The 72089-nt window shown below is 37.7% G+C and overlaps 6 protein-coding genes across 10 annotated transcripts in view; 4 read left to right on the forward strand and 2 right to left on the reverse strand.

The window, feature by feature from the left end:
• The first annotated feature begins 3360 nt into the window (after positions 1-3360).
• On the forward strand, positions 3361-5327 carry LOC105266369 (segmentation polarity homeobox protein engrailed). Its single transcript, XM_011304484.1, has 2 exons — positions 3361-4267; positions 4415-5327. The coding sequence occupies exons 1-2, from the start codon at positions 3628-3630 to the stop codon at positions 4762-4764; spliced, it is 990 nt and encodes a 329-aa protein (XP_011302786.1). The 5' UTR covers positions 3361-3627; the 3' UTR covers positions 4765-5327.
• A 13686-nt stretch (positions 5328-19013) lies between these two features.
• On the reverse strand, positions 19014-38967 carry LOC105266376 (homeobox protein invected). Of its 2 annotated transcripts, none has more exons than XM_011304493.1 (3): positions 37006-38967; positions 21254-21259; positions 19014-20003 (listed from the first exon to the last, which is right to left on the reverse strand). In XM_011304493.1, the coding sequence occupies exons 1-3, from the start codon at positions 38465-38467 to the stop codon at positions 19648-19650; spliced, it is 1824 nt and encodes a 607-aa protein (XP_011302795.1). In that variant the 5' UTR covers positions 38468-38967; the 3' UTR covers positions 19014-19647. The 2 variants fall into 2 exon arrangements, with proteins under 2 accessions (XP_011302795.1, XP_011302796.1); XM_011304494.1 differs by having other exon boundaries at positions 19885-20026.
• Positions 38968-40312: 1345 nt separating this feature from the next.
• On the reverse strand, positions 40313-43002 carry LOC105266375 (uncharacterized). The gene is made up of 5 exons (XM_011304492.1): positions 42971-43002; positions 42137-42456; positions 41837-42042; positions 41378-41616; positions 40313-41301 (listed from the first exon to the last, which is right to left on the reverse strand). The coding sequence occupies exons 2-5, from the start codon at positions 42453-42455 to the stop codon at positions 41172-41174; spliced, it is 894 nt and encodes a 297-aa protein (XP_011302794.1). The 5' UTR covers position 42456; positions 42971-43002; the 3' UTR covers positions 40313-41171.
• Positions 43003-44890: 1888 nt separating this feature from the next.
• On the forward strand, positions 44891-48786 carry LOC105266374 (uncharacterized). The gene is made up of 4 exons (XM_011304491.1): positions 44891-44996; positions 45988-46209; positions 46566-46793; positions 47030-48786. The coding sequence occupies exons 2-4, from the start codon at positions 45991-45993 to the stop codon at positions 47150-47152; spliced, it is 570 nt and encodes a 189-aa protein (XP_011302793.1). The 5' UTR covers positions 44891-44996; positions 45988-45990; the 3' UTR covers positions 47153-48786.
• A 726-nt stretch (positions 48787-49512) lies between these two features.
• LOC105266372 (breast cancer anti-estrogen resistance protein 3) lies at positions 49513-54438 on the forward strand. Of its 4 annotated transcripts, none has more exons than XM_011304486.1 (6): positions 49513-49770; positions 51472-51607; positions 51847-52086; positions 52154-52768; positions 52834-53668; positions 53769-54438. In XM_011304486.1, exons 1-6 carry the CDS (start codon positions 49727-49729, stop codon positions 54098-54100), a joined length of 2202 nt encoding a protein of 733 aa, XP_011302788.1. In that variant the 5' UTR covers positions 49513-49726; the 3' UTR covers positions 54101-54438. The 4 variants fall into 4 exon arrangements, with proteins under 4 accessions (XP_011302788.1, XP_011302792.1, XP_011302789.1 ...); XM_011304490.1 differs by having other exon boundaries at positions 49515-49770; positions 52154-52585; XM_011304487.1 differs by lacking the exon at positions 49513-49770 and adding an exon at positions 50629-50990.
• Positions 54439-69903: 15465 nt separating this feature from the next.
• The window catches only part of rsh (radish), a 12478-nt gene continuing 10292 nt past the window's right edge, over positions 69904-72089 (forward strand). Inside the window, exons 1-7 of the mRNA XM_011304485.1 lie at positions 69904-70036; positions 70174-70599; positions 70704-71251; positions 71335-71476; positions 71553-71733; positions 71811-72015; positions 72085-72089. The exon at positions 72085-72089 is cut by the window's right edge and continues 107 nt beyond it. Of these exons, the coding sequence (XP_011302787.1) occupies positions 69904-70036; positions 70174-70599; positions 70704-71251; positions 71335-71476; positions 71553-71733; positions 71811-72015; positions 72085-72089 (1640 nt within the window). The remainder of the gene's footprint in view (positions 70037-70173; positions 70600-70703; positions 71252-71334; positions 71477-71552; positions 71734-71810; positions 72016-72084) is intronic.

The raw sequence follows: 72089 nt of genomic DNA on the forward strand, positions 1-72089 counted from the left end.
TGATGTTCACCTAAAAAGCAACGTCAACAATAATATAATATTCTCCTCCGTATTAGTGCATCGGTGAATTCACTAATGCCCAGGCATAGAATGAGGAAGAGGCTCGTTTATCACTTTGCCGCCGATAAATCAGAGCTATCCGCCTAGGGAATGCTTTTGCGGTTCCCCATAGTGTTGGAACGGTTTATAAACGCAGAGGGGATATATTCTCGGGGGTGCGGTTATCTTCGCGTGTACCGGCTGTACATTATCTCAGGGGCTTTTCTAGAACCCAGTGTGTATATTAGAGTTAAAACCGAGGGAGATCCATGTGGTTATAAATAGTCGTGTAAACTACGATTGTATAGTCATCCACAGACCATTTTCAACCATCTTTACCCTACCCTTCGTTTCCCCCCATTCCTATCACCCTGTTCTAGGGAAAACCATGAGACAGTGGGTGTGGTTCTACGCTGTTTATAAACTACATTACGCCAATCATCGATTGCTGGGGGAGTTGCCCCCATTCACACCTATGTACAGGAATATTTATTGTGATAGCGTTATCGGGGATTAATCCACGCTATCTGCTCGTAAATGATTGTGTATAGTTGTTCAGTGTGTACTGGATCAGTGGGGAGATAAATTAAGTATCTCCTCATTTAATTAACTCCTGGGGGATGGGGTGTTGGGGTTATTTTTTTGCCACCGGTCATCATTAATTATCGGAGCGAAATTTTTACTGGTGTGATTTCACATTTTTCGAGGGGCTGCATGCAATTTTTCAGTGAAAATTTAATTTATTTCAGATTCTTTATTTGCGGAATGCAATTACTGCTTGAGGTGCTAGATCTGGGTTTCGTGAATTCTTTTGAATGAATTAGACTTTTGATGAAGGGGTAGGGAAGTTTGAGTCAAATTTATGGAATTGAAAATTGGAAATTTCCGGGGCTGTGATTGAATAAATATTTTGTCGCAATATTTATTCTAAAAAGTGAAATCTTCGGAGAATTCTCCGATTTATTATGCCACAAGGTGAAGAATTTTTGGAGCTTCAACTATTCTAATGGGCGATCGTGAGTTATTTCTACATTTCGTTCCGTAAATATTTCAATCCTCGGGTTGAATTAGTGGAACGACTTGTTCTCACAGCAGTGGGTCACCAGATTTTTACAAAAAAAATTAATTACGAGATAAACATGGCGATTTCCACAATATCAGTTCCTCATTACCGAAATTCTTCAATAACTACAAAATTACCCATTCATAAAAAAATGAATTGTTTCCCACAGAATTCCCCTCCCCCTATCACGTCTTCTAATTAATATCAACAAATAGTGAAACTGAAAAAATGCACGTTGAATTGTTGATAGAGGAAAATAGGGAAATGTCCGTTTGGCCAAGAAAATTTCTTGTCGCCTTCGCGAATAAATATCGCACTCCAGAAGATGTTTGATAAAAAAAATAAGAAAATGTCTAGTTCTCGCACCACGTGACACGCGAAGATAGAATGTGCAGTGAAAAAACACGTAGGTGGGCGTGGCTTGTGTATTACTTAAGCCACGCCCCGGTGGCTGAATATACGAAGAGAGTGTGGGGATAAACGTTCGCCGATTGGCCAATAACAGGTTTACGTAGGTGTGGCATGCATTAATTATTCTAAATAAGTCGTCGGGCCAGCGGCGACTGATTATAGAGTTAGCAATGCCATAAATAGAATGCCGTTTACCGATGCTTCGTCCAGGGGAATATAATCACGGAACTATTTTTTGTTGTTTGAGATCGGAGTGCCTGTCAACTCGGTGAAAAAATTAATCTATCTCTTTTGGTTGAGACGATTGGTCCATTTCTTTGTTGTCTCTTGAATTCCATCTCCAAGCCACGGAGTATCTCCGGATGTCTCCGATAATCGACCGTGAAATTTTAATTATGTTCGACTGTTGACAACAACTTGTCATTTATGTTTATTTACGTGGAATCGCTGTTTTTGCCGGAGGAAACATTCGATTAAGAGATTTTTACATGAATTACCGCACTTATTACGCAAATAATTTTTCAATCCACGTAACGTTTGAATTACTTTATTTTTTATTATTTTCTGTCACTGCAGTGACTCGAAAATAAATTAACAAAAAATATCGGTTTTCTATTCAATATATTATTAATATATTAACGAGAGTTAATTCGATCCAAAAAATCGGCGTTATCAAGAGCCGATCATTTGTCTAACATGATAAATAAATTCAAACTGATAACGCGATGTAAATATTCCTCATGGTATTGGTTATCTTCTGAAAATCCGTGATAACACTGACTTGTGTTTCTCACCTATAATTTAGAAATGATAATTTATTGACATGTCTTCCACGCGCAGCTGCCCCAATAGTGAATAGTCCCAAATAAAAATAGATGTACCCGACACCATTGAAAATCCTTGAAACGATGATGTCGGAATAAATTATCTCATCGACATTATCCCCTCGGCCATGAGAATCAGCATTGACGTGCCATCTGCTCCTCTCCAAGATAACACATTAATTTTTCACCTATGTACAGAATCCCCAGCCATGTACACAACATATAATTGGTATCATTTGAAAAAAAAAACCTATTTCAGTGACAGATCGAATGATGAAGACCCACCGATAGGTTTGTAGACTCAAAGAAATGAATTAACCCCTCGAGCCATAACGAATTTGCGGTACGATGGAACAAAGAAACCAGACGCACGTTAAAGCGTATTCGGATATCGTTGGAATTATATACCACAGTACATATATACATACATATTAACAGGCGTTGCAGAGTAGGCGGTATTAACCCACGTGGGCGTGGTAACAGGCCGAGGGTGGGGGATGTGAAATATTTTTTTTTTCTGGTGGGAGGTAGTAGGTAAATTTTAAAATGTCCAAGAGAAAAAGAGAGAATAAAAAAAATGGCCCGGTGGGGGATCTACTTTTTTCCCATCAGCCCAGATTAATGTATACATCGATTCGATAATTCCCATACGCCGGAGGAAATTCGACGCACGTTCGTGTCAATATTTCGCCGTTTAACGTGAAATAGATATATTGAAAGTGATAATGGTGGGGATGGGAATCGATGGTTTTGAATGGGATGGTGGGGATGGCGATCCCCACCTGGTGATTTGGAACAGGGGGAGGGAAAAATGTTGATGGTGGGGTTGGTGGTTGAGATGCTGGGGGCGGGGTCTCGATTCAAACGCTAATAGAGATACAATCGGGGGTGCCTTGTGCTTTGGGATCGTTGGCTTCAACGGGTGTAGGAGGAGTAAAGAACATACGACTTGTAGATAGGTGGGGGCAGTGGTAAGTAGGGACCTCAGGCCCCTAGTTTAGACATCACTGTGCGACGGATGGACAGCCAGTCAGACCCGTTACGGCACTCGCACCAGTACTCGGAAATCTTGAGGAAAACATCATACCCAGGAGAATTCCACCCCCACTCTAAAAAAAAAAGTTGCATGTGTGCGGGAAACTGAATTTTCATTTTTATTTTTTGGCACCAATTGTAGTCATTCGATCGATCGATTAAACCGTAGTTTTGTGAATCGATTAGTCGACAGTGATTGTGAGAGAATTGTTGGTTTCTAGAATTGTTGAAGTTCTACATCATCTGCTTAAGTGAATGAGATGCATGATGAGTGTTGCACTGGCAACTATGGAGTCTCTTTACAGTCTGCGTGGACTGGGAAGTCATTCACATATTTTCCAACACCTTCACAATCATCATCAACAGCGATCACCACCACCGAGTGCTTCCTATCAACCTCGTGAGAATCTTGAGAGTCCACTCAACTTCAGTATCATCAACATTCTGAGACCTGATTTTGGGTGTGCCGCTATCAGTAAATCATCATCAAGAAAGTCAAGCCTGTCACTTGCTGAATTGTCGGGATCGGGTTCACCGTCGTTACTGAGGGATTTGAGTTTATCAGAGAGACTCGTCTCATCCCAATCAGCGTCGGTACACCGGGACAGCGAGTCCTCCTTCTCAGGATCAACATCACCACTTCAAAGGCACTCAACCCTAAGTAGAAGCGGAAGTCTCGAGAGTCTCGCTAGTAACCGCAGTTCTGTAACGAGTTGCTTAACCGGAACAAACTCGTTGTCATCAGCGGCATCGACCATCGGTGCTGAATCTGTCAGCGGCGATTCCATCGTAGCAAGTAATTCACAAACAAATACCACTTCCGGTTCTGGCAGTGGCCAGAGTTTGTGGCCCGCCTGGGTTTATTGTACCCGATATTCCGACCGTCCATCATCAGGTAAGCCCTCTCATTCTTCAAAAAAATTTTTTTTTTCTCACAATTGCACATCCGCAAACATATTTTTTGCGGTGATGCTCCAATAAGAGGACACTGTCCCATAGTAATGTAAACCACATCGCTAAATCATAACTATTAATGCTGCAGGACCGAGAACGAGACGAGTGAAACGTACACCTAGTGAGAAAATAACACCTTCCGAGGAGAAGAGACCGAGAACGGCATTTAGTGGTGAACAATTGGCAAGACTGAAGAGTGAATTCACAGAGAATCGTTACCTGAACGAGAGAAGACGCCAGCAATTGTCCCGTGAGCTTGGACTCAATGAGGCCCAGATTAAAATTTGGTTTCAGAATAGACGTGCAAAAATAAAAAAATCAACTGGACAGAGAAATCCACTGGCACTTCAGCTCATGGCACAAGGACTGTACAATCACACGACAGTTCCAGTTGATGAGGATGGGGAGGAAACCACCACTCCAGCCTGCCAACACTGAATATTTATTCATTAAAATTATTTAAATAATCTCCGAATTATTCAAATAATTCTCAAATTATATAAAATAACTAAAATCTGTATAGACTGAGAATCAGGTGTAGGTAATACCCAATTTTCTCATTTACTCTTGTTAAAAGCATCTCAATCCTGTTAGTTATAACTGATTAGTGGTCATAATTGCCAAGTAACAATTTATTTATTCCATACGTTTGGATACCGCTGTGAATAGGCCAATAGCCGTACTGCATACATTACAGGTATAATCTCGTAATGAAATACTATTAGATGATATCCATTAATCTGTAAATAAATATTGTGCTTAAGAGGTGTAAGAATAATCATACGGTTTATCCACAATAATTTCTCCGACCCCGGGAATGATCTCACTGCATTTTGTCTCCCTGTTCAACATTTGTAAATATATTAGCATAATGATGATATAATTTATATCTATGACTGGTAGAAATAAGGACGAATTATTTATCACGCAATTCGTTCTCCAGTGTGTTATCTTATATTTGTAAGTTTTATACTTATTAATGGCTACTGTTATGCGTATTAAACAATGCAATAGTATAAACATCATTGTCTCGTTATTATTCCCATTTTCAATGATTTTAAGGATTGCGGATGCACTATTTTATATTTATTTCAGTCAACATTCACAAGTGCATGTCTGGTGTACTGCGTACGAGAGAATCTAATTATAAACTCCTTCGTACTATTCTACTGTATATATCAAGTACAACTCGTAATGCTTCATTTTCCACTGCCACACTGGGACATTCTCTTCAGTCCGCCATAATTGATTTCAAATTAATGGGGTATGCACTGTGTATTCAATTAATGCTGGGAATTAATGCGGGTTATCAGTACACGGTTTTCTGCAAGACTCTACATTTTTTTTGTTTCAGTTTTAAAATTATTTTTTTATCATACTTTTTTAGATTATGTTGCATTATTATTTTCATTTTTGATCAATCAAATTTCAAATTATTGATATTATTATTGACGAGATTACGAAATACTTGAGCGTGATATTATTATTATTATTTTATTATTATTTTATTCGTCTCTGATGTTACAAAAGTTTTTCTCTATTTTACATCGTCACCCGCCATTTTTTGCCCCTCATAATCCATTCAGTTTTTATAATAAATAAATTTTCCTAATTTAACATTTTAATATTAATATTAATATTTAACGGTTTGACATTGATTTGGAGTGTCATAAAATATTTAGATATAATTGTCCATGAGTAATTGGCAAATTTTGGATTAATTGATTAATCAGAGTGTAAAGAGTAGATTAATCGAAGTGATAAGAGAATATTATCGTGGGAGGATAGTTTTTTGGGTAATAACTGGATAAAATATTAGAGACTTAGTGCGGCTGTTCTTCTGCAGTAATTCGCAAATGGTAGGAATGCTAAAAGAGGGGAATTATACGTATTACCACTGCATACACGCAAGGGGAAGTTATCCAAGTGTATATAACACTGGCCGCCACAGGCATTGTACGATGGCCATTAGGGGTTTCTAGTTTGTAGCCACCAGTGGCTCACTAAATTTACTTTTTTCTTACGCTATTTCACTTGAGAATTTATGGTGTATACTATCTCCGATAGTATATTCTTTGTTAATTGTAATGTATGAAGAATCTCCGGAGACGTACAGCCTGAAAATACAGGCGGGTAACACTATTTGGATGAGAAACGGTTGAAACTTCAAAGGGTATATGGCTTTTATCACGAATGACTGGTAGAAAGAAATTTAAAAACTCGAGGGTAAATTAATTCCAAGAAGTATTACTGTGGAGAATCCCTTTAGTCGCTCTTCATCTCCAATCGAGCGGGACACGAGAGGTTCTAACGAGTCTACGAGAGCAAAAGACGATTTATCGTTAGTTAGTTTCTACATGCTTTTGAAATCACCCGACGACGACAGCGACGACATACACGAAAACCCTTGGATCACTTTAGGTAACTACGTCATGTGTATATAATACGGTATATGACTCTTGCGCACATGTTTCAACCATAGATCAGATCATGGCGCACAGTTGGCTCGTACATCTTTTCGAGGTACATCAGAATCCGGGGGATATAAATTTACCGAAATAAAAATCCCCAGCTCGCAAGGTTACGTACACTAAATACTCACTTCCGGTTATATATTTATCTCGATCTTTCATCGTCCGCCAAATTATCCTAAGACCACGCACTAGGGCGAAACAGTGTAATTGCCGTTTTACTGTCGACGGATCATATTAGATACTCGTTATTCTAACGAGCGCGAATAGTCTTTCAACCGAGTTATTTATTTATTCGTGGAAATGATAAAACTCGCGAATAGAAAAATTTCATTTCGCATATTAGTTAGTAATTTCAGTTACTTGGAAAAATTTATAAATTTGTGTAATAAATATTGTTTATGGGAGAATTGTTTTTTTTATCGTTAATATTGGGGGGATGAGGCATGAGCAATTTGTCTCTCGATTGTCTGAGGTTTTCATGGAAAATTGAAAATAGAGTCTGTCCCTTTCATTCAAATCTCCAACGTCAGCTCAACGTAATGATGGAAGGCATGAGTTTTAGGTAGCGATATTCAAGGTATGCATAGCGTGTGTGGATAAAGATGGGAGAAAATGAGCAAGAAGTCAGAAGGAGAGACGACGTGGGACAACGAGAGAGTAGTGAGACCACCCAACGCGATCACACGCGCGGTATTTGGTGGAGAAAGGGTAAAAAAATGAGAATGGCAAAAAAAGGCGATTGAGAGAGCAAAGGGGAGAGTGATTAACAGGTATATGTTTTCGATTAAACCAGATGAAAATGTACCATTCGTCTCATTTTTCATAATTACTTCTTCAAATTTTCACGGTCCACTCATTATGGACGAATTCTATATATTTTTAGAACATTGAAGAATTGAAGAAACATTTTAGATATTTTTAGAACATTGACTTGCCATTTCAAAATCCCCTGAGACCATTTTTTATTTTTACATCCAATTACTCGGTGCGAATTTTTTTTCACTTTCAATTTTCAAAATTTCACCGGTTCCCACCCTCTGGGTAAAATTTGTTCAATAATTTGCAATCTCCTTTAGTTTCTGCAATAATCCCCAAATTTTCGGGATTTTTCGGACTCGCGGTATTTTTTGAATTTTTAAAATTCTGCTCTGACAGTGATTGAAGATAATTCGAGATATTTCGAGATCGATTTCTCTTATCCTTTTGATATTAGGAGAACATTACTGTATACATATAATTTTATTACAACAATTGAGGAACTCATATTTAGTCAATTTATTTAGTTTACAAATATAATTCCGATGACAAAAAGTGAGGGTGAATTATTCAATAAATTTCTCTCCCCCGGATAGATTGAATTTCTTTGGTCATCATCGGTGGATTAATTTCGGATCGTCAGCTAATTATCGTTGTGCTCAAAGTCGCATAGGTAACGGACTGGTAATTAAATTCTTTGTGAGAACGATTCTGGAATGTCGGGGGCGAGCGCCAGTCGCAATTAAAAGAGAAACGTTTCGTTTTCTTGCCACCCTTCATTACCCCCGTCTTTCTGTTACTTCAGTTAAGAAGCGCGATAATTAAAAAATATATATATGCAGGTGTAATTGACCCCCGGCCACCCCCTCATATCCCTTACTCGACGGCTGTAGTTTTTCTTCACGCCTACACATTTTATTTTATTTCATTTTAACCAATGTACGTGCGTCGTATCTGGAGGACTCATGTTCCATGCTAATTTCCCTTTTTCACAGCTATCTTTTTACTCTTCTCGGTTGGGGGATGAAAGGCACGTTTTTACGATCCCAGAGGCGTTTATTCACTATCGCTAAAAGCCAGGGGGTGAGAATTTACCCTCTGCTCTTAGTCTTGAATTGAAATAGTTGAAAAACAATTACCATTTGAGAGCCGCAACTTCGCTTTTCACTTCATAATTGAAAAGCACGGAAAATTGTTGGAAAATTTACCACCCCTTCCTTCCATCTAATGAAGAGACTATTTTTATTTCTCTATGCAAGAATTTATTTACCGGAGATTTCAAAAAAATAGTTCAGAATTATTTTTCAATAATTTTCAATCAACTTTCAATAGCTTTCTAAAATATCTCGACAATTTTTGAAAAAAAATACTGAAATCTTTTCTAGGAACAGATTTTTTAGTTTAAAAAAATAAGAAAAAAATTATTTGGATGACAAATTGTTATTTACCCGACACACACGGGGTATCAGTACTGAATATTTCTCTTCGTGAGGTATCTCTCGTGACTGTTAAAAATAAGGGGTAGAGATCTTTACCATACTATCTGAAGCTTGCAGATAAGTGACAAGCACAAAGGGAGAGATTTGTCGCGGTCCTAAATCGTTTTGGCAAAGGTTGCGTGAGCAAACGTGCGGAATTTTGTGTCCAGAGGGGTGTTGACATGTACCCAACTTTTCCTGCGTGCGAACCAAGTATACAGCCGCCTGTTTGTCTTCAGTAGCATACCAACCCCTAGTGTCAATGGGATACGATCCCCGCTACAGGAGGAAAAAAAAAAAAAAAACATTAGTGAAGAGTGAAAAGGAATGGCACGCTCGACGGGTGAATAGCATGTTTATTTAACCCGAAGTAATTTGATCAAAAATTTAATCAACTCGGATTTTTGGACGACGCGTGTGACGAATCGCTGGATACAATAAAAGTCGAAAGAATTCCAGTTTCTTCCTCGTCCTCGGGGAATAATCGAGTAACTCAGTCATGAGAGCAATGAAAAATTGAAATATGATCTAAGCCGAATAAAATGAAGTCCTGACCGATCAGGGCCGGGCCTCAAAGTTACAATCCATCGATTAATCGATTACGATTATTCATTTTTCGTAAATTTCCCATTTGCAGTGAAAATTTCGATGATTTCGTTGATATTAATTATTATTGGGAGAAGAAATTGAAGATCATGCATAATATGACGATTTGATGGGAAACTGCAATGAAAATGTGAGATGAATTTTCATGAATAAAAATTCATGCAGTGTAATTACTCAAGTAATTGAATATTTATGAAAAATAGAATGATTTGTTTATTGAAATATCGTCACCAGGAAAATCCGGACCCCCAGAAAAACCGGAGAGAATAGAAATTTGTTCTTTCCCTGGCGCTTCATTGTAATTCACCCCTCCCAGTGTCGAGGTGCAAGTCACGTACTTGTTCGTCCATTTCAATTCATCGTGTGGTGATTTAATCAAACATGCCTGAAACAGATAACTAAACATTATATGTGTGAATTCTGATATGAGGGGGAAGTAGGGAATTTCAACGTATGCCGTGGTGTTCTTTTTTTTTTTCGGTGCGAAACGAGGGGTTGAAAACACCCACAGAATGGGAGCTCATATAAAGTGTATGTCGGGAGACTGTGGGGTGTGCAGATGAAAGTACGAAGTATCGTGATACTCAATAGATCACAGTGGTTCCAGCCATCTATTTGGGGGATACTTCAACGTAGTATATGCACACCCTCTGATATATACTGTTGAAACAATATGCCACTTGCCGCAACCAAGATTTCACTCTTTTACTACCCTTGATACTGGGGCCAGTGGTTGTATGAAAAACCATTATACCATCTCACCCCTCGGCTTCTGGTGTCAGGGGAGAATTTTCCGGCTTATGAATATCATTTGGTGGTAAGTGATTGGCAATTTGTGGATTGCGTTGGGGGTAATTTTAGTCGGTGAATCGAGTGGTTTGGGAACGGGAAAAGTAGTCGCGCAGTCCATTTGTCAGCCATCGCTTGTTCACGGGAAAATAATCATTAGAGACGATTCAAATGTGTTATCATTTTTTTATATCATTTTACTCTCCCAAAAATCACAGATCAGACTCTTGAGGTGAGATAACAATTTTTTTTTCTGTTTTTCCATTTTCTTTTTTTAATATCCCAGTTCTTTATTTATTTACAAGGCAAATATAAACTAAATCGGCTATTGGTTGACGAAAAATTTAATTTTCGAAACGATGGAAAATCCCTAAAAATTAGAAATCAGATGGTTTTGTTTATTATTATTTTATTTTTTCATTATATATGAAATCGATCGCTAATTGATGACGAAAAATCTATCCTGGATCAATCCTATATAATTCATCGATCATTTGTATAATTTTGCCGTGAAATGCCAGTTTAAAAATTCGAAAATACCGCGCCCACCTCAGAATCACTAAACAGGTTAAATTTACCAATAAATTCTCCCCCGTGCATCCCAGAAGCCATGTCATACGGTAAAAATCGATACAAGGGTTATATTCACGTCGATGAAATATTAACGCATTGATTGCTCGTATTTTTAACTATGCAACAGCAGAACTTGTCACGCTATGCCAACTAATATGCATTATAGACCACGTCAGGCTGTTGGAATTGAAACGTTGTCAAGTTAATTACAGAGAGGACACAGCCACTTCCGCGGAGGTCTTGGGAGAACGCCTCGAGCTCCAAGGAGAGCTTCAGTAATTAAAACGGAAAATGCGGGGTCAATAAATCCTCCGTGAGGAATCATTACCGTCTTCTATCCTCGTCTCGTGCAAAATACGGTTTCACCATCGATTTGAAATTGTAGATCACCGTTTGATCTCTCCCTCCGTCGGTAATGCGAAATTTCTACATTGCCGAATAAATATGATTTATCCATAAACATAATTTATCAAATTTTTTATCAATTACGCACTTCTCAGCAATTGAAACTCAAATTGCCGAGATGAATTCAGGGGACTAGCCTGTATGTGCTATTTGCCAATATTTGCATATTTGCATGAGTCTGGAGTGACAACTGTTGTTTTAATGTTTTAGATCTTTTAGAAAAAATTATGTATGAGTTGAGCGGCGATTTTGTCATTTAATATGAATCGACTTGATGAATTAATATCGAAAAATCAGTAGTCATTGTTGAATGGATAATGACAATAAATTGACGCCATTAAAATCGGCATGACTGAATGAGAATTGCGTGGGATGGTCTTGACACCGTCATGCCGGTGATAATTAAGCGATGAAAGGACTCGGGCCAGAAGCACTGGGTACTTGTAATTATGAGCGAGAGGTAATACATGGAGAGGAATTAATTTAATGAATATCCTTAAAAGATAATAATTGCAGGAACGAAAATGTACAGCTATAATTACTAATTATTTTCAATAATTCCATTAACTGAGATGCATTATTGATTATATGAATTATTGTTATAATAATGATATGCTCATTGTAATTATTGAATTGCCATTAATTTGAGGAATTTGATATTTCACGTACCGTCCGGTGACAGTCGATAATGAAGAAATTCCAGAAAAAAAGCAATTTAATGCTTCAAATGTTGAGAATTTACGGTGTAATATCATCTTCGGGATAATAGACAAATTTTATTTATCCCAATGAATTCCTGGGTCCGCGGAGTAATTTTTTTCGCAGAGTAGATATACATCTCGTGCAATTATTTATAAACGCTTATTTATAACTCGTTTTTTAAATAGTTACAATATATATATAGTTACTACAGGCATTTAATGAAAATCGGTCGTATAAAACTGAAAATACTTGACTGCCTAAAAAATATCAATCATTTCCCTAAACTTTCATTAATTCCAGCAAGTATTTAACCAGAATAATAATTTACTAGACATGAGTTGTGCGAAATTCTTGATGAATGAGAATGGCAATAATTCAGATGGTTGGCAACCATGTTTGCACCTCAGTACTAAATTTCACGGGCATTATGAAATTTTTCTCTCAGTGCGGTTGATTCATCAGGTGTGATTTTTCCGATGAGACATTTATTAGGTGCACGCACGCGTTTACAAGAAGAAGGTGGCGCCGTGATAGATGCGAGTGAACAACACCGACATGGGTGGTCTGACACGTCACGCGAATAACGCAATACGTTATTTGCAGTCATGACGGCAATCTCCGCATCTAGTTATTTTTTCCAACCAAAATCCCCAGAATCCCCTAGACATTAGTGCGCTAGTGGGGTTTTCCAGGAATACCAACTGCGTCGAAAGAAAGTGATTAAAAAATTGATTACTCGAACCAAACGAAAGATCGGTGTCAATATTCAACAAATCGGTAATTATTCTGGATAATTGATAACTCGTGTTTATTTCGCGAGGGAAATTTCACCGCCATCTTGACAATTGATGTGTAGAGTGCAGTGGAAGAAGGGCATTTAAAAAAAATCACTGGATCTGGAGGAGGTAGGTTTTAACAGACGATATTATGTCATTACTTGATTTTAGTGAATCGTCCTTTGAATAATTGGTTATGGATTCTTCCCAAAAAATTTGCAGGACCGCCCCAACCGGGCGGTTATGATTAAAAAAAAATGTTATCGATGCTGAAGAGGTTGAGAGTTATAATCCGATAATGACTGGGTGGACAGTTAAGTGCATGTGTTGGCAACTACTTGAAGGGAGACACCGATTAAGTTTGTGGAGACAGAAAAGGTGGAATCCCGTTGGAGACTTGCGGCGACCAACGGTCTGGCCTCTCTTCGGAATTCTTGGAAGCTCCACCAACATCAATGAAGCCAATGGAGTTGATGGTGAAATTGAATCAATTCCAGATAAACTTGAATCGATAATTGCGTCGTTATGTGCAATATCATTTAATGACTGAGACAGCGGCGATTCGTCATTGGTGCATACCGATATTTTAACCGATTAAATCGATTCCCATGCAAATTATTCGAATACGAAGACCTCTAGGCTTGAAAAAGTAGTGGGGAATTGGGGAGAAAATTCAGGAGCCGCTCGACGAGACTTTTAATTAGTTGGAATAATCAGTCGTTACTGAGCAACAATCGTCGAGGGTAATTATATTGAATAAAGTACTCCAACGAGTTCATTTTTTTTAATAAAAAATTCGTCTTATCATCTGGGAATCCATTCCCCCAATTTTTGATTACTAATTTGTAATTTGTATAGTAATGTTCGTTGATGTGATTAGAAATTTAGAAAACAGAGGCACGAGATTTGAAATGATTCTGTGGATGTAGTGTGTGTAATAGGTTAAGGATAATTATTCTCTTCTTGTTAAATGCCAATTAGTCGTGTGTCTTTAAAGTCCTCCTAACCAAATTTAGAATATCTCGTTTTTACTTCTCGTATTGACTGATTGCTCGTTTATTTTCACCTCGATAAGTGATCACGTCGACTCCTCGTTGGTTTATATTCATAATATATATCAATCCCATTTATGTAACTTGTGTAATGATATTTATTAACGTGAATGAAAATTTGCAAATGAAGATAACGATATTTGCAATGACTCTATGGATAATGGGGTGTGTAATAGCTTCAGCCCTGGGGGCTTTTACGCATATTTAGCGTAATATATGCGAGTTGAATTATTCAACGTGGGGTGTGCGGAAAGAGGAAAGCGCAATTCACGGAAAACTATCGAGTGAACTTGAAATTGCGCGGGTTTTGCAGATTTTTTTGACGATTTTTTAAAATTTTCATGCCAATAAAATTGGATTACACCCGAAATTCCCAGAAATATCATATCACGATAATTGATTATGCGTAGATGAGATGCAATTAATAAATAATGAAGTCCGTAGTTACATGATTATTTATTGGCAAATTACTTGAATTCTGTATAACTTTTATCTCAAATTTTTATTAGAACTTGGAGCTGCGATAGAAGGGGAATCCGTGTAATTCCCCTTTTCTCGGTAAACGGCAATTAGTCTCATGTGTCTTTAAAGTCATCCTCACCAAACTTAGAATCTCTCCTTTTTTACTTTTCCCATTGACTAATTGCGGGTGAAATCCCGTGAAGTGATCCATAGAATCTCAACCCAGTGAAACTCGCACCCAAAAGGCCTAAGAAAAGTTCTTAAAATTCCTCAAAAAATCCTAATAACTATCAAATTAAATTCAACTCAAATAACATCATCCAGAAAGATATACTCAAAAATATTTTGCAAAAAAAAATGGGGAGGATCGATTTCTAATTTCTTAAGACGATCCGCTCGGGATAATCTCATGAGATATTTGAATGAAATAAATAATTCAGATAATAATTTAAAAAATATTTCTGAGGAATTTTTTTGTTTGGTTCGAGGTGCAAGTACTGGGTATTATTGAGCTCCACGGATTGAGTACCACTGTGCCATTTACAATTAAGCAATGTAACCGAGTCAGAGACGCGTGGAGCGTCGTGTGTGGTCCACGGCTTGGAGTTCACCTCTTTCCTCCCGGGGCACTAAGTCTCGTCGTCTCGTCTCTCTTCTTTATCTTGCTTCACGGCTGAAATAAGCCAAGCTGCTTCACTCCCACTAGTGTATCAATCCTCTATCCACACTCATCTCCCACCATCTACACTGCACGGCGCCACCACCGCGTTGTTACATTCCTCTCATCCTCTCCGTCGCCCTCCGCGCTCATTCCACGAGTTCCCAATGATTCATCCGAGTCGATCATTTATTTTTCCCCCGTTGGAAAATAGGAATACTCGCCGATGCAAGTGCGGAATGGTATATTGAAATTTAATTAGTAGATTTTGTCACAAGACCGTAAAGAAAGTGTTTGTCACTCTGTCGAAAAGAACTTTTTCATCACCATGTGCCGAAAAGTAACTTTTCCGGCACGCTACGCTTCGAAGAAATAGTATATTTCGTAACAAGTGCGGAACAGTGATTTTTGGCGCGTGGGGGATCTGTAGCAGGAGTAGGAGGCAGACGGCGGGGCGTGCGTAAAATGTCACTTTACGCACATTATGTCGAAAAAGTACTTTTATAGCACAAGTGCGAAAATTTTTTGTTTCCATCATTATCAAAATTTTACCTAAATATTAATAAAAGACTCGCGTTTCACTTCATATAATTTATCATTCCAAATACGTGAATTTAATTGAATTTAAGGTAAAATCCAAAAGTTCACTAGGACAAAGTAAATTTTCTCGGCAGAAATAATTTTTTTATCAGCATTAATAACCAAAAAGAGATCGACTGAATAAGGAGCAATGAATGCCGATGCAATTTTCCATTTGCCTTGTTGAGTTACTCGGGTGCTTTTTTCGAGAGTGCAATCAATATTCCGTGTGTTTACTCTGTTGTATTCTGTAATGGACAAGGTTAATGAAGAGTTCGTCATGGAGCCGTACGAACGGCAGGTGACGTTGCATTCATGCATGAGAGTACCGAGCAACAGATGAGATTTTACACTGAAAACCATCTTGGGCAATGTTTCGCTCGGCATTGATTCTCAATCCTCAATTTTGGTGTGGAGGAGAAGAGAGAGAGAGATATTTTAGTGAGTCCGCGAACGTTCGCGTACATAAACCAGTCGACAAAAATGTCTTTTCAGATTGGGCCCACACATCGCGTTGCGAGAAATCTAGAGGTCTGGATTAAGTCATTAAGTGTCATAACTGGTTGTTCTCGGGAATCCTAAAAAAACAAACTCATTGTAAACACGAGATTATGCATAAATTATCGTTGACTTGGATGTCGACGAACGTCGGTGCATAGCTAACTATTTTTCGATTAATTCCGCATTAATTTCCCAGATGAATTCCGAAAAATTTTATCGTCAACTACAATGAAATTTCAGGAAATCCTATCATTGGAAAATGCGAAATTCCGATTACTTTGTAAAATGTTCATACGATCTACAAACAATAATTAATTGATTATTTGAAAATTTTGTTGGGGAGAAATTGGAATTCTTGTCATTTAGATTTTTATCAATAATTTCTTTTACTGTTATAGGGACGAAAAATGAAGGTTAAATGAAAAATTAATCCTGATATTGGAAAAAAAATATTTTTCACCGTTTCTTCGGGCTTTTTGCTATTTTTACTATAATGTCGGGGTAAATTACTACAATTTTTCTTCGTATTTTGATTGATCATTGCATATTATCACGGATCTGTGTTTTGCAACCTACCCTCCATCCCCAAAAAGACTTTTTAATGAGAACTATATATGGATCCCAAAACACGTTTATGGACGCAGACAAAACCCCAAACTTGACTTTTAACTCGTCACGAGAATTATAATTGGGTGAAAGTTGCTCAGCATCTTCTTTGACATTGAATATTTTTTTCTTTTTTCGGGAGTTTATTCACACGTGACGTAACATCATAGATTCAGCGACGGCTATTCCCTAACGCTGATCCCCTCGCAACTTCCAAAATTCAAAAGAAAATCATCACGCACTATCAATTTGTTTCTCATTTCCCTTCACAGTCAAAAAATAGACTTAAAATTAAATTACGCAATTAGATTGACCCACATTCCCAGCAGAAATGTCCAACGCAAATTTCTTCTGGACGTGCGCAAAAGGGAAAATTCTTGCGTGCGATATAATGAGGTTCAAGGGTCGACCTTCGGTGAAATCCGGTGGATGCAAACTGGAGAGAAGAAGCACCTAGATTTTGGTCTATTGAAAAATGGGTGAAGAAGCGTCGATGGGATAGAAAAGACCTTCCGTGATAATTTATTGGTCAATCGGAATGACGCATGGCGGTATAAGGTGACGCGTCAGCGTTCGCGGTCGACCATTAATTTTAATACCCGCCAGCATTGGGATCTTTTCCTCCAGGGGGATTTTAGCCTCTCTTTCTCTATATAGCTTCTTGGATCGCCATCACCGGTGAGTTGATGGCATTCTGGCATCCATCGGCGGCTTCAACTGGTGCAATAGAGGCACAGTATAACTACTACTGTGCACATTGCACTGAGACAACCGGCTAAATGCTTCTCGTTCTGTTAACGATCGTCCTCGAAAGATCGACATACCCACATACAGGTTAGCGTCAAATCGCTTCTTCTTTTTTTTTTATCTTCTTTCAATTTCTGAAGAATTTATTCTGACTTGGTTGGCTATCGAGGTAAGAGTTACGAGAAATTCACAGCAAGAAAAATTCACTGTAACTTTAAACTCATTTCATCCCACTTCGCGGAGAGAAAAATTTTGGCTAATTTGTTGTTGTGGGAAGTCCCCGTTTTAGTGGGAGATCAGTTTTCACTGGAAAAAGACGGAAAAATTGTGGAAATCATTTCCAAGAGGAAATCAAACAAATAAGAACTTATTAAACATTCTGATATTAATAACCAGAAAAATAATGAATACAGAAGTTGAAGATATCTTCTGGAAGTTGAAGAAATATTTAAAAAATTTGATAACTTCAAGGTATTTGTTTAAATATTTTTCCCAATCCAATTAGCACCATTTCGATAACATCTGAAGCTCTCGGTGGAGATGAGCGGACACCTACACCAGATATGATATCTCGTGAATCACTCAAAAGTCGGAAAAGCCATCACATAAAATCACAATCTGTTGAGACCGTAAATTGTGTTATCTGAACAGCCTCTAAAATTGATACTGAATGAATTGTTTGGAGTGAGTTGATAATAGAGCTAGGGTTAAACGAGGTGTGCGCTATGTTCTAGCTGAGTGCGTAGAGCTCATAACTCGTTGGTGTAAAACATGCAGGGAGAAACAGGCGTGGTTGAACCTTGATATCAACCATGGCCACCTTTCAACTGTAAATCAATTGATATCGCTTGGTGCGCGTGTGCCTCTTTACCCTCTTTCATCCTCGGTACCATAAAAACAATAAAAGAGAGAAAAAAAATAATCAAGTACACCGGGGTGATGCCATGGAGCACATGCGCCAAACCAAATCGACCCGCCCCAAAAGTACTCCCTACGCCCACTTTTCCAGGGAAATTTATGCTCATTGTCTTACAGCTCATGAAATTTTGCCTCATTAAATCCCCGTTTATCATCATCGATTCTCCATCGTACACGTCAGCCTCATTATTTTTTTATTCTAATTAGTCAATTAATCCGATTGTCAACTGAGATGTGCGCGATTTTTTTTTTTTTCGAGACCAGTTTTTGGACGGTATCTCGGAATTGGAGGAGGATAATGATATTTTTGTAATGACCTTTTTTGTAGCTCTCATTTTTTTCTAGAGAAAATGTTTACGTAAAAAATTCAGTTTGTTCCGTCGATTCCGAGATATCCGCTGGAAGCTGAACTCGAAGAAAATGCGCTTTTCTTTGTTTACCATTTCGGTATTCAATTGTGATTTACAATAATTATTCATTGTTATTTGAATATAAAACAATACGAGGTCTGAGGATTGACATATTTAAGGGTCAATAGTTCTGTTGGTAATTTATTAATAAATAAATAGTAGAGTGTAGAAAAAACTTGTTTCAATTTGCGTTTATTCATTTTTTCACATACTTAAACGTAAATAAATAACTAAGATACTTTATTTTAAACAGTCTATAGGAAATGTTACCGCTAGGGGTGACTTTTTTCAGGTATATTCACATGTCACAGTATTTTTAATCTTTCCCTTTCATACACACATGTACAATATAAGTAACTCACTTCTTTATTTATAATTTAATTATCTTCAGATTCCCATTTGCCAGCATATGATATATTATTGCACATAGCAATTGTTCATATCATTTCGAAAATTTAATGTCATTTTACAAGGTTTCTTCATTTTTTTTTACAATAAATTAATGAGCGAATAACCAGCAATTGGCAATTCATTTTACATTATAATCTCAGTTGAATCAATGAAGAAATTTGTGAAATGGAAATAAATAAATAAAATGGCACTGAGCTTTGTTGCATGCATTTGTAAAAAAAAGAGAAAACAATTTCATCGGCAGAGTGAAAAAGTGCGTGGATTTTTAATGCACTTGTCTGCAATTTCGATCTATCTGTAATAAATACAGAGAAAAAAAAAATAAAAGCGAAATTCTCTCGAGACAATTTGCAACGCTGATACAATCATTTGAAAATACTTCTCAGAATTATTTGATAAAACTAAAAAATCATTTTCATCACTTAGTTTGTAGCTCGGCTGCTTGCTCTTCCTCCTCTTTAGTGAGTGGCACAGTTGAATGATTGTAAAGTCCCTGTGCCATTAATTGAAGTGCCAGTGGATTTTTTTGGCCACTTGCTTTTTTTATTTTCGCCCTTTTATTTTGAAACCAAATTTTAATCTGCGCCTCGTTCAGACCCAGATCCCTCGACAATTGCTGTCGCCTGCGTTCCGTGAGATATCGATTCTCAGCAAATTCACGTTTTAGTCTTGCTAATTGGTCACCACTGAATGCAGTTCTAGGCCTTTTCTCCTCGGGTGTTGAACCAGCGGCTTTCGTGTCAATCGACCTCTTCACCCGCCTCGTTCTCGGACCTGAAGGCACACGTGAACACAACCTATTGTTAGCTGATATCTGCATCGTTAACCTCCGATCATTTTTAGTACAACACCCCAAGAAAAATACACTCTCTTTTAATGTCACTTGAATTACTGCTCAACCGATTTTTTCACCGACCCCATTTCACCTGCACTGACAAAAAATTATTCAGTCAAAGTTCCCTAAAAAATTCTATAAAAAATTATCGCAAGTTTATTAAAAGTCCTTGAAAAATAATTCTGGACTTTCTTTTCAAAAGTTTCAAAAAAAAGAAAATTCCCCGTTAAAGTTTTCTTCACCCGGGTATTTAAACATAATACCATTGACTTGGTATTAAAAATTGTTTTTCTCGACTGTAATGACTGCTAAGTACTGATGAAAAAATATATCTTCGATATTCTCACCGGAGAGCAGATTATTTTCAAAAGTATTTTATGCAGTATATTATTTGTTCTCCCCCCTCTGAATTTATGAATTCAAACTGAATAATAAATGACTTGCAGACACTGGATAATTGGAAATAAATCAAATAATAACGATCAACGTCCGACGGTATCTTCCTATTCACATCTTACCTCTGCCAATACTATCCCTAGTAAATACATTGTACATACGAACACTCGGGAAGAAATTTCTCATAGATCCACGAACATATTGTGCAGAAGAATCCCCAACGAGAATGCCAATTGTTTCCGCGGTAATTAGTATTAATTATATACGTACAAATAACGACATTATAAAATTCGAAACGACCGCTCAAATTGTTTATTCAACAACAATAAAAAATATTTCTCAATAATTTCCGTTTGTTTTCATCCAACGAAATGACTCGAAATAAAAAATCAGCAGTATGACATTCTGTCTGAAAAAATTCATAATTTTTCTCAATGCTTTCTCTTTGTTTTCATTTAATGGAATTACTTGAGATAACAAATGGCAGTCTAATTGCTTGGTTGAAGTGTTTCCTCTCTCAAGGGGGCTTAAACCCTCTCTCATGAAGTGTTAAGGGGATGAAAACCAATAATGCCAAGACCTTCTGGCAAGAAACTTGACGTATCTTGCATACCAATGTACGGTTAGACGTGAACCGCTAATTTCCATTGGTGACTCTGAGTTAGACATTACTACCGAAATTTCTACCCATTACCATCGCCCCTCCACTGGTTATATCTTGGTATTTGTATCGAGTCTATCTTTCATGTTGGATTTAGATTAGCTGCCCAGTCTGTGTATCAGGATTACTTACTTCGTCCTGAGAACAAAAAAAATAAATACACACCGATTACACAAAATTATACAGCACTTTTATTGGATTATTCATGCATCAATAAAATTCGAGGGAATGCTATTGGTGGAAATTTAACATTTTAACCACTCGGTGTGTTAAATTCCCGTGTGAGTAATGACCGTCGATTGGTCACTCGTTGATCGTTACTGCAAGTCGAATACGTGTCTGCGTTTACGTTTCTACGGGTCGTTAACTTGTTTCCATTAAGGCGCGGCTAAGTAGTTCCCCTTTTCTTCTCCATTATCCTTTAACCCACGTATCAGATGTTATGTACGTCTGCATTTTTCACCGCTTAATTGTCATAGTTTTTGAGGATAATGAAAAAATATATACCGCGACATTTGTCACTGGAAATGCACAGCCTGTCGAAATTCTCCGGTTGAGCGCAGGATCTTTATTTCCTGGGTTTATTATTAATGCAGCTTTCACCGGTATTTATGTACATGCATGTATCTAGTGAGATATATTTCCGCTTCTGCACTGCAATTAAATGACGATTAAGCAATATGGACAATTGAAAATTGTTGTCGACTGTAATCGTCAGTTCTTTGGTGCATCGGGAATTTTTATGGAGAGCGGTGCGAATTATGGGAGATCATTATTGGGGATGGTTGATGTTTATTAATTGTTTGTGAAGTTAGGAATTAGTTGGAGGAATGTATTATCAGAGGGGATTAGATTGTATTTACTTGGCATGACATTCAATTTGTTTCTGTTGAAATTAGGTGTCGTGCGGAATTTGTAATTGATGAGCTGTCAAACTTCGGTATTAATTTATTACTCGAAAGCGGATGATTCAAGAACAAATATTTCTCTTTTATTATTAAAGAATTCCACTTAAGATTTCAAACAAAAATACTTGACATTTTAACACCGACAGACTGATAAGAAATTTCTAAAATTGAATTCATTTAGTTAATGTAGTTATTTATTTTTTTCAAGCCAAATGAAAAATTTAGTGACCGCTCTTAATTGAAATTGAATTAAACTCTAAATAATTAAAAAATTGTCATTCGCTCAATTCAACAAAACAGAAAAAATAATTGATATTGAATTTTTCGTTCCCGGCGACAGAAAAGGACTAATAAAATAAATGTTATCTCGGAATTTTCCGGAAGCATCTGTTGCGAGTTTTGCCAACTCCCGTTGATTCAATGAGAAAATAGAAGAGAGCACTTGCAACATGTGAAGAAATGACACGACAACGTCAGGATATCCCATGCAAGAGTATTTCACGGGATTTATAAACATGTTGATACACGTGTATCATAAATATTTTCATCAGTCTGTATATATACGATGCTAATCCTAGGGGATAAATTAAGGCGCGTAAGACGTAGTGGAGAGAAATGGAACGGAGAGGAGTTTGGACGCTGTGAAAGCCTCTTCTTAAACAGAACTGAGTGAGGTAAACGATTAACCGTCGGGTTGGACTTGGGTGGTTGAAATTAATGTTACTCGCTTAATTGGAGCCACCGCAACGTTTGTGTGGCCAAAAAGTGGTGCTCAATCCGAACCTCTGAACAGTCTAACCTTTTGAGCGTAATTATCCAAAGAAATTAATGATAACATATCTCATAAAAAATTAACCATTGCCGATCAACTACCCGATCGTCTGGAAGGCTAATGAATTAGCCTTCCAGAATCACACGTGATTTTTATTTGCAATTTTCACTCCTCTGATTCGATAATTCAAGAATAAATATCAATTGCAAAAATGCTACACTTTGAAGTTTTATCAACTGAATTATCGATTGGGCTGAATATTTTTTTATGAAAGTGTAAAACAATTTGAGGATTTAATTAATTCTAGCGTGAGGATCCATTGAATTTGCTACGGTTCAATGACAGGAGATATAGTAATGGCAAGGGGTGCCTATATTAGCATCGAGTTTATATGAGAAGGCAGACAACTCCCCTAGTACAATACTTTGAAACACGCGAGGCTAATGTGTTAATAGAACTCTATAATGGGGACGAAGAAGGGCTGTCTGACTATTACATCATTTCGCCAGGAAAAATTATGACAATCATTATTTATTTACTTATTACCAGCGTAGATACAACTCTAAGAAATTGCACTTGAAACTATACCCTCTCCTCTTCAGTAGCGATTGAGTTAATTGTTTAAATATTCAAGCGAAAAATTTTTAAATTGAAACTGAGTGAAACGCCGTTATTTTTTTTTCAAGTCAAATGAAAAATTTAGTGATCGCTCTGACTATTACATCATTTCGCCAGGAAAAATTATGACAATCATTATTTATTTACTTATTACCAGCGTAGATACAACTCTAAGAAATTGCACTTGAAACTATACCCTCTCCTCTTCAGTAGCGATTGAGTTAATTGTTTAAATATTCAAGCGAAAAATTTTTAAATTGAAACTGAGTGAAACGCCGTTATTTTTTTTTCAAGTCAAATGAAAAATTTAGTGATCGCTCTGACTATTACATCATTTCGCCAGGAAAAATTATGACAATCATTATTTATTTACTTATTACCAGCGTAGATACAACTCTAAGAAATTGCACTTGAAACTATACCCTCTCCTCTTCAGTAACGATTGAGTTAATTGTTTAAATATTCAAGCGAAAATTTTTTTAATTGAAACTGAGTGAAGCCCCGTATAATAGATAATTCAGGGAAGTCTTCGCCTAGATTTTTAATTCTTATGAAATTTTGGAATGTCTTTGAGAGATTAATTGAAATGAATTAATTTCTTCGTGTCGTTTTTTTTCTGAATGTATGAGACAACTTTAAGACGATTCCAGTGAATATCACGTATTGAGACGTAATTTATCGGTAGAATCCGTCGATTGTCGGAGGAATTCGAATGATGAGGCTCTAATTATCTGGTAATAGCTCAATATCACTGATCTGTCCTTGTTCCATAATCTCGGGGATATATATGAGATAGACCGGAAGAAAACTAGTTACATTATTCATCCAACGGCAAGAGATTGCTTCGATATTTTTTTACAACGGTCGCGTTACTCCGTTTTATTAGCAACATTGAGTGAACAATAAATCAAGGAATCCGGTTGCTCAATGCGGAGAAGTGGAATTAACCATGAAATTTAATTTGTAATTCGATTGATATGTGAAAATGGGGGAAACATGCCAATGCAATCGGTGAAATAACGTGCAATTTATTCGACCTTGGCACATTTAGCGAATGTGAATTGATTGATGAAAAAAGTGAAGTGAAATTAATATGTCGGGCACGTCAACCATGGGTGGGCCCTGCTTTTTATCATGAGAGGACGTTAAACCGTCGCGTAGGCGGGACATGCAAATTATCCGCACTGGATTAGCGATACATCTTAATTTTGCGGTTAGTCCAAAAATACACACATCTTAACTCTCTCTATTATATTTTTCTCCCCCTCCTTCATCTCAATTGTTTCCTTTTCTACTTCTAGATTTATTGCTCTTTCTCCCTACGCGTATGCTTTTTTTTTTTCTCCTGTCACGGATGAATAATTTTTCCCATCGAGTAGAAAATCGGGATTATCAATTTAGGTAGTGTAAACCGGTCGACTCGTGCTGTCTGAATGAATCGAGGGGAGAAAAAAGTGGGAAAAAATCTATATTCCGGGAACTTCTACTTGAGTGGAAAAGTTTGTCGGAAATTGCAAGTGAAAATTTTTGTGACTGCTCTAAATTTTATTCAATAATAATATCACCTTTCAGAATATTCTAAAAAATATTGCAAGTAAAAACATTATAGGGTAAATCCGTTCTTTTCTAAAAATATTAGCCCAACAATAATGTTTCAAGTCGAGACATTGCGATTTATTAAATTATTTAAAAAAATATTGCAAATGCAAGGATTATGATATAAATAACTTATGAAATATTTTGAGTTGCGATATTTTGATAGATAACAAAAATATTGGCATCGGTAAAATTGATTATTTTGAAAATGGCGTTGAATTGCATTTGCGATCTTTTGCAATTTGAAATCTCGCAGAGTTCTAATGAAAAATACATGAAAATTGAAATGTAACTGTCACTAAAATGCCAATAAATTCTCGACAAGTTGAATTGACCAGAAAATATAGCCGTAATGAATGATTGTTCGCAGCTTCAATTGGGAAGTAATAAAAAAGAATCACATCTCGTAGGCAAATAAGTTGGCAGCTGTCCCTGCGGTGGTCCCGTCCGAAAGATTAATTTTAATTGACCAGTAGACAGGGCTGAATTGAGATTTATGAAGTAAATTCATTGTCTCGAGTCGTCAACCGGACCACAACACCACACATCGTTGGTGTCCCTCTTTGTAATTTGTCAAATACGCCTTTATACACCGTATCAGATAGGGATTTCTGTCAAACTTACAAAATTCCCACTGCCTCCATTTTGAATGAATACGGTATTATTTTCCCTCATCAAAAAACGGAAGTTATTCATCAGTACGAGCCAAGGGCATGTCCTCAAGACCCCCTTTTTCCTCCAATGAGTGCATTAATCCGAAAATGATTGATTCACAGCCCAAAGAATATGTTATTCCGCTGGTTAAGTATGCCTTGGGTAAAAGTGCACAGCGTGTACTTATCTTGATGTACTACCTCCCCCTTATTTCGGAAAATCACTTAATTGCGTGTTTTTTTTTCAACGAGATGTGACGAAAGAAGAAATATACAGAGAAAAACGATCGGAATTTATCAAGTTGTACAACGAGGTAGTAAACCGATTTTCACAAATATCTCCGAGACAACGAGAAGTACAGAAAATTTTATAAATTACATTTTTGTAGTTTCCGATGAGCTCTACAAAAAAGATTTTAACGAAAATTCCGCTATTTCCCGTATTTTCACAGATATTTCTAAAAACGTTCACATGATTTGTCTGAATCTTTATTTTATTGCAACGGCTTCCGTAATTATATGTTATTGCACTCAGTACGTGAAAATTAATTGAATTTCAATCTTTCAATTTCAAAAATTTCAATTCAATTGCGATTATTCAATTTATTCAATGTATCGATGATGAGAATTTTCCATTAAATCTGAATTGAAAATATATTGCCACCCAATTATCACTCGTCAAATAATTTTAAAAAAAAACATTTCTACGGAATAAAAAAAGTGATTTTTATCCGAGGCATGCAGTTTTTTACAATAACGTCTAGGAGAAAATTCCTTGAGTGGCAGACTGTAACTAAACGCGAGGTTAAAATTTCCAATAAATTTTCCCCCCGGGGACATTGACGATACAACTGAGAAATTCCAATTTCATAAAATTTTCAATCAATCTTATGACCGTAAAACACGTTGTATTTGGACAGATAGTGATTAGAAAAAGAATTCTAGTGAGATGTTAGTCGGATGTGAAAGGGCTCCTGGGCTTTATCGACTTGTGAGGAAGAGATTCAGAAGAGAACAGGTTTATTTCAACAGGGTCGTAGCTTGCCCTCCTGTCACATTGACGCGAGACCCGTGCAATGAGAAGATTATCGAAAACATTGAAAAAAAAAGAAAGATAAATTCCACAAAAAGATGATATACATCGGCTTCCAAGAATATTGCACTATTCAAACGACAGAATACCAAATGACATTGAGACACCGTCGACCAGAGGATGCTGCAGAGACCTTCTTGGTCATTTGGACAATTGATGGCGGTGAAATAAAATGTTAATTTATTGCTACTGCTGGTTTAACTTACAGTTTCACTTGAATGGCTCTTTCAACCGACGAGATTACCATGAGCATATACATACCGAGGGTGATGACTTGGCCCAAACGGTTATACAAAAATATTCCAATTGACAGCTCAATTCCATTTCGTTTCTCCGGGTGTCCATTCACCTCATGTGTCCACTACACTTAAAATTTATTTATATTCCATCCACAATGTCCCTTGAATGTTCCACTTGCACTGAATTTCGAATTTCAACGAAATACTCCATTTCTCTTTAATTACTGCAATTATGTAGCTCCAAAAAGTCATCAGGTAGTTGTGGGATTCTGTGGTCTTCAGGAATTAGGCCATTAGGGATGCGATTTCAGGACATATCAATAATTCTTTTGAAGTAATGGATGTTTGGGTGGAATAAATGATTTTCTCGGTGCAATTTTGCAATAGAAGGTAACGAAGAACCCTGAGAAACACGATATTCAATCTCACAGAGCATAATCTCCCTCAAACACAATTCCTGGTGGGTATAGAAATGGGACAACAAGTTACGACGTCGATCTCTCAATATATTCCGCGATCCACTCCGGAATACAATCTCCATAAAACAGCTACCGTCGACACTAACTGGCAACAAATTTGAGTTAAGGATCTTGTGGTGTCCCAAGACACGCTACAAGCCTTAATGATCGTCCCTCGGAATACACATTCTGGAATTTTCACCTTCATTCCACAAATCCGTAAACACACCCAATGTCCACCGAGAATTAACCGATGATTGAACAATTGGATGGATGAAAAAAAAAGGATGCCGAGGTTGGTTGGAAATTCTTTACGGTAGCCTGGTAACTATACACTATCAATGGGTAAGCAGGAATTCAGAAGTGAAATATTTGAGGAACGGCCGATAATCGCACCGGAGAAACCAAAGAGTGGAATAGAGAGAGTCCAGTGGTGAGAAGAGAGATAGAGAAAGAGATAAAGAAGAGATGCCTGGAGACTGACTCGTTGGCTTGACTCACGTTCACATCCGCGGGGACCACCCGAGTTGTATAACCTCCTCTAACAGTGTTAAATTCAACAGAGAAAACGATTTTTATCCGTGTGAACATTGAAGATTTCGGGGGAATTATTGAATCATCAGCGGTTTAACTCCACCGTTATCCTTCACCGATAAAAAAATATATTTGAATATGTAATTGCACTTGAGTATCATTAAATCCTAGTAAATATCTCGGAGAACTCTCTGTAGACTAACGAGTCATTGAGAAAAGTAATTCAATAAGGGATCAATAAATCATTAGGGATCAACAGTTTCATTGGCTCCAAGTAATTCTGTAACAAATAATTTTATCAAAACCTCTGCAATTCAAACTGACGCAATAAATATTCTTCCGCGTCAGATATAGTTTTTTCAGTGTGAACACGACGTAATCATAAACGAGATCAGTGAAAATATATGAATTTCCGTCAAAAGTTATCGCATGAGTGACTCTGTCCACCGAGATTGCCCTTAAAACTCAAAAATCTCCCATTAAGGAATTAGTAAGATGATAGACCCGTCAATGTAGGGACGAGAGCTGGTCGGGGCCAGGGGCCACCGCAACAGAAAAGAGATCAACGAATACAGAAAAAAATTTTTTTACTCAACCCTGTAACATGTAGCAACAGCATGGCAGGGAGTCCGTGGAAGAGAGAGGACTGATAATACTATATCATGCAGAGAGACAGAGAGAGAGACTGAGAGAGAAGGAGAGAGCGAGAGAGAGGCGGTGATTTGGGGGAGGGAGGGAGGAGGAGGGGGAGAAGAAAAAAAAAAACTCTGGGACCTGATCCATAAAAACGTCAAAGTTCCCTTAACCTAGAGAAACGTCTTCATCAAGATGAGGAGGAAGAGTCTGTTATATACTCTTTCCTTGTATAAGTGTGCCACCCGACTAACTGGGAGGTTTCTTGTGCGATGCTCAAACTTATGAGAAGAATTTTTTACTTCTGTTTCTTAGATTTAATTTTAACGTATACTGTTGCAACAATTGTCATTGATAAATAAATGCATCGAATTGAGGATTAGATACCTCCGACAATTGGAATATTTTGAAAACTCCATTTATCGTGTTATTATATTGATCATCATCAGCATTAATGAATGATTATTGAAATTACTCCTTATTGTCACCGACACGTGCCGACATCAATTCCAACAATATTGGTTTATGATTCCTCTCCGATGATATCAACCGGTTTTCAACTGGTCCATTATCCCCAACTCATTGAGCCACAACAAAACCGCATACTCCAACGCACCAGTGAATCAAGACCAGAATACCTCTCCATTTGACAAAACATCCGTGAATTAATACCGAGATCATAAGATGATGCAATGGCAGATGCCTCAATCGCTCTATTTCACGAGATACATTAAAATTCACTGATACGACTAATTGACGTGATAAGTTTCATGGTGAATTCTCGCAATGCATTAAGTGACGGTTTTGCTCATGGCCCGGAACTGCACGAGTGCTTATGAACATGAAAGAAAGTCCACATAGAATACGCATTCATAAAAGCACATGTTGGAAGCTAAGTGTATACACATACGAGGGAAGTGTCTGATGGCGGGAGGAAGAGGCGAGTAAAGAGGTAGATAAGGGGGGGAGGTGGAGAGGGGGTGGCGGAGGGGGAGGGCGAGAGGGAGGAGAACGCGGACCACCCACACTGTGTTGGGAGACCACCGTGCTAGCCTACTGGCATACATTAGACGTTCATGGCTCCCCCGAAAACTAAACCGCCCTTCACTCCCCTTTCCTCAACCGTCAAGGGTTTTTCATTTTTCATTGATCCACTCATTCATTCCCCCAGAATAATTAGTTTTTCCATGTCGATGTCCTAGGATTCATCGATGAGCGTTGGAAGTACCCAAAATATTCATCTGAACTTCAAGTGGTGTGATGTAATCATTTAAAGTCTTGATCAATTGTTGGGGTACCCTAGTGGGTCGGAATGTAAAGTAAATGTTGAAAATTTAATTTTCGCGGTGATTTTTATGGGAATTACTACAGGGAAAATTTTTAATAGTATTGGTTGGGATTAGCAGGACGGAGTGGGGACAATGGAATTTTATTTGAGATATTGATAAAATCATTTGGGATATTGAGATTTGGTGGTGTTTGAGTTGTAAATAAAAGGGATGTGGGCCTGAGGCTCGGGAAAAGGCAAACCGTCGGACAGAATTACATGGTTTTTGTATTTGTGATTATAATTGTATTAATTAAACATCATATTCTGACTTAATGAGAGATTCATTCAAGTAGTACTATAAAAATTATGTAACACCTATGGATCATTACTTCTATATGGCAATGGGTGCTACAGTACATGGCGTATATTGACGTGTTACATAGTCAGGATTACCATGTAAGATTATTTCGTATGGACATGGTAATTTACCTATTTATTTCCCCCGTGTCTGCTCAGGATGCACGAAAATTTGACCGATGGTCATCATGAATATGGCAGGTGCACCAGAAGTGCACGAACGTTTAGTGGCTCCGGCTGTTAGGCGGATAAAAATTATCGTCCTAATGTGTCTAGATTGGGATCAACCTCATGATGTGCCCGAATTTCGATGGTTTGCGGAAAACACGGAAGAAAAAATTTGTTAATAATTTGTATTAGAAATGGGATAGTTAAATTAATTAAAACACAGTTAATAAACTCTAATCACTATTTCTTTATTAAATTCGCACGAGGAAGAACCTGAAGTCTATCAATCTCTCCAAAAGACTCAAGACTAGCCACAAAGACCATAAGAATATTCGTCACCAAAGAATGAACCCTACAATTGTTTCTTGTAAAACCATTGTTTATGTTTATACAAACTCTGAAGCGACTCCGTGGAGCCTTCCATATCGATTCATTTTTCTAATCATTATAAATCAGTTCAATATATTTCTATGAATTTTAACTTGATATTCTAACAATTTGTGAATTTTTAAACAGCAATATTCGAACGGCCCTTCATTGAATGAGAATCATTGATGCATTTGGTGGAATTCAGGGGATTACTCAGCATCAGAATAAAAACTGACAAGAACAAAACCGAGGGAGATGAAAAGTATCTTGAAATGAGCTTTTCTCTGTCTGGAATAAACTGCCAGGCTCGTCATAACTCAGGTCTAGTTAAGAGAGCCATAATTCAGTGGATAGCACCAGGTCGTCGTTTGCTTCAAACGGTCCATAAATTATAGGGTTTTAATTTTGCTGTATTAACGGGACGATCGGACCAGTATGTTATTCCCCCTTTCACGAATGAACGTGTTGTGTTTGGTTGTGACTCCACGAGTGTCTAAACATCGAACAGTCAAGTCTCAATCCCGATGAAAAGATGATGAAGGAATGACAGTCACCAAATGTTGAAAAATCGCGCAGTGAAGGAACAGCAATTAATTGAAAAAAAATTTACCACTGGTTATACCACTGGTTACAGATATTCCTAATGAATTTCACTGAAAATGTACTTCATATTCATGGTAAATTAGCATTGTCAGCTAATTGTGGCAATGGGTGATCGGACGTGCAGTGAAAGATCGAGATTACCGTGTGTACGCGACGTGCCGTAACGAATGCATCCAGCAAAATGTTAAAGTGTTAGTAAACATATACATTGCTCGGATGGACATTAAATTCAACTGATTGATATCTTGCGATGAGATGTTGGTAATTGAGATATTTTTATTCTTCTAGTATAAAAGAATATCGTGGTAATTATATCGGATAACGATTTCACTCCTGATATTTCAAAGATTGAATGACACACTCATTTTATTCAATAAGTTGCAATAAGTTGCAATGGACAGATCGATTATCAGTGGTTTATGAATTCATATATTTACTAAATAAAGTGGAAGCGATTAAGCACTGGCTTGTTAAATGATAATTGCTGGAATGTACGACATACGATATCATATATCACAGCAGGGTATAATGGTGTGGTGCATAAATATTCAACACCGTCCAGACAACTCGTATTCGATTCCGATACCCACTCGTCAATCTTTTTTTTTTTATTATCACTCAATTCCGCTGACCGATACCAACACAACTTGATACTATTTATACAGCAATTCATTTGGTCAATGGAGAATAATTTATATTGGGTTCATTAGGGGAAATAATGTGTTGATGTGGGTGCGTTGTTCATTGTACCAACTTGTGGCATTGCAGGGTGAAATATTGGAGTAGTGTTGGATGAAAAGAACCATGAAAAGAGGCAATAGGTGCTATGGACTCGAATGGTGTCTCCTGGTACAGTTGCACCTTTCCATGTATCGTGTAACAGGTGTAAGGGTCATTCCCTGCAGCTATTTACAGAGGTCTTATCCCGAACCACTTGTATTCCATAGTACGTTGCCATCGCGCCATTGATTATATGATCATTGCAAAAAAAAATTGTGAATTCTCCAGTGAATCTAGGGGTTTTCCTCAAGTCGAATGTTCAATAAAATATTTCCTCGAAATCTAACAGATCCACCACTTCAAAATCAATTCAACGAATTTAAAAATTGGATTACAATCATTAATAAAAACAAATTCATAATAATGAAGCGCCATATTTATTTTCTGCAATGATTATTTAAATAGAGTTGCGATGAATCTAATGATTGATCATGTTGGAAATATTTTCGACGTTAAAACGAACAAGAGGCTCGTTGTAACTGATCAGAGGGAATTATAGAAACATTTAGGCTGTTTATGACGGAAAAGCCCAACACGTGGACCAACCCCATAGACAAAGGGCCTTGTCAAGTGGGTAGACCGGTCACCCTGGACGAATTGTTAACCGGGGACACTTGGAGACAAACTCTCGAGCAAGCAACATTGGACATTAACAACCTACCTTACATTATATCGAAACTTTAACTAAAGTTTGTTTGTTAACAATAAATGAAAGATCGAGTCATTTAATTAAATTGTCGGCAATATATTACCTCCTACATGCAGCGCCATATTTATATTCTTCAATAATTATTTAATTAGAGTTGCGACAAACCTAATGATTGATCTGTGAGGGAAAATTTAAACGCGTTCGACTAGGATTGGATAATAAACAGTTGAGGACAATGAGGGCCTTGTTTGACTCTACCCGACACCTCGGGGTTTTTCATCTAGAAACCATTTTGGACATTGGTTATGCAGACCCTAGTCTGAGTCATAAACAAAGAGGACTTGGGCCTAAGGTCCCAAAAACGGAAAATCCATCGGGCAGTTCGACTCTCAACTCGAATGAGATCACATCGATTCATTAGATATCTTCTGACATATTTTACTAAACCTTGTTATTAGAGTTTCTTTTAATTAACTTTTACTGTATTTTAATTGTTTAATCTCGGCAGTATTCTCACGAGGACGATAAATATATTATATCACTATTTAAGAGTAATTTTTATTCTCTACAGATCAATTGATTACTACCGAGAATATCCTTGATTCGCGAATATTCCATAGAAAATGAATAATTCAATGATTATCCGTAAATAGGTGGGTTTTTGAGTAATTCACAGGTTTTGAAGTGGTGGTGTAACCACTGTAATACCCTCAACTCGGTTTGTTAATAAAGTGCATGGTTGCGTAGGTGTGTTAACCATATCCATCAATGTGTGCGAATAACTGGAGATATATAGATAGACACATGTACACGGGGAAGACAGTGAAGGGAAAGCCAAGTCTCAACTTGGGTGGTCCGTTGAAGAAGGGACCGCACGCGGAGTCTCAGTCTTTCGCCCCACCATAAAAAAGTTGCCGGTTATCCCCACCATTTAGCGGTGCACAGGGGCACGCATATACCATGAGGATCAGGGCTCCTTGTGTCCAGGCCACGTATCGTCCTCTGACACGCATCAACATCCTCATACAAAAACAGACCTACATACGTGTGCACTTACCCCTCTCACCCCCCCCCCCCCCCCCCTTCTCGCGAGATCACTCGAATATCTCTCAATCCACTGACTTTTTATTTTTCACCCACTCCCCACCCCAAACTCACACTACACTCAAATTTCAGTCACTCATCGCAATAATTAATAATCATTATTTTATTTCATTGAGTACATTATTTTCTAGGTACATCTGTAATTGGAATTATAGTTTGGAGAAGGAAATGAAGAATATATATGTGCGGTAATATGAATTTGAAATTGTACCGGAAAAAAAATTCACAGAGAATCGTGTGAAAGTTGTGTGAACGTGGGGCTAAGTGTTATTTCGCGAAAAATTATGGAAATAATCTGAATGTTTATGTTACTGATGTCGCGTCATTTTACGGGGATTTTTCTCAAGTGAAAATAGCGTTCTACTGAAATAAAAATTTATGACAGTCCCGTAATTTTTAACGAGAACTAGGTTGAATATAATTTCACCCGAAAATGCTCATGCAATTTTCAATTTGTTTTGAAAATTCAGGGGAATTGCAGGGGGATTGCTTGAAAAAATAATAATAATAAATGAATGAGCTGATATTATTCAGGGAGATATTCTTCAAGCAATGAATGACATGTCCCCGGCGTAATAGTCGGTATATATTCCCGGCTGTTTTACATTCCGAGTCATTGTCTCGCATTCATCTCCTTTTAGTCTCCACTGGCTATTTCTGGCTGCCTAGTAATTGTTAATTGCTACTAATTCGTCCCAAATTACTTGAGGGAGTGTACCGCCAGTGAGAAATGGGATATTTCACGCCCGCCGTGGCGTCTTTTCTCCATTTGTTTTCTTTTTTATTCACTTTTATTTTCTCGATTTCCATTGAGCCTTTTACGACGGGTTTTTATTTATCGGAGAGTGGGTATCAAACACGCGGAACGCTCTGTGGATATTATAAAGGAAGTAGAGGTGAGCGGTTTATTTTGATTCCTCCGCAATTCGATGTACCACGCGGAACGTTTTACTCAATAGTGATTGAGAAAGCGATGGAAGGGATCTTTAATATCACAATTCAGCATCAACGATGAATGGTAGGCAATTGCATTTCACATTTCACCGGAGCGCGATTAATTCGCCTTCCTCTGGCAATCGCCGTTTTTTTTTTAACTCTCGATCGGACTAATCAATGGCATCCGATGTGATACCCGTAAGGGGAAGAAGTAAAGATACATTACTGCACGATCACGGAAATTTTCGAATCGAAATTGCCCGTTGGTGAATTAAATGATCATTAATGGCTCTGAATACCCAATACTTTTCACTCCTTTAGGCTGGGACAAATAAATTTCCACCGGCAAGAATATATAGTACACGTGAGAAAATTGAATTGAAAAATGGAATTAATTGAATTTTTGAAAAATTGGATTCATCCCAGGGTTTTTGTGTTGTGTAAATAATTAGTTATTATGATTGTTGTGTTATAATAGCATTAATTTGGCGTTAGACTCTTTTTTTAATGTGGTCTTTTTACTTTTGTTAGTGGTCAATAAAAGATGATGGTGAATTTTTCAGGGGAATCTCATTCCAAGAAATTTGATACCTCGTTGGTCTAATCCTACTCAGCTGAAAACGATCCCTACACATGGCATCTGCGGTTAGTTGTATGGAAGATATAACTTTTCGATACATCACGTGTCTCATCCAACAGGACAAATATGATGAATAAGATTAATTAAATAATAAGGATTATAAATGTATTCCGAGGAGTTCCTGTTGAGACGAATCATGAGAATGAGAGGGCAGATGGATAGACGACTCCTCAGTGGGCACATAACTTTTATATACGCGAGGTGTTAGTTATTTATCATGTCGCTCCGCTCTAGTGTATACGGTCTGTGTATATATATACCACATGCATCTTTGGAATGCCGTTTTCGTACCTGTTCATTCGGCCCATTTAGAGGAATAATGACAGATATTCATCTTCATCACTAGCAGTAGTATTTGGTGATGTTAGTCACCCAAAATGATGTTTTGATTTTCATTAGTCCCCCGAAAAAACTGGAGATCACTCGCTCATTTTGCTTCTAGATTCTAGACCGAACTTTAATTTTCAGAAAATAAAAAGTTCCAAATTATGCGAAGGTTGGAAATAATAGTGAATTTCTAAAACTGCGAGTTTGGCATTGACAGCAGAAATTAAATTTATCAGAAGAATTTATTAAAAAAATGCAGATAATCCCCAGAGTTTCTTCAACAATTGGGCAGATAAGGCCCAAAAGGTCGATTATAATGAATAAATGCATTAATTAATTTGAGGGTTTTTTTTTTAATTTGTGAGAGATTTGAGGATGCTAACCCGATATAAGCAACACGAATACTGTAAAAGAGAGTGGACTTTGTAATAGAAAGCCCACCATCGTAGTTATCTTCGGGTTTCCTTTCATCTCCCGAATGGTAACAAGTACCTATCACCTTCGAATGTTGCTTTTATACCAACTCGTAAACTCGCGCTTAGTTATCACATGATCACGACCCGACGACAGGTGCACTTCCGCTCGTCGTGTGCCTCGTTTGTCCTTGCTCACTGTTTTCTTTAAAAATAAATTCTCTTTGTATTCAAGTGGGGTGACTCGTTGACATCATTACCCCATAACCAACCATAATACTCAACGAGAAATTACGAGGCATTACGATATGGCGCTTGAGATGATATTGACGATTACCAAAGGTTTACTGAACTCCGAAGATGAGATTATTAATTGGAACAGTCTATATGGAGATTGTGGGTCCACTGGGGCCCGGTGAACAGCCAAACTCGACCCGACGAACCCGCTTACTTCACAATTGGACGATTAAGCAGAGGCAACCGATTACGGTGATGCCATCGGCGTCGGCGATTTAGCCATGCGATACATTCGGTCACGACTTTCTTATTATAAAACGGCATTTCTTTGGAGATAATCAACCGTCAGCTGGACTCAACGAGAGACCGAAAAAAAATGTTTTAAATATTTGTCTCGATGAAATATGGAAAAAGTAAAATTTCAATAAACGGGAAGAGTGGAATTTTCGTTGATTGATTTGAACTGTCGATCATAATTGGTCTATTCCCTCGAATATTAATGAATATAATGAGGATTTTAATCTCACCAGAGGATGGCCTGTCCGAGTATCTGGTGCAGTAGACCCATGCGGGCCACAGCATCTGCTTCGATGTATCAGATCCAGTGGTTGTTGATGTACCATTTAACGCTGGTGTTGCCGAAGTTGTCACTGGGGATGGATTTGTTACACTTGTCGATTCCGAGCCACGATCTGAACTCTCCGAGGACGAGTCGAGAAAGTCCTTGGTTAGATCAATGGGCCTCTGAACAACTTTCTTGGGGCGTGATTTTTTCAACGATATTGGATCTGTTATTCGCCGACCGAAATCAGCTTTCAATATATTGTCTATACTGAACTTCAAATTTCCTTGTATATTATCATTATCGTTACTATTGTTGTTATTATTATTGTTGCTATTATTGTCCTCATTATTATTTCGATGATGACTATTATTGTTATTTATTTGAAGACTATTGTTTGCCGGTGAGACATTATTTCTGATGGTCGAGTCATCGCGAATGGGTGATACCGGACTGGATGATTCTCTAATTGGCGAATTTTGGATTAATTTACTGACGGACAATCTGTGCTGTACCTGCTGATTGATTTTATGCGACTGTGGTTGATTGTAATGAGAGAGCTGATGCTGATGCTGCTGCTGCTGATGATGATGATGATGAATTAACGCTGTTGATGGTACATGCTGGAGTTGTGATGACTGGTGAATAAGTTGATGGGTCGTTACTTGTAGATGAGCTGAATGAACAAGTAGGGAGTTATCACGACAATTGGAATGAAAGGCTGTCGGTGGGCCGGTTGCTTGGAGACCATTGACTGTTGTACTTGATGGTGGTGACAAGGAGTGTCTAGTTGCTAGTGGAAGGCTTATCGGCGTTCTATGCAGTCTATCGACACTTGTGTAAGGTAATTCATGATTCATGGGTATCTTCGTACCGGACGGATAATCAGCTAAATCAGATTCACGAGTAAATCTTGCTAATAAGTGCTGTGGATAGCACTGATGAGGTGGTTGGTACCTCGATGAAACAACACCATCCTGAATAGTATCCGATCGTCCTGGTGATGAGGCTGTGGCACTCGATGATGCTGGTGATCTCACTGACGATGCAGTTGGTGATGAGGGTGGCTGCTGGGGGCTGCAGTAGCTCGCTGGACTGTGGGCAACATTGCAACTACCGGAATCATTGGAGGGCGACGGCGATGGTGATCTCGATGATATTATACCAATCCGTCGATCATCCTGGTACTCCAATCTTGACAGTGGATTCTTCATGTATCTAGCTGTCTCGTATTCGTGCGGCTCAACACCTACACCATCTGCACCTGGTGTTGGCTCACTACCGACGCTCAACACTTCGCTCGTCTCACTCTCACAATCCGACAAATCCCCCTCCTCTTTTTTGCATTTCTTGCTTCTCTGATCATGATTACCCTCCGCTCGTGATACCACACGGTGATTAACTATCTCCATATCGAGATTAGGCATCGTTAATCCACTAATTCACTGATCTCCTCATTTTTATCATCAATCTCGACGAAATTATCCGTCATGTGTCAACAATTATTAATCGTTATTTTGTACCTTTTTACTTAACATTGAGTATGATAACACTTTAATGAGCAATTCTATCACAGTTATAAAGCATCTTAATAAATTATAACGATCGATTGATCAAATTCATTCTTGAGTTTCATTAGAATGTTTATTTAATCACTACTTGATATTCTCGACGAGTCACACCGAACATTTCCATTATTCATCGTGTGTGTTAACACTGGCAGTGGTCACAATCGTTTCACATTTTTGACATCGATGGCAGTGCATTAAAAATCTACCAATTAAATATTCCAATTAATCACATTTGTTATCCACTCGCGACTCAATATTGTCTCAATGATTTTATTGTTTATCAAGGGTATCGAGGGTAACGCACGTTACAACCGGCTATCGTGTTGGATAACAACGGGTATACAGAACCCGGTGCTTTGGTTGCTGGTTGTCTACTTGGTTGTCGCGACGCGTCTGCTGCTAAGAAACCGTCGAGGGCTGGTCAATGGGCGTAACAAGGCGTTGACATTTCTGCTACCGCCCACTCCAACACCGGCCAGTCCCCTTCCTATGATAAGTCATTCTGCCACGACATCTGCTGGATTTAAACCTAAAGTCCAACCACTGGACCGCCTACCAAATCCATTCATCTCCTTTCCCAGTATCTCTTTTTTACTCGCATCTTCTCTTTCTCAGTGGATTGGTGTACACGATGGACCGGTAAGCCTAAGACCTATTTATAGACCGAGAGATGGCTTTCCAAATACGCCACTTCGATTTGAATTAAGTGAGAAAAACCAATAATCCCTGTTGTCGCTCTACTGTGCATGTCTTGGGGAAGGGGAGATACTGTCCGTTTCAATTTGTTACATACCAATGATAATCCACTTTTTTTTTTTATTTCACTTTGTTTTAGTCTGGAGAGTTGCAGCCATTCGTGCGGTTTCCCCCTTTCACTCATTTTTCTTTTTCTTCTTGATGTTTATTCTCGCGATATAATTCAGTTATGATCTAAATTCTAATCACACTCAGAATTACCTGAAGATTGCATTGCAATTGGACTTCTACTTCAGTGATCAAAAGTTTATTAATTAATCATTAGTTTTATTAATTAATCCAACGGGTTAGGATTAGGATGAATTTAAATGGGAGTAGATTTTCTGGGGTAACCGGCAATGGATGATTCTCATTATTTGACTTTCACTGATGTCAATACAAGTTTGTCACTGATGATAATCTAAGAGCTTATTGACAGTCGTCATTTAGCTGACAGCGGGCAATAGAGGCAACTGCGTCGATAAGGTAGATCCCTCGGATTGTGCCATATAGATAATTGAAATGCGCCTTATTATCCTTGTAGTTAACGCTAATCAAATTCACGTTTTCAAATGCATTTGCGAATGTTTTATGAGAATGATAATTAATATCTCGGTTATTCATTAATCACCTCCTCATATAAATCCTCTGCGATATCTGCATCTGGAGATATCTCTCTAGATATAATGTATTATACATTCGTTGGCTGAATATATTTCGCAGTCATTCATATTCAATGTTCCATCCCCAACAGGTAGTATAAATTGGGAAAATTCAATTTCTTCTCGTAAGGCACATTCTCTGGAGTGAACTTGCAAAAGATGGATTAATTAATTCATTAATTCGTTACTCTGAACAAGGGGAGATTTTTGTTCGATGTAATGGCCCTGTCTGCCCATTCCTTAAAAATCGACTACAATCGATTCATATCGACTCAAATTAGTATTTATAATCATGAGAGAATCGTAACCGGACGGGTGGATTTTTTTATTCTGCTACATTAACTTTACATGAACATTGATTATACATAATGTAGCTCGCTCAAGATACACACAATGACTGATCCTAACTTCACATGTTTATTATTTCAAATAGAGGCCGATCGATTTGTTTTCCTAAATTCGGATAACTGAGTGCTGGTATAACATCTGCATCTCGACTAGATTGGTTTGTTTCCACAGAAGCAAAACGCTGCGTACCGAACGGGCATGACATTTAAGACTATCTGACCGCCTTAAAAATAGTCACTTCTCGATTGAAGATGATTTACAATCTAGTAACAATCTGACAGAGCTGAGTTATTGGACCCTGCGAAATGTTTCATAGATGACTAATCTGTTGATATTACACACGAAGTGAAAATTCCACAAAATTCCCCACCCGAAAATGATAAATAGATGTTCAATATTCATCTCAGGAGAATTTTTACTTTCTTCATCAACAAGAATTCAGTCAAGACATTTGTGCTTCATTTACGGCACCGAGTGGGGTGATTTTTTGGTTATTATTCCCTCCGTGTATCATATATTTCATCAGTTAGACATGGAATCGGAATGCTAACATTGACGAGACTAAATGTTATGTTCAAATATACACGTATTTCGACACTGGACCAGCCGGTGTTTACACTGGACCAACCAGATACACTAGTGTTTGATTAGGATTTGTCTTTTACGAACATATTTGGCAGACTTATACGCGAAAATGCGGGTTATCCTGATTCAATCCCGGCATTCCCAATGTGTGACATTATCTCAATGCCTAATGCTTTCAGCTGAAATTCTTGAATGTACTCGAGTTCTATGCCTCTGGTTATCGATGTTATTTACATTAAACTGCAGAATGCAACGCCATCCTCGAAGGCCGATTGAATGACAGTGGTTTCCATGCAGAATGCTCCATCCTCGCACATCGTTGCTAGTCTCTGTTGATGAGCACGACTTTCACTCGACGATCTGAAATCAATGGAGATCATCAAGCACATAGCCTGCAGCTTGACAGATTCATCAGGACTTGGAAGGACTATCTGACCTGCGACTGATCGCTCGTAATCTCTGTTGTCTGACGTGTTTCTTGAAGATCATGTTGGGATTTGACCCATTCCCCGTATCCCGAACAATCTCAGTCTGGGACTGATAAATGTGATGTCCATTGCTGTTTGCTGTTGGATCGCAAGATGAGATTGACCAAGGTGGTGGTGGTGTGTGTGATCGCGAGAGTGTTGCATACTTGTGGCACAAATAGTCTTCGTAAGAAGGAGGAAGTCCAGCCTGTGGGCAATATGAAAGATATTATCGTGGAATCGATAAAGGAATTCCAGTTGAAATGATCCGGTCCGACGGCTCTCGGTCTCATTGCAGGGATGCTTGCCGCCAAATTGAAATAAAACAACTCAGAAGTTGGATCATGAAGTGATCCACGCAACGCGTGCGCGACAACCTACATAACCACAGGAGAAGATTGAAGTTGAGGAAAGGGAGATTCTTTTACCTGGCAGGACTTGGCAACTGCAACGTCATATGTAGGTGGGGGTGATGTCATCGAGGGTATTGCGTACATTTGTTGACAATTACGGGATGGTACTTCCGGAAGGGCACTGTAATTTCGAGTTATATTTGCACTGCTTTCCTGAATCATTGGCGATGTAGCGTAAGCAACTACTTGGACCTCATCTCTGCTTGAGTAATCATCGGAATCTGGAAATTATCAAATGGAAATCATTGAGATGTTCAGTACTCAAAGGATTGAGAGTACAGCACGTGCAGTGCAATCATGGACATTTTCCTTTACCGATGTAGACGTAATGGGATTCGGAACGCTCAGCGCTTCTGCTTCTCCTAGAGAAATTGGACCTCTTCTTGTGTTCTGTATTATTCTTCGGAAGTCTTGGTTGCTGGGGAATCAATGTACTACTGCCACTGTCAGCGGTTCTTGCTCTACTGATTTGATATCGCCCTTTGGATTTGTCATTTTTTCTCGATCGCACATCAACTTCATTGCCATTCAATGATTTAGACTTGTCCACCGCTGAACTCGATAAATCATTACGCGAGTTCGATGATTTCAATGAGACGCTACAGCCGCAAGTCGGTGTATACCTGTTAGGCATTCTGCAATCATGATGAAGTAGTTTCCAAAATGAGCACTTGAATAACCACTTGACCTGCTATTACAACAAGTTGATGAGGTTGGCACATCGGTTAATTAGAGAGACGTGATAATTCATGATGCAGTTATTGATTTTGGAAAATGGAATGCTCGTTCATATTTCTCTTCTTTTTTTTCGGAATTATGGACGTTGTAATTGCTAGATACATACATACACCACAAATTGCATGCACATATAGTACGCATGTGCCACCATGTAGTTGCACTCAGATGAATTAATCTAGAAGGTACACTACCTTATTGTCGGTGTCAGCTATTAGTATCTCCCATGCAATGGTACCAGTAGAAAATAATATTTATGCATACGTCAATAATCGCCGAGGGGTCGTAACAACTCCACATATTTGATAATTGTAAATAAAATCTATTGTCATACTAAGAAAATTAGCCAAATAAAATCCTAATGGACACATAGGAAACTAGGACATCATTGAGGATGTAAAACAGGACTCTTACCTTAAGAAATAACTGACTTTTAAATTTATAACTCTCAATGAAATAATCAGCGATGAACTGTTTTATTTATGAAATATTATCTTTATTCAGTCATAATAATTATGTTACATGGATTATAGATGTTGTCAGTTGTTGTAACGTTCAACTGGGACTGAGCTTTATACACGTGAGCGCAAGGTACCGTCGAATTGGGTTGCGAGTGGTGGGCGAGCTCAACTTGGTGTCGCGGAACAGAATGAAGAGAGTCACAGTATTGGTTTATTCGTATCAGAGTGAGAATACATAGAAAGAGTCAGACCGTCTCCATCCTTTCCCATCGATTTACTGATAGTGGCGCGCGCGTCGCTATTCGCGGCCTCATCATCCCACCACCCATTCCATTTACTTCGGGTTCTTCAATCTCTCAGCATCTTAGACGGCGATACCATAGGGTGTTGCCAATATCTTCACCTCAATCATGAAATCGTTCCATCGTCAGAGGTCAATAGAAATATCGACTTGAGCTGTTTATTACCTAAACAAATCGAGACCGTTGACCTAGTCAAAGAGAACAGCCCAATCTTTGGGCAGACATCACATTCTCGTTCTCACGAATTGATTGTCATATCCTTGGACTAACTCTCGAGCATTCATCACCGAAATATCGATACACTTTGGATTATCTGGAATTCTCCAATTCTTATGTCAAAGTTATGGTGATAATTGTTGATATTAATGATTGCAGGAAATTATAGGCTGATAGGGGCGGAAGAGACTCATATTTATCATCTTCATGATCGATAACTCGTCGACCTCCTAATTTTTCACTCTATACATGGACTTCTCTGTGAAACACTTGTCTTGCTTTAGAGTGGAGATAATAGGATTAGAATTCTATCAGTTCAGAGAGTAGAGGGATGACATAAAGCAGAGTTCATTCAAGTGCAGGTCGCCTCGCTCTGCCATAATCTACCTAAATAAGCTCTCAGTTGCATACAAAAAAACGTTGCAACTCGGTACATTCCAATGTGACCTAGAAAAGCCGGGGGATGCATGACCCACCCCAGGCATTTTTCATTGCTCCATTTTTGTTTTGTTCTGTGTGTATGTGTTTTTTTTTTCTTCTGTTTTGTTTTAGAAAGTATTTGAGACCGTGGGGGTTCTATTGTTCGTACTGAGATTCATTCTAAGCTTCATTTATTGACTGTTGAAAAGCGGGTTGCTTTGAGAATTGATTACCATTCGTGAATTATTCATTTGGCATTTTGTAGCCTTCATTTGAGGTCAACCTGTATTTCATTCTGTTTTCCCTAGTTCTCTGTGTAGAGGCGCATTTTCTTCTCATTTCAATGACAAATCATCACAATTTTTCCGTCATGTATTGCGATCCGGTATTATCATTTCTAGCACAATGGATGGAGTGCATGCTTTGGACGCGCTTCTGTGAAAAACGACTCGCAGGAAAAACTAGTGATAAGAATTACATGGATTTTCACTGGTGTTCTGTTAACAATAATTAATATATACAGAAAATGAGGAGTGGGTTGAATTGTCTAGCTTAAATTCAGAGAAGTGATTGCGTGAGGTTACTTCAAAGCGAGTCAACAGGATGAACGGAATGTTAACAGAGACAATAATTTGATCGTAAATAACGAGGGAGAATTCCTTGTCTCTGTTGTGTTTATTTACACAAACGAATCTCAGTTCTTCGTAGAATGATTATGGGGTTGTTTTTGGTGTTGAAAGTCGGGAATGTTTGAAATTTTTATGGAAATATTCAGTCCATTCAGGCAATGGACGCGTCTTCTGGAATTTTCTGGCATGTGAATGAGTCCCGATTTCCGTAATTAACGTTTCCCGCTCGTGAAGCTGAAAGAAAGCTCTTGCAAGTCGATATTGGATGTGTTATCAGAAGCTACCGCTGTGTGGAGCTCAGCGCGGTTGAAACATGGCTGATATGCTATGATACTGTGCGTATATATTGAAACATCAAGATTTGAAGTGCTCATTTGAGGAAGTACCAGCAGAGAGAATATTTTCAAACGCGGTAAGTCCACTGATTTTTATGTTTTTCCGACGATTGGAGAGGTCGGTGGACCTGTTGGAGATCGAATATTTCGGGGATTCAGAAAAATTTCTGGGGAGCGTAGAAATTTCAATCAACCGAGTTTATCGCGGTCGATCAATAACACGATAGGGGTGGTGTGTTTTGACGGGATATTCATGCTCATGCCTGATGGAAATTCCGTTCTAGAATGAATTTCGAGGATTAGTTTTGAAAAAATAATCTCCCAGATTTTCATGTGTAAATCAGAAGCAAAAATTTTCGTATGATCCATGATTTTCAATATCAGTAATAATATATTTCATTCATAATTGCGTTATACCTTCACTGCATGCGCGTTGAATTTAACTTGGTGTCAAATTTTGACGTTAAATTTAAAACTGATGTCATTACCGAAAATGAGATTTTATCTGAAATAACTATTATAAATATTTTTTTATTAATAATATTGATTATTTGTTTGTGAGACTGTTAATTAAGTCGATCACTTTGAGTGGAATTGATGATATCATTGATATAATAGATTATTCAACAGAATTCCTGGCGGAAATAAATTGTATAATACAATAAATGAAAATATTTTTATAGTGGGATCAATAAACGAGCAATTGGCTATTGCTTTATGCGTTAGTTTTTTTTCTCTTTTTTCATTTCTGCCGATACAATTGGTAGTAAGCTTCTGAATGGATCTGGAATTATTCTGACAACAATTTGTTTTTTTTAAGAATTAGATAGGTGTCTGTGGGTGGGAAGGTGGCCAGTTAAAAAATTCTCATGAGAAAATTATTTAAAAAATTGGTAATGACCGGTAATTGAGGGCGAGATGGAAAAATCTCGATTCTGTTAGCATCTGGAAGGTTCGAGGAACATAAGGAAAAAATTAAATCATTAAATTTGAAAATGACGAATAACAACCGAATGGGTGATGTGACGATGATCTTCGAATTTCTATCAATGGGGTTTAATTTTTAAGAATATGGCGCCATTCAAGTTCCACTTCTCAAAAATGTCAAAATCACGGAGTAAGGAGAGTAGAAATAGTACTGATAGTGAAGAGCCCACATGCCTCATTCAAACAACATCGCGAAGCACACCTGAAACACCGGCAATTGAGAATATACCAGGGATTCCCGAAGATTCATCAACTGTATTTTGCAGCTCACTTCCACCTTCGTATGAATATGTTCTGGAAGAGGTGAGATATCCTTGAATTTTTTTTGTAACCCACAGAAAAATATTCATTAAAAAGAAAATTGCAAACAATTCCCTATAATTTCCAATACCACGTGAAATCTCTCAAAAATCAAAATTAATAATATACATATATAATCATCAATAATCATTTCTACGAAACTGAGTAATTTTCGTTTCGTTTCGTTTCGTTTCGTAAAATTTATTGATGTTTGTGGAAAAATGAAACGACTTCTCACATGAATAAATGAACGAATCACTAGGCGAGTGATTAGTTTTTTTTATCCTTTTCAAAACGTAATCTTCACGTTAATATTCCGGTAATTTCTATCTAATCTCACTCAATCTTTCGGGATTTAGGCACGAATGAGACAGACAGGAGAAAATGACGATGAGCAGTCGGACAGCTCAAGCGACAAAGAAACCAATTACAAAGTTGAGAAAGAAGGTTCGAGTGCTCGAAATAGTATTCAAACTCCTGGTCCAGAGATATCCCACAAATCAAGTAAGGAATTGTACAAAGCTGTCGCTAAGCAATGTGGAATCACTTGCAAAATGAGCGATCATTGCCGATGCCTCGATTGCCAGGTGAATAATTATCAGTTTTACGTTATTCATATAATAATCAATACAACATCGCTTCCCATAATTGCTCATTACTCTCTAAATTACTCTCTGCCTCTATTAGACAAACACAGCTTTATTGAAATAATTGTTGGTAATATCTGAATAGTGGGGAAAATTCGATTGTTTTTGATTCAAACAATTGGCTTATTGTCTTGTACGTCAATTTGAAGTTTAATTGGTTGCTTTTTGTTACTCAGGGTCGTTATTTTGATTGTGAATTCGAGAAGGATGAGCAGGCAAAGACTGATGGTGGTTTGAGTGCTAGCACGCCGATGTTCCTCTCCGAAATAATACATGGATCAGGTTGTGTACTGCTGTAAATGCGGATTACTTCGCTGGATAAAACGATGACGCGGGGGATTACTTGCTGAATAGTTAATCGATACACGGAATAAGTATATAGCGCTGTTAAATTTTACAAGGAACCCTTTTACATTCTTGTAAGTTACTGGAAATACACTTTAGGTGGGTCTATTTTTTCACCTTGACACTAGAATAATTGTCGATAAATTTACATTCTTTATTTTCCTGGAATTTCTACTGAATATGCTTTTATCTTCGTTGAGCTCAATAATTCGAGGTTGAAGAGGTACATCCAGAGGAAAAAATCTATTCCACGAAGATTTCGTTGGTGACACACTTAATTTTCTTAGAATCTCTAAAAATATCTAGAAAAATTATTCCATCATTGGTTATTGAAATTATTTCATAAAATCGACAGAGGAGGGAAAAATTGAGGGTCCAAAGTGTTTCGTAGACTCGGAAATGATTAATTCATTAACGCCGTGATATATTTTTTTTGTATGAAAACGAAATTGTTTGTCAGACGATTTTTATTGTTAACGAGATAATATTTTTGAGGAGTTATTTTTTTTAATGGACAATTTTTCCTCTCAGTGAAAAATACACTCGGATTATTCGGCAGTGAATTTTTGGATATTTTCGGGTGTCTCTTGGATATTGAGGAAAAAGGGGCAATTTAAATTATTAAAATCAAAACATACGGAGTGATTTTTATACCTGATACGTTAGAGACTAATCAATGTTGCCTCTGTCCACAAATATACCACAGCACAAAAATACTCAGATAGTGAGACAAATCATTTACCGACTGAAACAATTCTCTTCACCGCCGATTTTTTTATATGAAACTTTATACTAAATGAATGAAAGTCCTCAAAATGACAAATTTATATAGATAATTTATTATTGTAACAGAATATCTTATAATTTTTTTAAAAAATCTTTGACATAATTCGATGACGTTAAAGATGTTAATCGTTGGGTTCCAAATTATAAATGTCTATTATAAAGTTGAATGTATTACTTATCGCAAGACGATATAAATTACGACAAGTGGGTGTACTTAATTTAATTGAATATCATCTAGACTAGATAATAAACATTTGACTCAAATTTCTATCTCAATAGTCAATAGATTCCTGAGTAGTTTGAAAAGACGAGTGCGAAATAAAAATGTGATAATTCATAAATAGTGATATCAAGGTGATTAATTTATTTCATTTGTCTCGATACCACTATTGATGACAGTTACGACACGAATGAAACATGAAAAAAATGTTAGACTGATTTAGATAAGGATATCGTAATTTTTCCATGCAAAAGAAATATCCTATATTTGAAACAGATCAAGTTCCATTTGTGATTCTGTAATAATTGTAAAAATATTGTGTACTATAGAACTGAGTGGCGAGTCACGTTAATGAAGAGTGAATATGCGGGCAATTTGATCGAATTCATCCAATATTTTAAATAAGGATTTGATGGAATGGCCCATTGAGATGAACCGGCCTCATCAACAATCTTTAAAATGTCAAACAATTGAATGTGTATTTTATGTCAATAAAAATAAATCCTGTATGTGCTGAAAATTGCACGAATCAAGTCCCTACCTAGAAGGAAAAATACAAAAAATATAAATTAATGTTATTTATCGTTTTATTATTATTCTTAGTCGAAGGGTAGAACTCCTGATAGATTCCAACTCTTGCTTCTACGAAAGTAAAATCATCTCCTACTAATAAATAATTTCCTCGTATGTGCGATTGTGATGACGCGTTTTATATGAAACTAATGTGATCGAATTCAGCGATGCTGGCTCCAATGACATCATCCAAGCGGATGTGTACAGAGGATTGAATGCACTGAGATGAGAATTAAGTAAAACCAATGATTTTTTAATTCAAACGTTCGGTATTTTTCAATACTGACAAATAATTGATTGATGATTGCATGATTAATGCATTTTAATGCATTATTGGGAGATTACACTTGGAATTTCAATTTAAAAAATTCGAAATGTTTAACAATTCTGCATTGAGGAATAATTTAACTTCTCGAATTGTCTGGTAATTCTCTATTATAATAGTTATTGTGGAAAATAGGTTTTCTGCATTTTTAATTTATTGAGAATTAAATTGTAGTTCAACTATGGAGACCATGAAAATTCTAGTTTGAAAAGGAAAATATTAAAAGAAAAAAAAATAAATAAAATGATATTTTCCCCACTACGATATTTTTTTCTCAGTGTATTCTCTTTTACATACCACTTAACACTAAACGTTCTCTCTTTTTTCAGCTTATTCTCCCTTCCCTCGACTTATCACTACAGTATTTCTCCAATCTCCCTCTCACTCACCAGTAAAACCGATCTCTCACTTGGACTCGCACATTCCAAATGATCCGTTTAGTTGAGACCTTCTGTTTGCACACTCCCGACTACTTGTTTCCAGTTAGCGTTGCATTGCGATAATGTTATAGTCGGAGTGCTGGTGCATTAAAATCTGCAGCGTAACAAGAAAAAAGTTGGCATATGACGGAAAAAATCGCGCAAGTGTTCTCGTTTTTTTTTTAATTACGAATGTAACAGCAAAATGGGAAAGATAGCGAGCAAAATTCGGAGAGCCTTCAGAGCGAAGTTAGTGAGTTCAAATTTTTATTTCAAATAGTATTTCAACAGGATTAACTGTTCAATAGAATGATGCCGATACGTACGTCGAAACTCAATTAGTTTGAAGGATTCGGTAAATTGAATGGAGATAGATCGTGTGCAATTCATTCGTTAAAATAACATGTGACTTGCTATTTTAAATGCGAGAATGCCGTCGTCTGAATGTCAACGGCTCTGGTGAATGGAATTTTTATCTTTTTGATGGTACACCAAAGAATTTTAAAATACCATGTGGAAGGAACCAGAGAGGATATTGTGTGACGAGTTATCTTGTGTAAACGTTGAGTTTATCAGTATTGGAGAAGGGATTTTAACTTGACTCTGAGTGGTGCATTTTCAATAATTGTGTTTGAATTTCGTCACGCGCGGTAATAATAAGCAAGAGCTTAAATCACCCATTGTCTCTGAATTGTGTGTCATATTATGTAATATTTCTCGACGCTCGTCCAGAAATTTCGCTTCGCCAACTTGTGGTATCACAGCACAACGTATTGTTGTTACATGAGATGCCGTAACGTCAAAATATTAAATTCAAAACTAGATATAAAAATCTTTCTCAGCGGCAGTTACGATTTAACATCAAGATTTTATTTCTTATTTTTGTTTTAAACTTTTAATATCGTCTGGGGATGAAATGTGCGAAGGCAGCAGTTGTTTGAAGTAAAATGGAAAGGAAGAAAAAGGAAGAAAAATTATTTTATTGTCGCTATTTTGGCTATTTTTAATATTTATAATAATAATAATAATAATAATTTTAATAATTTTTTTTTTATTATTTAGGGAGTCAATATATATGATTACAATAATTAATTAAGGGAGAGACTCAGTTTTGTAAAAAGATAATTTTGGTAATTTTTTTTTGTGCTTGAAATAAATCCATGAAAGATTCATTACTCCCTCGAAATATCACTGGCGAGTGCCTCTCATCAGCCCGAAATCGTCGGATTCAACTTTCAACCCCTCCAAGCCACCCCAATTCTTCCCCAAAAGATACATTGCACGCAAGCGCATGAATTCTCCCCACGAATCGGCGGAAAGAGTCCCATTTCATGATCAATAATTCCAAACCAAAGATTCGTCGACGTTGCATTGTTACTACGCGCTATTATTCAATCCTCCACATGAAAATCGGATGAACAATTAAAAAAATTATATTGCCCCATGGATAATTTCGAGTTGTCATCGACGTAAGTGTTGTAGATTACAAATCTCCACCGGGAATTACAGAAATACGCATGCGTCGTTGTCAATAGAGACGAAGGGATTCACTAGGGGGTGAAACTATAATATTCACTTCCGTATGACTGCATTTCTGGTTACTGATTATTTGAAGGAATAAATAATTATGCCATATGCCTGATGACTGATCCGTCAGTGACGGAAGAGCAGTCCTATTTTTAGTGACCACTGGAGGAGAGTTAAAAATCTCAGGGTTCCCCTTCTCCTGGTTACGGGAATGTGCCGATAGGACCGAGGCATAGGTTCAGTAGGGTATGAGCACTCGTCGAATGCCACAACCGAGGCCTATATTTACCAGTGGTATTTCCGATGATGTCATGACGTTTCGGCGTAACTAGTGATTTTTTTAATAAAAAACACGTGGGCTATTTTAAAAAATATATAATCAACTTTGTGATGATTTATTGAGTGGTTGTTGGGGATTTGCAGAAATATCAATCCGGTAGAATGGAGGGACGAAGACCTTGGAGATAAGGGCGATGCCGATTACGCTGAATGTGCACCTCGACGAATGGATCTGCAGACAGTGAATCAAGACGAGAATTGCAGGGTCAATGCATCAATGGTGAGTACAACGATCTCGTATTGTTATTTCATGAATATCTGATACCGAGATTTTGGAATTGGAGGGGGTGGGAGAAATGGTGGTGATTCGCCGGTTACACCCTCCTCTCAAGTGTTGTTTGCACCTTCAATCCTCGTGGGTTCAATTTTATTGTGATCAATAACTCTTCAGTATCTTATGCTAGTATATTTTGGAATAGATGAATTTGGAATATTGTTGAATGAACAATTGCATTGCAGGAGCCATCCGAGGAAGCAACCCGTAAACTACTTGAACGTGAGCTCCGACTGTTGGATCCACGGGATTTGCGATCGCATGCATGGTATCATGGAAGTACATTGAGAAATGGAAGAAAGGGTGCTGAGGCCGAGGTACCAAATGACGGTGACTTTTTGGTTCGGGACTGTGCCTCCCAACCGGGCAATTACGTTCTGACAGTGCGATGGAAGGGTCAGCCCCTGCACTTTGTCATCAACAAGGTAATTAATCAATTTATCAATTTGAAAGAACTCATTAATACTTCTAAATGAACTGGACGGACAACAGGTTGTGCTGCAGCCGGACACGGTCTACGAACGGGCCCAATACCAGTTTGAAGATGATGCATTCGACACAGTCGCCGACTTGATAACCTTCTACGTAGGAAGTGGCCGACCAATCAGTCAAGCCAGTGGAGCCCGCATCATCAGCCCAAAGCCTAGATCAATTCCAATCACCTGTTTAGCATCGGTGAATCAAAGCTGCTCAAGTCCATCTGCTACTTCTCTATCAACATTTTCCCCACCTCGTCTACCCCGTAAACAACAGCGAAGTCAATCTCTGACACCTCAACAGCCATTCCATCCTGAGAATGATCAGCATCAATTTCGATCGCAACCGAATCATCTGGTTCAATCAAGCACACTACCCCGCGCTCCACCAATCCAAAATCAGCTCTCATCCGGATCTTTCTCATTGGGTCGGCAGAAAATTACCAGGGTAATTTCAGATCCCGCTCTTCAGCAGCAAATACAGAATAGTCTTAATCATCAGTCATCAGTGGCACCGCCGAAACCTCCTCGCGTACCATACATACCAAATCAACAAGTACATTCTCATCTGCATCATCATCCACATCATCCACATCATCATCATCCTCATTATCATGCGCATCATCATCAGGTGAGAGTAATATGTTTGTGCATATAATCTCAAATCCAATAACATTGGTAATGACACATTGACAGGGATATCCAGCATCTGGGAGTGACAGTGGAAATGGCTCCGGTGACAGTGAATTCGAGGCAAACAATTCTGGGGGTAATAATCCACCTATTCCAATAAAAGGAGTGATTATTCGCAGTCACTATGGATTATCGAATGACGGTCAAAACGGTCATGGTAGCGATTACGAATTATCAGCCGAAGAGCAGCTGGTGGTGGCAGCCCCATCTTTTGAAATTCTCACTCTCCTAGATATGGAAGGTTTCTCCACTCTACTCTTACCCGCTAACGATCATCGACCCCTTGACCCAACGGCCCTGCGAGGTGTATCCGGTATGCTCCACGATTCAGCACCCAGAATCCTAGCTTCACACCTGACGCGTCTCGATCTCGAGCTCATTCTTCAACCAGGAATGGGAAATAGATTTGGCCTGAGTGGATTAGAACTGGCAACTCTACCACACGGTCGACAAGCCCGATTGGATCTCATCGAGAGATCTGAGTGCATCAAGTTGCTCGTTGCTGTAACCATTCTCGCTGGAACAACAGCTATTGAGAGAGCAGCAACAATAAGCAAATGGATAAAAGTGGCTATTGATACTAAAACTGCTCTTGGAAATCTTTACGGTTTCTGTGGTGTTATGCTGGGTCTCTGTCTACCTCAAATCCAAAGACTTGCCAATACCTGGCATCTTCTACGCCAGAAGCACACGGATGAGGCATTCAATTTTGAAGCTAAACTCAGACCAACACTGAGGGCTATGAATGAGTGCACTAATCCTCAGGCTCCAAACACAACACTTCCACATTTACTCCCGGTTGCACTACTAGGTGAACGGGGTCTTGACGACGTATTAGGTAAGTCGGTTAAATGTCTGAATATTGATTGAATAATCTGTGCAATCCCATTACTGATTATTGTTATTTATAATTATTTGTTTTTGTTTTTTGTTTTCAGGGACAGTAGCAGCGTCAGGACTTGTTGCTGCAATTCTATCATCATGGGAGAATTCAGCCCCAGACTGTGGTCTATCGATTGTGTGGGCGCATTTAGAAGCAGCTAGAAAATTGACTGAAAGCTTACCATTATTTCGCAGAAATGCCGAGATCGCTCTGGAGGGCTCGAGAAGTGATGAGCTTTTGTTAGACGCATTTCGAACGGAATTTCATATTAAATTTTTATGGGGCAGCCGTGGTGCGGCTGTTGCACCTGAAGAGAGACATCTCAAATTCACTCAAGTTCTTGACGCCATGTTTGAGAAATGCACAACGAGTGAAGCCGCTGCGTAAGAGAGGAATTTTATGAATTTTATAATGAAATACCAATATATACGATAATACTAGGGTAATATTTGAAATCAAACTGTATGTGTAATAGAGAATTTCAGTTATCTACATGATGTATTATATGACTAGTGTAGATGAATAACACAACGTATCTTCAGAGACAATATGATAATAACAAGCGGATCCAAAGAGTCCCAGTGATCATGGGCTTGAAATTTCGGCTGTACTAATTATTATGTACTTAAATCATTGTATATTCTATTAATCACATGTATACACGTTGTTCATATTTGTTTACCATAAATATGGAGTATTATAATAAAATGGGAAGATCACATGAATATGAATCAAAATGGGTGAATCGTTGTACCGATAGATATCCTGTGTAATTCAATTGTGATTGCATGCCCGGCGGAAGATTTTTCAATAAATCTTGCGAATCCTCATTTGACTTTCATTTTTACAGCCCTCCGGGCATTCTGCGCTGGCAGAAAATCGAATAACTTCTAAATATGAATAATTGTTTTCAGCGGTAACGAAATATTTTAGCCCGACGGATTAAATTTTTCTCATATTATCATTATTTATAAGCTTTATTTGTTTGGCGGAGTGATTATCAGGTACAAATGAAAAATCATCAGCCGATGTGCGGTATTCACACAGCGAAATAATTAAACTCGCCAAAAAAATGTATTAACACCCCGAGGCAATTTCCAGATGGTTGGGAAGGCTGAGCATTCTCTGATTATTGATACATTCTCAGGCAAGCATCAATCGGTTGAATATTAATTTGACCTAGATGGTAAGTGAATTAATCTATTCGAATACCTAAATATCGAACGACGCATCCCACAAAATCGATCGCTGAATAATTGACCTTTCCATCGAATTTCCGTTCACTCTCCCTAAATAGAGCTTTTCCAAATTCTGTAAAATAGTGTTTAATGAATGAACAAGAGTCAGAACAAGAGGGTATGTGAAAGAGAAGATAGGTTGAATTTGTTGGGGAAGACCTCATAAAGCAGCACTCCATTTCATTCAGGAAAGCCTCAAATGCTCGTGAGCTTGAAGGGTTAACAAACATTTGGGCAGTAACACGTTATTTTGATGTGGCTTGAAGCTTTACTGGTTTCCACCTAATAGCACAATGTATCATGATGTATTGATTGGAAGCTAGGCTACAGGTGGTATTCTCACGCATGCGTTATTCAACGTACACCACAGATATGAATAATCTCTCGTTCTCTTGTTACAATCACCATCACATCGAAAGCTATCTGCATCCCTGAAAGAGTATTAATAACCCATAGAACTTGGATTCGCGTAGGAACACAATAAAGAGAAAAATAAATAGATTAAAAACAATATATTGAGTTACGATGAAACTTTACGTAATCATGGATATGAGGTTGTTAATCTATGCGGTACGGTGAGCTTTTATGTTTCGATATTTTTTTAATCTTTTACGATACGCTGATAATATTCCCGGGTAAGGTACAGCCGATTCTTTTGTTGAGCCATCATCTCTTCTATTTATACCTTATATTCCGCTTATAACTGATACAAGGACTGAACATGAATGGCTAGAGGAGCGAGACTCGGGATTTCAAAAGAATCCGACGCTATATTGGAATTCATCATCAATCAAAAATACAGTGCTACGTTGGGGCTTTCAATACTGATGCTATCGGTTTATTATTATTTTTTTTTTCAGATTAGCGAATATATTCGTTGGTCTAGGATTATTCAGTGGGTCAACGCAACACTGGACCTTCGAGCGCACGATAATCCAATGAAGCATTGTCGCAATGTGCTCCCATATTATTCAAGTTAATCGATTTTATAGTCTCAACAATGTGTAATATTGTTTCAACGTACATTTCCATATAAAATCATCAGGCGTCTGAATATTCAAACACTGAAAATCCACTTCTCGATTATTTGAGAGCTCTTGAAAAATTAATATTTATAATTATTTGCCTACAGTAAAAGGAAATTTCCACTGGGAATGAGTCCTCGGAGATGGATTCGAGGAGGAATCACCGATCGTAATGGCCTTTCAATAAATGAAAAAAATATTACAACAAAATATGTAACAAATATCGATGGTAAAAATTGCCGAAAAAATAGATTTCCGTATAAACTCTCATCCGTTCATTTCTCACCGACAAAACTAGGTCATATATCGAGATGACCATACGTTCTAACAATAATAACGACCCCCCGTCCTCCCCTAATCCATCTCCAAAAAATTCGATTAATCTCCTCCTAGTTCTCCTCCAATCCCAAGAATAATAGAATTCGTTTTGCAATAACAATACAAACCAATTCCCCCGTACCCCACCTCCAATATTGAACTGTAAATTGATAAATGGTGGCCATGAAATGATTCTCCAATGATTCGAAGTTTTCCCCACAATTAGAATTGTTCTCCAGCCAGTCTTGGTAAAAAGAAAAAAAAAAGAGAAGAAAAAGAAGAGAGAAAAAAGTGCCTCCATCCCCACATAATACCTATATACGGTATTTTTAGCTGGGGCAAACGCGCACTGGCTGTTGAGCTCCTTTTTTCGTTTAGCTTCCATTTCATCCCCCCAGTTCACAGAGGGATAGTTTTAGCGCTTGCGTATTCCAACTCATTTCTCCTTTATACCTTACCGCTGTTGTCCTGTTACCTCCACATACAGCAGTATCTCTGCACTCAGGGGATACAGCAGTGATACGCCAGTTCCGCCGCATCAGCACAGCGCGCCGCACAATCGTGAGTAGAACAGTATGAGAACTCAACAAACAAAAATAATAATAATAACCTAAAATCAATCGATTTATGAATAATTAACGAATATATATTTAAACAGTAGTTGCTTGCACCCACTTATCAGCATCTGTACCCCAGAAAATATTTAGGTTTAAACTACCCCCTTCATTCATTGACTGATACTCAATCGCTGTCGCTTCTTCGTCTCCCCATTTATTTAACCCCAGGTACATATGTGTTTGTGATTGCTCCTTACGTGTGAACTTTCAAGTCAATGGATAACATGTCATAGATCAGTGTTTACCCGTGCTTATTTATCAATATAATTACCCGATATTCGATATTTCTGGTGACGATTTATGGTATCCGTTCGTTACTTCCCTGTCGCTATTGATATCAAGTCACTCTATCAGTGTCGATTATTATTATTGTTTCATAAAAAATCATTGCGCTACATGCTGAGACGAATGCGAGGTGGAGATGCAATAATTCAGTCCAAAGTGCAGATAATTTATCTTACGAGCAACAATGAGAGAAGATTTTTCATCGTCTATTTAACGACCTCTGAAGCCCTTTATATTCCCTCATTCGTAGTCGTAGAGATCCTCGGAGAGCAATTGTACAGCCACAAGTACATTGTTTTTAGAGATATTAATGATTTTATATTATGTTGGTCACTCTGTCGCCGTCGGGATTGTATTTTTCCGTTATGATCATTCCGTTATGCCAGAGACAAGATAATTTAATGGACAATTCAATAGAAATGAGTGGGTAGACCATTTAAACATATACTCAGCTATCTTCGTGAATTGAATTTACTTTTGTTTGCTAGTTTTCCTAACACCCCCGTGGAATTAAATTTTAATGAAACAAACTCGTTGCTCCACAAAGTTTACCCGAGTCTGTCGTGACACTCCTTCACCCAACTCAAACTCAATTTGGTGAATTTGTGTATGTAATATAGTACATTTACCTCGGCACTAACTTGACTGGTGAAAGGTCAAAATAAACAGTACATATTGAATTTGTCCTGCTAAATATAGCGCAATTTACTCCAATCAAATCATCAAGACATTCTCTAAATTCAGCATTGAGATTTACTCATAACTGATCAATCCAATAAATAGCCGCTTGCTTATCCACCGTCTTGTCCAATCGTTTGACGATAAATGCTGAGAGGTATAAAATAATGCCACCTGTTGCGATAAAACTCTTTTGCTGTACATACCACATACTCGGTTAGTGGACCACTGCTGCAGAAAACGTGCTCCATCACCGAATTTAGCGGTGTGAGGTCAAATAAAAATACTCTAAATAAATATACACTCAATTGATAAACGAAGCCAACAAATCAATGGAGAATTAAACAGTAACTATTACCTGGACATTAAAATTTTCACAATTGCACGTTGAGCCTCTAGTTCTATTGTTCATTAGATATTTAACACTGCAATTTAATTTATTGATCATTCCTCATTGCAATTGACTTTGTCAATAGTTCGGGGTTGTTAAAGGTTTCGCGTCGGCTGGGGAATGAAGTAACAAGCTGTATGAAATAATTCCCAAGAAACCAGAGACTTGTTGCACTTTGATGATGGGTCGAATGTCGAGTTAATCAATCGCTAGATAATTGACGGTTCGTTCAAATGGCGGTGTAATTAATTCGAGAATGATTAATGGATAAATAATTTTTGACATGATGATGAGGTGGCAGCGTTCAACTTCATCGTTCAATTTCAACTTCGAGTTATTGTGTCAATCGATATTTTGTCCGTCTTTTGGGTGCATTGATCGGTTCTCACTTAAGCTTCGAGTAGACATCTATCGAATCGATGAAAGCAGGGAAGAATGTACTCGTGCGTAGAGCATATTCTCTCGAGACAAGAGATTTTTTCCTCAAAAGCTTGGATCTCTTGAGTATTTCATTTCAAGAGGCTGACGTGAGACTCTCAAGTTGACGGTTTCTTTTTCCACGGAGGAATAATTATGTTATCTGTCAATTCACTTATAAAATTAATCAATCAATAATTATTCATTCATAGCAATTCAGTGATTGTAATGTAATAAGAGATAAAACTTGGGAATAAGTCTTGATTGGAGTTGATGCAAGGGAATATTCTCTCGTCAATTATAAGAATCGGAAAATATGTCTCGAGTTTTTTTTCTTAGGAGTTCGATTATATAATAAAATAACTTGCGTAAACATCAGAACTCTTAACAACTATTTTCTATCCATTTGAATTGATAAGGCAAGTCGGTATGATATCGAAGTAACAATTACTCGGTTGGAGATGATGAGCAATTAGATCAGGGAGCTATTGATTCCCGTAATCAGAGGAATTTTAAACATGGCGCAAATTACATGAATTTATCGGACTTCTGCTACCAATTAAAAATTACCGAGGTACAAATGAATCTTTTCCTTACCGATATTTTCTCTCGGCGTGATAAAATCATTTATTAGAATGTTTCGCTTTTTTTATTGATAACAAATTATTGAGAATAATTAATTGTTCATTCACCGTCGATGAGGACTTGAAAATATTTTTAATAATTTATCTGAAAATCTAATAAGACAAATTGCAAAAGCATTATGATAAACATCGAGAGAACAAATTTGATTTTGACCGAGAGCGACTAACCTACTTCGAGTTGACCCAATTCTAATAGCTCGGTGGGTTATTTAGAATCAGTAGAGACTCGGTTATTTCACTCTACGCCATATACCGGTGCACAACAGGTAGCCATTACCCTGGAAAGCAATGAGAATCGCCCCCCCCCCCGAATTACCCCCAAAAATATTTCGTCATTAAATTCCATTTTACGTCACACGTGTTGACAATTTCACGAGAAAGGAAAAAAGAACAAATGGCTGAAATGATGATCGGAGAGGTTTTTTATGGGCGGCACAGATGGTGTTACCACAATCTCGTATGATATCAAGTCAGAAAAAGTGAAAAGCCAAAGAAATGGGAACAATTTATGATGCACAAAGTGCACCACTTGTACGTTTCACTTGATGAACACGAATTATCAATGCCACTGGAAACACGTGCATGTAAAAATTATCCTACAGTGAGAGCAAAATGTTCAATAAAAATGTTATTATTTCATCGTGAACCATTGTCCAGTTGAATGTGTCACAGGTATTTCCACTGACGGCCATCAATTCAATTATCTAAAAAAAAAAAAAAGAAAATGTGTCCGAAGGGCTTTTCCAACACTTCTGCTGCCTTTTGTATTCATCTATCACAGTGTTCCATCTTGATCCCTTTTGCAATGGCAAATGTAATGAACGTTTCTGGATGTAGTTGTTTAACACTTTTTTACTTTATTTTTTGTTGTTGGCCTTTTTTTTTTGTCATCTGTCAGCCTTGAGAGAATGGAAATGGCTGGCGTTGAGCCCTATATTCGCCGGCATATGGCCAACACCGCCAATCGATAGAGCAAACTGTTGATTCCGGCCAGGACGTCGGCTGTCGACTCCTGACTGTCTAGTCGGTGGATAGTCTTGCCTAAACGGTTTATCTACTTGTGGCCCCTTTCACGTCATTCGCCAATTGATGAATTACAATAATGTGGAAAATACCATCGGCACTATATCACCCATCAACTGGCCAATTTTTTATATTTTTTTATTATCAGCAGAACCGAAAAACACTTTTCGCCTGCGCAGGTCAATATTTAAACAAACCAGTCGTGCGATGTAATTTCATTTTGGATTTATCCCTCCCATTTATTATTTTACTCGTCGTAAGTCGTTATTTCGATGGAGAAAAATTATAATGTTGATTATCCCCGACTAATCGGATTTTATGCAGTTAAATGTCTTTTAGCAGTGAAGTTAAGCCGTTAATCACCCGCTAAATCATCATTAGTTGGGTTACGTGAACACAATTTATGGTTGAGTTTTTCTGAATGTACTTTCGTCGACTTGGCTTGAAACGTTTTACTTGATCGACACGATAAGTCGACTTATCTGTTCTTTAAATACTTTTCGAGTTGCTTCGATGTTGCATTGCGGGTTTTTAAAATACAATACGTGATCTGTTTAGTTTCTTTCTTCAAGTGGGCATTTTGCTGATAAATTCCGGCGAGTCATCGAGTCCCACTGTCTAGGGAAAAGTTATTAATTCGCGTTAGGACAGATTAAATTCTGGTAATGTAAACGCCCTTTAGCATTAATACAACTATAACGTTTCAATAATATTCTCGATTCGAGTAGGCAGCAATCTTATTACTGCCAACCTAGTTACAACTCAGGTACATATCGAGTACATCCACCTACAGTAATTCTCTTTCGATTTAGCCCTTCCGTTGACCTTAACATTCAAAAGGTTACCATATTTTCACAGGACAGGAACTAATATTGGCCGTAACGTCAAATACCCCATCTAAAATCGATGGAGCTTAAATCCCTGGACAACGGGCAAGCCCTTTCTAGACCCTTTGCCATATTCGCATTTTCAACCATGAGTGTCCTCATCCTATTGTTCCAGTTCTCTTCTATTTTAACCTGACTGTGTCCTTCCCAAAGGGAAATTCAATTCGTAATGAGTATTTGCGAAATCGACCTGTCACTGCCATTACGGTACATGGTACACTCAGATTTAAAATTCCAACTGTGAAGATTATTTATTTTTTGCCAAACAAATTAAATTATGAAATTAAATGCTTGTCTTGCTTCTCTCGTTAGAATAAATATAAATCATAATTATATCTTATTATACTCAAGTAGAATAGAATTCACTTCACGTCAGACATATTTTATCTCTCCGTGACACAGAAATAACGAAAAAAAAACGCTCGTTTCATTCCCCCATTTGGAAATCGATAATTTTTTTCGTGTTTGCGTAAAGCTTTATCACTGGAAAGTATCCGGGGAAAATATATGTACGCAAGTGCGTGTTAACATGCAATTGGAATTTAAAATCAATTTAGGAGTCGGAGAAGATGATTGTAATAACTGTTTTTCAGCACTTATGCGGAAATATTTACCAGATATTTGTCGCCCTTTGTTGAATTCCACGACGAGAATATACATTTTCACGCGGTTAGGAGAATCTAGTTCCGTAGTGCTGGCGCATTAATATTAAACCATCGTCTGGTTTCCACCCTTATTTTCCCCTCCATTTTTGTAAATTAAGTTCATTCTCGTACGAGAATACGCTTTGTTCCCGGCAGCTTTTGTACACATATTTTTACGGGGTATTTTTTAAAACTCAACTCTGTAGAACCACTTGACGTGCACAGACGGGGGTGTAATTATTTTTCTTAGATGGAATCTAAAAATCCGGGGAAGGTCACGGTGTGGCACACAGAGCTTCTCAGGGCAACGGTTTTCTGATGTTCAAAGTTTCAATCAGGGTCGTTGGAATATTGTACAAAGGCCTTTGGTCGCCCTCATTCCGGCTGCTCAAGTTATTGATACAAGTTCAATACACACAGTCGTGCGTGTAATCAATGTCGAGGCTAGATGTAAATTTCAATCGGCCATTCCAAGAGCTGTGAAATTGAAATTCACCATTGTTTGGTTTATCCTCACCATATTTCATATAAATGGATAAAATATTTTAATTCAACCTCAGGATCTATACGAATGTCAACAAGTATGCGCAGAAAATCTAGGTCAGGAGTGCTCTCTTCCTCTCCAGGTTCCGGACTCCCTCTTTTTTAATCGTTTAAGTTGGAAATCGGAACAACGGCCTATTTTACAATTGTCAATCCATTAAAAATTGTAACTATTGATCATGGGTTCTCTGTTTTATTTATCATTTTTTCGTTTTTCACGTCTGCAATGAAATTTTACGATTTTCATTTTATTTAGTTAATTAAGAATAATTTATCAATTCGATAGGGTGATTTGGGTACTTGAGGCTTTGTGACATGAACCCCGGGTTTTATCTACAATATTTCAATTACTAGATTTAAAAATCCCCCCCCCCCCCCTTCCACCGTACCCCATGGGCGTAATACGGCATCAACGATTCATTCATGAGAAAAATCTACTTCACACATCAGATTTTCACTCTATCTCTCTCAATAATCAATCTAAAGTTTCCATGAGTCACGTAGACGATTAAAAAAAAATCTGTTAAAATAAAATTTGATGTATTGTTTAGTACACTACAGCTGTATGTAGTGGAGTGGTGATCAGAAGGCGAAGATAGATGGCGGAAAATAAATAGGACCAAGAGGAAGAGAAGAGAATACCGTTTGGGAGAAGAGAAGTTGTTTAACCCAAGGATAAGTGGAAGAATTTCGTCGGATCGATGTCGTCTTCCTTCGATTCTGGAATATTGCTGAGCGAGGGTGGATATGCGACTTCCTCCCTGGATGTAGATTCCCCAACGCGGGGCTACGCAGGTATGTAAATTCCTCCAATGCCAAGGCGATGGCAGAAAACACTTGCAACACCACACGAAGATAAATTAAAAAAAAAAACCGCATATTCCTCCGGCGAATCCCTCCCCAGTTGAGATTCCCTGATTTATCAGACTATTCGCTATCTCCAGATGATGCCAGAGAGAAATGAAAATACATTCATTTAACTACACTGATATATTATATATTAATACACCGAGAAAAAAATTCTAGAGGGAAAAACATGTATTCAGTGTAAACCGCACGGAAAGGTATGCAATTATGCAATATATATTAATTATGTGTGTATATATTAACTATATAGTTCGGTACAGAATGCGATAGTTCAGATATATTTTATATATGGTTATCAGTATGTACAGTTTTTCCGTGAGTTTATATAATATGTATTTAGTTGGGAAAATAATATTTAGTCCGAGTAATTTTTTTCTCGGTGTATAGGATCATCAGGAATTTTATCCGGCATTGACATTGAAGTTTTTCAAAGCCGAGACCAATTTAATTACTAAAAATCCGTATCACGCACTGGGTGTGACTAATTGTCGAGTGAATTTGATGTGGGAGTTGATTAATTCTTTTGGAATTGCTGGGGAAAGCAATGCGCCCAGATTTCAACTGAAAATTGGCCAGACGTTGTACACGAACTAGACAAGAAAATTCATTTAAAAGTTACAGAAAATTGATATAAAAATCGGAGAGAAGTGAGTAACGAATTTACTTCATGCTTCAACATCACTAACGGGATTGCCATTAAATGTTTCACGTGAATGAAAATTGAGTTACGGAAACAGGAGACCGCGTTGCACTTTACAGCGTTTCCATTGCCTACATGGTTTTCCAAAAAAAATTTTATAAAACGAAAGTGCCGAGACATTCCATGAATTTGAAAACAAATGAAAAATTTTTTCACAAAAAACTCGAATTTCTATCGCACTACGCGGATACTCATTGAAAATTCGGTTCAATCGGATATTGAAATTCCATTTTGCCGGTAAAAAATTGAAGATTAAAATGAGTTTTATGTGCAATGGTTATTAAAATCCGTAGGAAACCTCTAAAACATGGATATTGAATCCTTTGTGTTTTTTATCTGAAACCTAATGGCCTGTCTGATAAATTGGAATTGAATTTTCTGGACGTTTGAGATCGCATATCAAACGAGAATAATCTGCCACCGAGAATCTGATACATCGGAAATTCATGTCAGCACGTGTAACTATTGATTCGTACACTGATGAGACTAATTACTTGTTCTTTGTCAGGAAAGGTGGGAGGATGGTGGTTTTAATGAGTCTCCTCACGAAAAATAAATCCTTCAAGCTTCAATATTTTATGATTCACTTAAGACATGATCAAACTCTCCAATTCCACGGCAACTATTTATATAGATTAATCTCCAAGGAATTGTTTACCATTAATAAAAATATTGTAGAACTAAGGGAAAATTTAGGAAGTATAGGTACTAGATATTGAATAATGATTTTAGTTATTATCTCAAAAAGTTGTTCCGTTATGACTTATCAGAATGGTATGGAAATCTCTGGGATCGAGTTGTCTATTGATTTCACGGGTTTCGATAAATTAATTTCCTTGCAGTCTTCAATTCATCTCCGGCAGACTTGTTTTGCATGTACAATTGCCGGTGAGATACAGTTAACTGGAAATTCAATGATGCAGCACAAATTTTCCCGCGATTTATCGAATATTTCAGCGCAGAAATAGAGTACTTTGAATATCCAACAAATTCAGACGGTTAAAATCAATCCCTCGCTAATCCACTTGGGCGCATTTGCCGAATGCTAATCTCGATCTTGTAAATAGTTCCATTTCAGTGCAATATCAATTTACAGCTTTATTTGAGATTGCACTCGAGGTAGCACTTCATTCGAACGATTCCGCTAAATCTCGGAATTTATTTCAATACGGAAATTCCTTTTCCAGTAATTAAACTTTCGAGAATAGTTTCGATATCATCTCTCTCTCTCTTTATCTCTTCGATTTTTTTTTATGGGTAGTTGCAGAAGTGTTAAACCATTTTCTGGAAGAGAATAGAAAAATTTGAGACTGTCACCAGAGAAATTCCAAAATATCGGTATTTTATTGAAATCATCTCGTTTCCACGAATAAACATTGGAAAAATGGGAAAGAAATAGCAAGATAGGAGGCAAATAAAAGTGAATAGGGAAAATGTCGGGTAAAATAATCCATAAAGTTTCTCTCACTGGAACACTCATCGGTGTCCTGCTAGGAGATTGATGTACAGCTGGAAAAAGATTGGGTGAGGGAGATTGAAGTGATAGACAAACTGGTGGTAATGAAATTTCCGTACACGTTAATCAAGAGAATTTCCTAAGGCGATAAGGTTACTTTACCTGAGACGAAAATATCTTTCTGGAAGAATCTCCAGGGTCCAAGTCCAGAGTTAAAAATTACACTGAGAAACAAAAATTATTTCTCACAATTATTCAGTCTTTTAATCGCATTTTTCTCCCAGAGAATCACTTTCTTATTATACAACAATTGTATTTTTTATGGTAATTATTACCAAAGGTCATAATTGCATTTTTTTATGGTAATTATTACCGAAGGTCATAATTACCACCAAGGAATTTATCGAAAATGAATAATCATTAGATGAATCCATCCAACAATATAAGGAAAATAATAAACTGTTGAGATAATAGAACGGGCATAATTGTTTTATCTTAAACAATTAAATTATCAGGCAGTACATGACCTCGCTGAAAGGCCCTTCATTATTCTCCACATTTTCACCATTCCAGATATTCTCAGTTTAATGAATTATGAATAATTTCATATTCAATTCGACTTGTTGAATAATAATCTCATAATTATTCTCCAACTCGAAATGGAATAGATCCTCTGAAATATCATATTCTGGACAGTAATACATTTTTTCCTCTATGCGACAGTCTTAAAATTGGAAGATTCCAAAACTCCGGAAAACAATTGCCAAGTCTCGAGACTTGAACTCAGTTACCACAACTTGCCGTAGAGAAACATGCGGTCACTTGGTTTTCGAGGGATTACAGCTCTTAGAAGTTTACCGGATAATAATGTTAGCCCGGAATTTAAGATAAACTCTCAATTGATAGAACAGCGTGCAATCTACATCAAGATTTACCTCAAAATTGCTGTAAAATATCTTGAGACGGATTTTTTAGCCTGATCCACAATATTCTCTTATTTTCCGCTCTTTACACAGCTCGTATTCCCGGAAAGTCATGCTATATATCAAAGATTCATCATGAGATATACACGACACGTAAAATACGTTTACATAGATGGGAAAGGCCCTTCCCAGTGGAATTCATTCGCCAAAAAAAAACCATTTGCATTATGAAGGAGAAATCTCTCTGCATGCTCGCAGCGTGTATTTCAATCACGACGAGAGCCAGGGTAGTTTCCAGGAATATTGATCTTTCCAACTTGTTGCACTAGACTGGGCTGGCTTGCTTGTAAAGTCATACATGATCCTCATGTGTCTACAACAAACTTACTGTGTGGTGCTACCAGATCCTACCAAACTCTTATCAAGTTTCACCTGTTTATTCGGATAAGATGAGAATCATCTCAATGATCTTCATCATACACTGTTAGATAATTGCACTTGGCATTTCAAGTTTAAAAGATTTAAAATATTCCGGTGATTCTCTATTTTCAGGTGCATAAAAACCGGACAATTTAGGAAATGCAGGCAATAATTTTCCTGAATTTACAGTTTGTCCGAAATTTAATTGTATGTGATGTTGAGTTTTCATGACGAGCCTGAAAATTCAAGCTCTTGTGGAATATTAAGAGTTATTTACCATGGAAAAATCAATATTCACCAATTTTCAAAATAAATGGAAAATTTAGTGACGGTGTTTATTGATCTTCAATTCAAATTTAATTAAGTGCAAATTTTGATGACTTCGCGGTGGAGATTTCAGGGAATTTTTAAGTGTAGCTGCAGAGCTTGCGGTTTATAATATCAACTTATTACACCTTTACCGTCGACTCTATTATCCGTTAACAGTCGTCGTTTAGGTCGATGTCGTTAGAAAAGTAACAGCTACTTCATGCTGTTGCGCGTTAAAAATTACCATCAGCTACAAAGCCTTAATGATCCAGTTATATTCCTGGGACGGGAAAAGTTATTTCTAAATTAGCCATTAACATTTAAAGTAGCTCAGCTCCTGGAAAATTGCCCTAGAAAAAATGGCGAAGACTCGATTGCACTTAAACCGTCATTTTGGATTTAGAATTGCAATATTCTGTGATTTATTTTCTTAAAAAACAATATGCAAAAAATATCTAAACTCAAATTAGGTAATACCGATTGCCTCCGAATTTATCAGAATTTTTATCTTACGTCAATTAATTGAAAAATTGAAAATAGATAAAATCCGTTCGCCTAAGCGTATGGTAGAACTACTTCAAAGTAGTACAACTAAATTTCGCGCGAGTCGTCGAATGAAGAAATGTTCAGGAACTGAGAAAATGGATTATTTTTCTGCTTCCGAATAATCATCCTCACTAATAGAACTGATCATAACTGATAGCTCTACTATTTTGGAAATAACGATCCGTACAACTCATTACATTTACAATACTGCCCTGAGTTATTGAAACAGTTGAATAAAAAGCAGAGCAGAAGAAAATTATTTAATAATTATGATAATTTCCCGTGTATTCCGGGAATCGAAATTCATAATTCCTGATCAATAACATTTTCCTTTGCGAGGCTGCGTCAAATATCAATTAGTGGTTGCCCTAATGTGATTCCCCGTAACTTCATCATAATCTAGGGTATAATGGTGATGCAATATGAGAGAAATTTCAAAATTACACAAAGTTTATTTATTCAATACTGGGACGACTAATGCGATAAAGGCAACAGATACGAACCCCCGAGTTAATCCGATTGCAGCAATTTTACAGTGGATTTTCCGTAAACAATTGTGGCATTGAAAGAGACCGATGAATGCAGACGATAGATGTACCGTAAACCATACATACAGTGCAAATTACAGGGGGAGGGAATTGCATCACCGAATTTTGGTGGGTCGATATGTTGTTTCGTCGGTTGACAAAACCAATTGTCGAGTAATAAGTCTGTTGACTGGCAAAATTTTACAATAACACTGCACTCTACATTACCAGCGGTCCCAATATTGACCGCACAGTCGGTAAATTATCCTATGTACCTAATAATTATTCGCAGACAGTAAGGAATTTACCAAAGGCGCGCAGGAATGAACGAACTGATCGTGAACTTTGGGTCGGACTCGGGTTCGACTCCCGATTGTGATTGATTGTTTAATTGGGAGATCAAGACTGATTGGAGTGATTTTTTAATTTTTTTTTTAACGCATTGTAAACTTGTAAAGTTGATAATGAAGAAGATACAGGGCTGGATTTTTGGGGGAATAATGTTACGATGTGATTGGATATGGAAAATATCAGTGAAAAAAGAAAATAATTCTTTTGCAGGTCGGCCAGCCCTTTGCCATGCGATGTCGTTGCAGAGCCCCCGACTTCGACACTACAGGTCGAATAATGTTTGGAAAATCATTTGGAATAAATGAGAGACCAATTTTCCAATCTGCCGATGCTCGTACCATATATTCTGAATTGCAACGGTTTTTTATGGAAAATCGTTAAACAATTCCGGAAATGGGAAATACCCGGAGAGAAATATTCAGTCAAAATCACGGAACAACCCACGTAATTCGCGATGGGAAATCCTTTTCCCACAATTTTCATATGTTTGAACAAAAGAATTATTTTTTAAATGTAAACAAATGAAATTGTCACATTATTTTCACGGGAAGTCAAAGTTTGCAGATACTTCTCACGTTAGTACAATTTTAACATAGAAAAAATTGATCGTTAAATTTTTATGAAGGTGGTGAATAATTTTTACGTATCCTTCCATTAAATTTTTATAGGACAAATCGTAAAATTTACGTGGTGATTCGTACAATTTTGTTTTCAGAACGGAATATTAAAGTTTATTTTATCATTTTTATTGCACTTTTCTCTCCGGGTAGGTATCGAATGATGACTCGATGATTGGTAACAAGTACTATACATGAGTGATCTTCAAAGATTACGAGTAATTTCAACCGTTAAAACATCATAACGATCTGATGAAAATCACACATGTATGAGTATCAAAACAGAATATTGTTTTGACAAAAGTTATTTGTGCTAAATTGAAAATGATATCCTCTTCTTTATTCTAGTTCATTACTAATTTCAGAGTTATCTGCCTAATGCTTTCGAATGACGCTCATCGATTCTCGCGATGCATTGCGGAAATAATAATTCGCCTGCCGTTTTCACATTTTCGATATGAGCCTATTTATGAAAATCCTACTGTTAGAATACGAGCCTTGCAATGTAGAATATTCTATAATCTTTTAGTGGATCTCTTCTGTGTAAAATACTTGTTGACTCTTGCTTACATCTGATACTTTCCCGGCATGGCTTAATGATTGAAACCGAATTGTTACCCGCTCTTTCCAATTTTTACCTATCCATTTTTCATACAAAAATTAATGATTCTATTTATCGAATTCTACAAAAGTTTGAGTGCCTTCGAGACAGATTCTCGTGGAGATTGCGATGAGAATGTTTGTTTGTCCGCCATTACAGGACCATGACAGCCATTTGCTTCGTGTGCAATCTGCCAATTCTGAGCCATCAAGTCGGCTTGGTTTGGCAGGGTGGCAATGGATGGGATGATCTTGTCAGAGAACAGGTCGAGGAGTCGACGCTCAAGCAACGGCTAGGTAAGATCTCCATAAAATATAGTACTTGACACTCAACCTGTTGTTTTCTCGAGTACTTTCTCCATAAGATACACCAGACAAAAAACAGATTGAGTTTCTCTGAGTGACCACTTGGGTACAGAATTGATTTTGTTCAGGAACTGGAAGGAGAGACTCAGCAGCTCAAATAGGTGCCTCAATATCTCCACCGAATGAGGCCCAAGAATCACCCCCGATCAATCAAAGACGGCGAAGATCTAGCCTAGCGGATATTCTTAGGGAATGGGGTGGCGGAGGTGCAACAAACAAGAGTAAAAGTGGAAACAAACTTTGCCGGCGAGAAACTCTGGCGGACATTGCTAAGTCTCTACCATGGTCAAGACAACAAACAACAGACACGAGTCACACGAGTTTGAAGAAACGTCGGGAGAGTTCCGTTGACAGCGGTATCAAGAGTCAAGTATCCAGCAAATCACGGAGGGACTCGACAATCAGTGATTTCAAGAATGATTTTGCTAAATTGTGGAATAAACGGGAACAGGCCCAACCACCGCCAACAGTCATATCACCGACACCGAGACGAGGTGAAAAATAAATACCAACTGATATTATTTTTCACAGTGTAGTTTATAAAACCGCGATATTGTCCCTTAAAAGAATAATATCAAAATATTTTTGTACTCCACAGGATCTGGTGAATCTAGATACTCTAGAAGAGGTTCCGGAGAGAGTGCGCGCTCTCGAAAAGATTCAGTGGCTGGTAGCGAGAGAAGACACCAATGTCGTCACCACCGACGCAAACAGTCACAACAATCCCAAATATCCGTTGATGTTGCCTGTATCACTCCAACAAAGTATTACAGAAGCGATCAGAGACCTAGTGCCTCAAGTACAGACAGTGCGGCATCAGCAGCTGTGAGAGATCACCTGGAGGCCCAAAGAAGCACGGAAAAAGTTGAACCGAGAAATCACTTGACCCTGGACTCGAGACCACAGCAGGAGATGAAATCATCGTCAACCGAGACAAGAAACTTTTTGACATTAGAGCCAGCTGTCAATACTCCGACAATTGTAATGTCTTCCGTAACACCACCAGCTATTTCCCCAATAGCTGGCAACAGTCTTCCTCTACCTGGCACTTCCACATCAGGAAGTTCCAGTCCAGTGGGTTCACCCAATCTCAATAATTCTGCACCCCATCCTCTATCAGCAACACGAAGGGATTCCACCACCCAGGTGTATTATCATTCCACTCATCCGAGTTCCACCAATTTATCACTAAAATTTTATCTCACGTATTTCATTGAATTTCTGTACAGTGCTACTACGGCAAGGTGAAGGAAATATCTCCCAATAAAATATCAAGATTGACGAGACAAGCAGCGACAATCGACGAATCACTCTCACCATCTGGCCGACGGGGAAGTCAACCGACTCTATCACCAGACCCTGATGATGGAGGTAATCATGAAGACTCTAGAAATTTGACACAATATCGATAAATAGCAATCAAGTGTATTTGTATTTTCCACTGAAGGTCGTAAAGCAAGAAGAGATTCTTTGAGCCCAGACTCAGCTTCATACCCCAGACGACGTGATTCGAAAAGTCATCTGAGTCCAGACAGATCAGCTGATAAACGCGATATTAGTCCTATTAGACAAAGAAGACAATCAAGACTCAGACGACAGTCTACCTCTATTGCTGGCAGGCCAACTAGGTGATCAGCACTTGATACTCTGATACCTTTGAGAACCAACAGTATTAATCATAAAATTCATATTTTATGACTTCCAGGTCTCCAGACAGCTCGACATGTTCCTCCCGAGATCCAAGCCCATGTGCACGAGGCCCAGGGAGCCTTCAGCATGCTCCAATAATCAGAAGACAATCAACAACCGAGGAAATTCTAATAGCTCGGGGCTTTCGACGACAAAGCACCACCGAGGAAATGATCAGATGCCGGAATTTCCGGCGACAGAGCTCTCAAAGTGATGACACAGTAAGCCATCGATTCAATACCATCTCTTTTCATATTACACCTTACTGGTAAATTGTTTCGTATTGCAAGGTACA

This window comes from Fopius arisanus, unplaced genomic scaffold (genome assembly GCF_000806365.1).
Source record: "Fopius arisanus strain USDA-PBARC FA_bdor unplaced genomic scaffold, ASM80636v1 scaffold00038, whole genome shotgun sequence".
Lineage (NCBI taxonomy): Eukaryota > Metazoa > Arthropoda > Insecta > Hymenoptera > Braconidae > Fopius > Fopius arisanus.

Excerpts from the sequence above, each read along its gene's own strand:
- LOC105266374 (XM_011304491.1), top strand. The coding sequence starts at position 45,991 with ATGGCGCCATTCAAGTTCCACTTCTCAAAAATGTCAAAATCACGGAGT. Across the intron at positions 46,210-46,565 it reads ATGAATATGTTCTGGAAGAG|GCACGAATGAGACAGACAGG; the intron begins GTGAGATATCCT and ends TTCGGGATTTAG. Across the intron at positions 46,794-47,029 it reads GCCGATGCCTCGATTGCCAG|GGTCGTTATTTTGATTGTGA; the intron begins GTGAATAATTAT and ends TTTGTTACTCAG.
- LOC105266372 (XM_011304486.1), top strand. The coding sequence starts at position 49,727 with ATGGGAAAGATAGCGAGCAAAATTCGGAGAGCCTTCAGAGCGAA. Across the intron at positions 49,771-51,471 it reads CGGAGAGCCTTCAGAGCGAA|AAATATCAATCCGGTAGAAT; the intron begins GTTAGTGAGTTC and ends GGGGATTTGCAG. Across the intron at positions 53,669-53,768 it reads GGGTCTTGACGACGTATTAG|GGACAGTAGCAGCGTCAGGA; the intron begins GTAAGTCGGTTA and ends TTTTGTTTTCAG.
- LOC105266375 (XM_011304492.1), bottom strand. The coding sequence starts at position 42,455 with ATGCCTAACAGGTATACACCGACTTGCGGCTGTAGCGTCTCATTGAAA. Across the intron at positions 42,043-42,136 it reads ATCCCATTACGTCTACATCG|ATTCCGATGATTACTCAAGC; the intron begins GTAAAGGAAAAT and ends GATAATTTCCAG. Across the intron at positions 41,302-41,377 it reads TTACGAGCGATCAGTCGCAG|ATCGTCGAGTGAAAGTCGTG; the intron begins GTCAGATAGTCC and ends CATTGATTTCAG.
- LOC105266376 (XM_011304493.1), bottom strand. The coding sequence starts at position 38,467 with ATGCCTAATCTCGATATGGAGATAGTTAATCACCGTGTGGTATCACGA.
- LOC105266369 (XM_011304484.1), top strand. The coding sequence starts at position 3,628 with ATGAGATGCATGATGAGTGTTGCACTGGCAACTATGGAGTCTCTTTAC. Across the intron at positions 4,268-4,414 it reads TTCCGACCGTCCATCATCAG|GACCGAGAACGAGACGAGTG; the intron begins GTAAGCCCTCTC and ends TTAATGCTGCAG.